This window comes from Odocoileus virginianus, chromosome 20, assembly GCF_023699985.2.
Source record: "Odocoileus virginianus isolate 20LAN1187 ecotype Illinois chromosome 20, Ovbor_1.2, whole genome shotgun sequence".
In the NCBI taxonomy this organism is placed as follows: domain Eukaryota; kingdom Metazoa; phylum Chordata; class Mammalia; order Artiodactyla; family Cervidae; genus Odocoileus; species Odocoileus virginianus.
The window spans coordinates 28,736,068-28,808,156 of NC_069693.1; the positions used below are offsets into that span (position 1 = coordinate 28,736,068).

Sequence of the window (72,089 nt, forward strand, 5' to 3'; positions counted from 1 at the left end):
ATATGGATGTGAGAGTTGGACTATAAGGAAAGCTGAGCACCAAAGAATTGATGCTTTTGAACTGTGGTGTTGGACAAGGCTCTTGAGAGTCCCTTGGGCTGTAAGGAGATCCAACCAGTCCATTCTAAAGGAAAACAGTCCTGAATGCTCATTGGAAGGACTGATGCGGAAGCTGAAACTCCAAACTTTGGCCACCTGATGGGAAGAGCTGACTCATTTGAAAAGACCCTGATGCTGGGAAAGATTAAAGTAAGAGGAGAAGGGGACAAGAGAGGATGAGATGGTTGGATGGCATCATGGACTCAATGGACATGAGTTTGAGTAATCTCTGGGAGTTGGTGACAGACAGGGAGGCCTGGCGTGTTGCAGTCCATGGGGTCTCAAAGAGTCAGACCCGACTGAGCGACTGAACTGAACTGAACTGAGACATGGTTTAAACCAACAGATCTCGAAGTATTGCCCCTAGATTGGTGTTATCTGCATCAGATGAGAATCTGCCAGGAATGCAAATTATCAGATTCTATCCTAGAGCAAGTGAATCCAAAACTCTGGGATGAGGTCACACAATCTTAAGTCTCACAAGCCCTACTGGTGATGCTGATTCATCCTCAAGTTCAGAACCACAGATGTAGAGAAGTAACAATGGACAGCACAGGCTATGGGGCTGGTAACACAGGGGAAGATGCGTCACCCTGTATCCTAGAAGAAGAGAAGGCAGTTGTCAGAAGCACTGATACTCTTATGCCTTTTTGAAATGCCCTTTGCTTACAAATTTTATTAGTTGTGATTTCCATGACACAGATTATTTTTTTTCTTTACTTCTGACAATAAGTGGAAGGTTTCATGGATTCAGTAAAGAGATTTGAGTTTGAAGTTAAACTTAGCATGTTACAAGCTATGTAATCTTAAACAATCTCCTTATCCCCGAGTCTAAATTGTTGTTATTTTTCATCCATTAATATTAAAATAGAGCTTAATAGTAGCCTACTGCATAGATCATTTGTGTAAAACTTACAAGATTTAACATTTAGAAAAAAGTTTAGGATTTCCTGTATAAAATATATTGTATATGTCACCTGCTATTAATATTAATTCTTTATTGCCACTGTTGCTATTATCATTATTCTTTTTCCCTCTGTTTTTCTAAGGATCTTCTTGTACTTGTGGTATTTCACTTGAAATCAATATTATCTTTCCATTTTATAGATATAGCTCAGTTATTTTTACTAATATCTTTTCTTTGGTAACCCTTAATTCATTATCTTCAGCTCCACTTAATTTATATTCTAAACTTTTTTATATAACAATCCAGTAGACAGCTCAAACTGCTTATAAAATATGTGGTAACAAAAACTATAAAATCAATCAAGTAACCAACAACAAATAGTAAGGAGAATCCCCATTCCTTTACCTGCCACCTGTGACAGCAATCTGGGAAGCTTCTCATGCTCCTTCTTCTGCCTACAACTAAGTCATCTATAGATTTTAACAAATAAGTCCCACAGCTTTTAATAAATTAGCCTCTTCTGCTATCTTTATTCCTGTAGCCAGAGTGTTTTGTTTTAATCTCTGCTGAGTTAGCACAAAAGCTTTAAACACTACTTCCTCTTCCTCAAAAATATCGCCCAGTCCTACTGGTCTCCATTCTTCACCCTAATTAAGTGTACTTTTTTCTCAATCTAAAACAGAAATCAGACAACCAATAAATACTTAAATAGATAAGAATATAACTGCACTACCTAAAACTCATTTAGGGTCCATATTACTTGTAGGATACATTCTCTGCTGCTTAGCCTGACTTAAAGGGTCATTCTCTGACCCCAGTCTACTCATATAAGAGGTTGTATGGGGTAATGATTGAGAGGGTTGAGAGAAGGATTCCAGAGTCATATTGCCAGCATTTAAAACATGCCTTCACCTCTTCTTGTTTGTCATCTTGGGAAACTTCTGTTTATCTCTCCTGATCTACATCTCAGCCTTTACTTGCTCTGTGCTGAGAGGCTGATATGTCTGGACACTCTACCACCCTCATTAACTTTCTGTATCTTATATTTGAATCATTTCATGTATTTTTTCCTACAGTACAAACTATCTTCTTAACATCAGTTGTAACATTACATCTTAACTTCAGTAAATAGAACCCTAAATAAATCCAAAACACTGAAAATAAACATCTTGCTGAAAATGTCCAAGATAAAATAATGATATTGTTCTTTTTTTTAATAACAAAAACCATCAGCTTCCATAGCAAAATAAAACAGGCCTAAGAGGAGATGGTTAAAGAATCTGCCTGCCAACGCAGGAGACACGAGAGATACAGGTTCAATCCCAGGTTCAGGAAGATCCACTGGAGAAGAGAATGGCTATCCACTCCAGTATTCTTGCCTGGAGGATTGCATGGACAGAGAAGGCTGGCAGGCTACATTCCACGCCATTGCAGAGGGGGACACAACTGAGTGACGAACATTTCACTTTCAGATGAGGTGAAGGGAGTGCAAAAGTGGCTATCATACAAACCCTTAGGACCAGCACTCAGTTTCAATTTTCACCATGATTTCAAAGTTCTACTCTTAATAATATTCCCCCAGTCCTATTTTCTTACTCCCATTAAATATATATGTATATATATATTGCAGTCTTCTCTGCTGTAGCAACAACACTCACTAGGGGAAAGTAAGACAATGAACAAATAAATACATAGTAACTAAGATATATTGAAAGTTTTACTCTTCTAAACATTAAAGGAAAGTGACTTATGGCAGCATCCTCCTGGGTGGATTTGAGGAGTGTCTGAGGGGGTCATTTGAGGAGTATGTGTATGTGGAAATACCCTGGGTGGATGTGGTGCTCACTTTATAAGAACAGTAAGAACACAGAATAAAAATAGTTGGGAGGTTGAGGCATTTGTGGCTATATTTTTTACATAGCAGCTCTGATGTTAAAACTAGGCATAATGTGAAGAAAATCATTTACTTTTCTTGCAATAATTTGTTTTCATTTCTTTCCCTCTTGACTCTAAGAAGGTACCTACATTTTATTTTTTTAAGCTGCTCTGAGGAATCTTGCACCCCAGTCCCCGAAAGGGGGTGGTATCGCTGAAATGCTTTAGAGTTGCCCCTCTGGTGTTGGGAGGAGGAAAAAAAAAATCAGTATTCCAATCTCAAAGGTCAATGAGAGTAAAAGCTTTACTAGGCTTTATCAGCCAGACCTTAGATTAAAATGTGGGCCTGTTTCACCATTTCATTCTAATATTGAAAAGACATGGAGGGCTGCAAAAGTTAGTAACCAAATGAAATCCTGAGTTAAAATTGTGGAGAGTTACCTGGTACAGTAATCAATCTGAAATCATTACTTATCATTTAACTGGTTCCCTGAGTATGCATTCAGGGAGTGCTATTAGTACCATTAAATATTTCTCACAAATTCCATTGGTTAAATCTGAACACTTCATTTTAATAGAGTCACTGACAACTGAAATGTTTCAATAGGAAACAGTCCTGTGATCAGGATACTAGTCTTGTGAAGAACAGGTTAAGGGAATTTGGCATTTTGGATCCCAAAGAGAAGATTAAATCTCTTATCAACATTGGAAGATGGAAGATCAACAAACAGAGAAAGAAGTTGTCTGAGGATGTGCTGCTAGTGATGGCAAATTTAGAAACAAATTACAGACTTATACAAAGGCACACTTAAAATCACTGAATGATATCCAACTCTCTGCACTGTGACAGGCTGACTCTAAGTCTCTATCCCTGGTGGATGATCCCAAGACAGTGGTGTCAAAGAATAACTCTCACTCCCATAGCATAATTGCAGATGCCAGTGAAACTTGACTGGGGGCAGACCTGCCTACGATACCTATAATATTCTCCCTTTGATGGTCCAAGAGACTAGATTCACTCAATAATATAAAAAGTCAAAAATCACTTCTATCAAAAGGGTTTTTTAATTCATTCAGATATAGAATGACCTATGCCAAAAGAAAATGGTTTCCCTTGTTTGGGCAGTATTCTTCATAGATGGATTTAAATTGACTTCCATAATGCAAACTGAGACAAACAAGGAGTCTAATTCCAGTTATTCTCATAAAGAGAATCATAAAAAGTCACAGTTTGGCAGAAAGTTCAGTTTATTCAGTGACGAAGTTGATGAGGGAAAGAATGGCATGACTCTGGAGTCAGGTGAATGTGCAAATTATCTATGCTTTGGTCTTATTAGAAAAACCTCCATTTGATTTCTTAAAAAACTGAAAATAGAACTACCATATGACCCAGCAATCCCACTTCTGGGCATACACACCGAGGAAACCAGATCTGAAAGAGACACGTGCACCCCAATGTTCATCACAGCACTGTTTATAATAGCCAGGACATGGAAGCAACCTAGATGCCCATCAGCAGACGAATGGATAAGGAAGCTGTGGTACATATACACCATGGAATATTACTCAGCCATTAAAAAGAATTCATTTGAATCAGTTCTAATGAGATGGATGAAACTGGAGCCCATTATACAGAGTGAAGTAAGTCAGAAAGATAAAGACCATTACAGTATACTAACACATATATATGGAATTTAGAAAGATGGTAACGATAACCCTATATGCAAAACATAAAAAGAGACACAGATGTATAGAACAGACTTTTGGACTCTGTGGGAGAAGGGGAGAGTGGGATGTTTCAAGAGAACAGCATCGAAACATGTATATTATCTATAGTGAAACAGATCACCAGCCCAGGTTGGATGCATGAGACAAGTGCTCGGACCTGGTGCACTGGGAAGACCCAGAGGGATCGGGCGGAGAGGGAGGTTGGAGGGGGGATCGGGATGGGGAATACATGTAAATCCATGGCTGATTCATGTCAGTGTATGACAAAACCCACTACAATATTGTAACGTAATTAGCCTCCAACTAATAAAAAAAATAAATAAAATAAAATTAAAAAAAATAAAGTTAATTAGGCAATAAAAAAAAAAAAGAAAAACCTCCATTCATTTTACAATTATCTTTTCACAGCATATCCCAGACACCATGATGTGTTGGGTACTAGTTTATGCACCTAATACAAGGATAACAGTGTCCCTTCTTCTAGGGACTTACTACACCTGAGAGAGAACACTACATGCAGACATACAATTTCCGCAGAAGGAAAAGTGCTGAAATTTTAAGTGTAGAATAAGCAGTACCTTGCCCTCATGGTATCTCAGTTTTTCCATTTGTAAACAGAGTGTTGGTACTTTAAGAAGGCTTTCCAGTTCTGAAATAATTATGACTAGTACTTGATCATCAGCTACCTGGAGCTACCACCTGAAGCCTCACTGTTAGTGGGCTTCCCAAGGTAACAGTAGAATCCCACGGCTGCCTCCAGGCACGTGCAAGAACAATGAATCTCCACCAGTGTCATAAACTTTCTCTCTGTTCACAATGGTAAACATCTCACCACAACAGTTGACTTATGTCTGCTTTTTTAACAATTTCAACAGACGGTTGACACTTGAACAGAATATATAATTAGCTTTGCAATCTAACACTTCATTCTTATTTGTTCTTTCTCAAAGGAGAGAAGCTGTGCCTTATGCCATTGGGTCTAATCTGTTAGTTTAATCAGAAGCAGCACTAGGAAAGCTCCCAAGAGAGATGAGCTGTGGGAGGATTCCTAATCCCAGCCTTTTAAGGACATTAAAAAAAGCTGGGAGAGGGTGGAGAGAGAAAGCTTAGTACTTTTTTTAAAACTGATGCCTCATTCTCATTTGTGTTCCAGATGAGGAAAGTTTTTATACATGTTTTTTTCTCATTTCTTCCACTTTACCTTCCTTTGCCTCAATTGCTTCATCTGGGTTTGCAATGCCTAATTCAGGGGCTGCTCTGATTAGTAAATGGAATAACTCCTGGAAAGACCTAGCATAGAGTTTGGCACGTAGCAGACACTGCACAAATATCACTATAGATGAATTTAGGTGAAACTAATGGGTCCTCACTTCCTATTTGTTTTGACACTGTTAATATGATTCAAGATCTTGCACCTGCTGATTGTACCAGTGACCTTTCTCAAATGCACATTTCAGGAAGAAAGCACCATCAACATTTTTCTTCCTCTTTCATGGAATCTCTTCTGAAAACACTGCTTCTCTGCACTCTTAACCAAGGCAGCTCCTGGGCTGGCATAGGTCCCTGGAAGTCCAGAAATCAATATACTTTTCTTTACACAACCATTCTTATTCTCCATGTGAATCTATTCCAAATTCCATTCCTTTTCCCGATTCAAGAAATCATAGATCTAATATGGCACTGCCTCCAAAGTTTAAATTTATATAATAGAGCTACTGTCACCTTACTTGTTACATGTGTGATATATTCATGGGGCTTTTGATATTCACCTATCTCAATCTTGTCAGTGAATTATGCTATTTAAAGAACAGAACAAAGTCTAAGATCGAAAGGCATGGCGTTGTTTAAAAAAAAAAAAAGATGGAATCTGGTGTATCAGAAGAAAATTCCACCTCACCCAAAATATCCTAAAGTGTTTAGATGATCCTTGACTAGAGATAATGCCATAATTATTCCAAAAAAGATTACATGCCATCAGAATCTACAGTAAACTTTGGTGATCCAAGGAACTTTAGGTAACTCAAGAAGGGAATGGAACCTAAAAATCTTTAGGGCAACAGAGTACAATCTAGAATAATTTACAAAACCTAAAGAAAAGAAATTAGGTAATATAAAATTTATAGAAAGCTAATTGGAGGGGTCTTAAAAATTCAGTCACCATAGGAGAGAAATGCATTTTTTACTGACTTCTGTCATAGTAATTCAGATATTTCACATACTAGAAATGTGGTAACACATGTAATGTTCTTAGTGGGGCTGCATGTAGTGAATGTTTAGTAGAGGCTGAATACTATTATCTCAGCCAATTTCAGAAACATTTCTGTTTTGCAGAGGGAGAAAATTGGTATCTGAATATTTGGGCATCCAGGCAAACTTCACAAAGGGAGAATGTGGTAAAATCTGGATTCTAAGTGAATCTTCCAGACATTAAATTTTGTATCCCTTTTTTCTTCTGGTGCTACATGACTTGCCATTTGAGCTAAGAGAGAGGATTTTTCTTTGGAATAATGTCCTAATACTCATCCACATCCTATCTTAGCAGATATAAACATAATTCTATCACAGGTAGGGGACACTTTAAATCTGCTTCCAAGTGGTACTTAAGCCTACTGTGAGAATTTTAGTGCACTTCAAAAGTATTCACTCATTCAACAACTATATAATGAACACCCTACTGTGTGTCAGGAACCATTCTACGTATGGGGAGTATTATGGGAGAGAAAATATTTACTCTATATATGGAATGAGGTGGACTATCTATTGCTATTCAAAACTTGTGACTCAGAGTAATAGTTCCTTTACTAGTCATTGGTTATACTCATTTTTGGTATAATACAGACTGTAAAAGATCCCATGCATACTAAAATCCAGTGATAACAAAAACAAAATTCCTGCATTTGTTTGTTAAAATGTATATCATCATGAAAGAAAATTATGCAAAGTTTAAGACATAAATACAGAAACTTCCACAGCCCCAGCATCCTAAAGCAAAACACTTTAATGTGTTTGACATATTAATATGTTTAATATAGTTCTAAATAAGTAAACACCCTCCTGCACACATACTTATGATTTATAAATCATTCTGTACATTGTTTATGGTTTGTTTTTAAGTAAGATTTAACATGCAATATAGCAGCACAGGCAAAGCTTACGCTTGTCTATGTGCCTGAGTGTCCAGTAACTAGATCAAGGACATCTGAAGCACAACATCCAGAACACTCCTGCCCATCCCAGTCAACACCCTCTCCAGAGAAATTGGTATTCTGATGTATCACCATATATATTAATTTTGCCTGTTCTTGAACTTCATAAAATTTGAATTAGATGGGTTGTACTTTCTTGACTGCTTTGTTCCACACAATATTTTATGCTTTACTTTTAATTTAGCATTACATAATAAATGATTTCCTTCAGCAAATTTCATTCAACAGAGATTTACAGGGTGTTAACCAGGTGATATGCCCTGATGCAGATACCATGCAGAAATATTCACTATACCCATTATTATTCAACAATATATTGAGGTCCCAACAAGTAAGAAAAGAAGGAACATTTTTTAAAAAGGATAAAAAACACCTGAAAGGAAGAGATTAGAATAATTTAAAATAGAATACTAGAATTAATGCAATATTTGATAATGTTGATGGAGAGAAGATACATTTGCAATAGTCTTTTTCTGTTATAATAGTGCACTTTTAAAAAGCACAATAAATTTATTAATTTTAAAGATATTATTCAGTATTTACATCCATGTATTTGCCCTCTGTGAAACATAGGGATAAATAAGTTAACAATGGAAATAAAACACTTAACCTCATCAAACATGTATTCTAGAAAGGACAAGTAAAATATAATCAATAAACACAATCAATAAGTAAAATTGTATTGTAGGTTATAACTTGAAAAGTATGTCAGAAGTGGAAAATTAAGCTAGGTGGGGGGAAACTGTCAGTACAAAGGGGATGCAGTTCTAAATAGTGATCATATTCCCAAACTACCTTAATTGCATCAGAATAACAATGGATGTGGGGAAAAAAAAGGGTTATGGAAAAAGAAATAAGGATGCAGTCTTGGCTTTAAATATGCATCATAATTCAATGTATAATAGAGATGCTACTTTAATTCAGAGGAAAGAGGTATGTTATTTATAAAATAAAGCTGAAACAATCAGTATCCATCTAGTGGATCCTCTATTCATTTACTTTTATTAAGTGGACCACTCTGCTATATTATGCAGGAAAATAAATACAATTTAGGACAGAGACCAAATCTAAATGTAAAAATAATGATAATATAATACTAAAATAATGTAAGAGATCTCTTATTAAAAACTAAAAAGTGAATACATTCTTCATTTCTACCTATTTATTGAATCTTATTTATGTTCAGTGTTTGAATTACATCAATGTACAAAACACATAGTTCCAAGTTTAATAAACAGCAGACAATAAATAATAAGCAAAATAAATAATTATATCATTGATTTTGTCAGGAAATAACACATGCTATAGAAAAAAGGAATAAAGAGCATACAGCAATGAAAGGGAGGTTGTGAATGAATGATGAAGCCAGATGGGTAATGGACAGAAGGTAGGATTATAATACTATATAACGCCACAAGGTAGGACTGAAAATGTGGCATTGGAGAGAAGACTTGAGGAAGGTAAATTACCTATTCAGGCCAGCTCCCTGGGCAAAAGAACCCTAGGCAAAGTCAAAAGTTGTTACAAAGGTTCCAGTGTGGGAGTTTGTCTTGGGTATGTAAGGAAAAGCAAGGCAGGTATGTGGGTACAAGAAAGTGAGTGGGATGAAGGAGAAGGATTAAGAGGTAGAACTGAATCAGGTCACATAAAGTACTGTAGTTCCTTTTAAGAACCATGTATAACCATTACATTTGAAAAACTAGAAATCAAGCCCTATTTGAAAAGGTAGAAATTAGAAATCATTGATTTGCATGTCATTTAAAAAGGAAGAGATGAAACAATAGGTTGGGGAAAAGGTATCTGCAGTACCTAAAATTCACTAAGGGCTTCCCAGGTGGCGCTAGTGGAAAAGAACCCACCTGCAATGCAGAGCACAAGAGATGGGGCTTTGATCCCTGGGTGGGGACAATTCCCTGGAAGGAGGTCATGTCATGGCAACCCACTCCAGTATTCTTTCCTGGAGAATCCCATGGACAGAGGAGCCTAGTGGGCTATAATCCATGGAGTTGCAAAGAGTCAGGCACAACTAAATGACTTAGCATGCATACAAGATTTACTGTATTTGTGTGAAAGTGAAAGTAGCTCAGCCATGTTCGACTCTTTGCGACTCCACAGACTACAGTCCATGGAATTCTCCAGGCCAGGATACTGGAGTGGGTATAGTCCATGGAATCCTCCAGGCTATAATACCGGAGTGCGTAGCCTTTCCCTTCGCCAGAGGATCTTCCCAACCCAGAGATTGAACCCAGGTCCCCCTCATTGCAGGTGGTTTCTTTACCAGCTGAGCCACAAGTGAAGCCCGAGAATACTGGAGTGGGTAGCCTACCCCTTCTCCAGTGGATCTTCCCAACCCAGGAATCGAACCGGGGTCTCCTGCACTGCAGGTGGATTCTTTATCAACTGAGCTATCAGGGAATGTATCTATAATATAGACTAACTTGAAAAATGCAACAAGAATATTGAAGACAATTCACAGAACAAAAAGCAGAAGAGTTCAACATGTAAATTAAAAGTTATCTATCTTTTTAGTAGTTAAGTCAATGAAAGTTAAAATAGTGACTTATGGATATATGTCTGTAAGCCTGAAATAAATTGTTACCAATAAAAAACTATAATCTTAATCACTGGCTAAGATTCATAAGTATATTTTGTAATGGACATATAAATTAATGCATTATAAAGCAGCTTATCAACATCTAGTAAGATTAATGACATTTATGGAAACTATAATTTTAAGTATTTGCTTTTGCACCTTTGAAACTCTTTTTACTCTTAATGGCTGGGATGACCACAATGGTGTGTTCATTCACTTAGAGCCAGATATCTTGGAGTGTGAAGTCAAGTGGGCCTTAGGAAGCAATAATATGAACAAAGCTAGTAGAGGTGATGGAATACAAGATGAGTTATTTAAAATCCTAAAAGATGCTGCTGCTAAAATAATGCACCCAATATGCTAGCAAATCTGGAAAACTCAGCAACAGCCACAGGACTAGAAAGGTCAGTTTTAATTCCAATCCCAATGAAAGGTTATGACAAAGATTGTTCAAACTACCACACAATTGCACACTCATTTCACATGCTAGCAAGATCATGTTCAATATCCTTCAAACTAGGCTTCAACAGTACGTGAACCAAGAATATCCAGATGTACAACCTGTATTTAGAAAAGGCAGAGGAAACAGAGATTAAATTGCCTATATCCACTGGATCATAGAAAACCAAGGGAATTACAAAAAATAAAAAATCTACTTCTGCTTCATTGACTATGCTAAAGCCTTTGACTTGTGTGGATCACAACAAACTGTAGAAAGAACTTAAAGAGATGGGAATACCAGACCACCTTACCTGTCTTCTGAGACACCTATATGCAGGACAAGAAGCAACAGTTAGAATTGGACATGGAACAGCAGACTTGATTGAAACTCAGAAAGGAGTACATCAAGGCTAAATACTGTCACCCAACTTATTCAACTTATATGCAGAGAACATTACTTGAAATGCTGGGCTAGATGAATCACAAGGTGGAATCAAGACTGCCAGGAGAGACATCAACAATTTCAGATATGCAGTTGACACCACTTTAATGGCAGAAAGTGAAGATGAACTAAAGAGCCTCTTGATGAGGGTGAACGAGAAGAGTGAAAAAGCTGGCTTAAAATTCAACATTCCAAAAACAAAGATCATGGCATCTGGTCCCATCACTTCATGGCAAATAGATGGGGAGAAAGTGGAAACAGTAACAGATTTTATTTTCTTGTTCTCCAAAATCACTGTGGTCAGTAACTGCAGCCATGAAATTAAAAGACACTTGCTCCTTGGAAGGAAAGGTATGGCAAATCTACATAGTGTATTAAAAAGTAGAGGCATAACTTTGTCAACAATGGTCCATCTAGTCAAAGCTATGCTTTTCCCACTAGTCATGTATGGATGTGAGAGTTGGACCATTAGGAAGACTGAGTGCTGAAGAACTGATGCTTTTGAACTGTGGTGCTGGAGAAGACTCTTGAGAGTCCCTTGGACAGCATGGAGATCAAACCAGTCAATCCAAAAGGAAATGAACCCTGAATATTCATTGGAAGGACTGATGCTGAAGCTGAAGCTCCAACACTTTGGCCACCTGATGTGAAGAGCCGACTCACTGGAAAAGACCCTGATGCTGGGAATGACTGAGGACAAAAGGAGAACAGGACAACAGAGGATGCCATGATTGGATGGCATCACTGACTCAATGGTCATGGGTTTTAGGAAACTCAAGGAGATAGGGAAGGATAGGGAAGCCTGGTGTGCGGCAGTTCATGGGGTTGCAGAGAATCAGATATGACTGAGTGACTGTACAAGAGCAAAGTCATTTTATCATAATCAGTTCAAATATTTATATAAAATTTAACTCTGAAACCTGATAGTGTATGCATGTATGTTTGTGTGTGCACAAAAGAGTGCATAAATGCACACATACTCACATATGTGTTTTTGGATAGCCTGAACACTGGAAGAAAAATGCCCAGGGATTTTAGTTTTGGCTCCAGAATCCTGGTTTACTCATGTACTTATCTGTTTTTGTTTATACATAATTATAGATGTATAATAATGTATAAGTGTGTATATATATACATATACACATATAAATAATATATATATATATATATGTATATATCTATATATATACACACACAAGTAATTTTGGCATAAAAATTCAAGCTAAAAAAACAGGCTTTTAAAACTTCCAATATTCTTTTTCTTGTTGTGGAAACTAAGGACCAAAGAAATATCCAACTTTATATAGTCTGTGAATAACAAAGCCAACACAGCTTTTTTTCTTTCCTTTTTTAAAAAAGCATTTCAATGTTAATTTTGGGAAAAGAGTCTGAGAAGTTTGAATTAGATGTGTTCACATAATATAAAGCCTGCTTGTCTTCTCTGAGCCCACTCTAGATTTTTTTTTCACTGTAGTCCAGAGACTACCAAACTTTTCAAAGCTATGTTTGAAATAAAGTAATATGCAAAAGTTCTCTGTACTGAGAACAGATTTGTTCTTGCTTATTGTTTTATAATATTTACCATTATAGGAATATCAGAGAGAAACATCTAGACAACAAGTGGCCATGGAGTGGAAATGAGGAATTACTGGAAAATGCACACAGTCCTGTGGGCTAGGGACAAAGGATTCTGGAGGCATTGATGCCAAAATATTCACATCAGAAAAGAGCAAAGAAAGAGGATTTTGTCCCAAGATTTTCTAAAAAAATGACAAATACAAATATCAACAAAGGTCCGTAGATGTTTTAAATTTTACTCCAAGTGGGAAAAGTCTCCCAATTTTGTTCAATACTTTCTTTAGGCAATAATGCTTACATTTAATTACAACCTCACATTTAGTCATCCTGATCTCTGTCTAGATTTATATAAAGAAAATAACAAGACCAAGAGAAGTAACTTGCCTAAGGTCACACAGTTAGTTATCAGTACTTCTAGAACTAGACTTGTGTATTTCAACACACTCATTCTCCCATCTATTCCCTGACAGAATAACCTGGGGTGAGATACTGAATGACTGCATAAAACAGAGAATCCACAGTTCCAATGAAATAAAGGTAAAGCAAAAACACTGATAAAGACATATACCTACTATAACTGAGTAGAACCTATCTTTTTATTTCTGAACACAGATAAAAGTTATATGCTATACACCACCTCTGATGTAGCTTCTTGAGAGTGGAAGACAGATGATTCATTTACTACTACTCTGTATGTTTTTTAAATTTAATAATACTTATAGCTTTTCACTGAGCTTTGAACACCTTGAAATAATGAAATATACCTGTAATTTTTGGTCTTTGGGGCAAGATTAATATAACGACAAAGCAGGTGTGGGTGAATGAATGGATGAATGAATGGATGTGTTTCCAACTTGTAAGTGGAAAAATACTTCTACTTGTGGACATGTGACCTCAGGAAGTTGTTGGTGACTCCAAAATATTTAATCACTAAATCACTTATTAGCATATGTGTATGTGTATGTGTGCATGCACACTGATAGTCACGTCCCCAGCAATGTCAATCAGAATCATATTAGGACACTTTACATTCTGGTATGACTTCAGAATAAATTTATCTTCTTGAGTCATTGATCATCTTTGATTTAAAATATAATTTGGGATATTTCTGGTATGTCTGTGTAGTATATATATTGATAGTTCTTTGAGATTTTATCATATGAATAGATCTTCAGAATAGAAATATAGAACTGTCCTGTCACCACTAAGAAACTTCTCTGTGCTCCCTTTTTATAGCCATACTTGCTCCTTTTAACCTAATCCATTATAATTATTGAAATGTTCCCCATTGCTGTAATTTATGGTATTTCAAGAAAGTTTCATAAATGTAATCATGCAACATATAACCCTTTAAGACTGTAATTTTTTTACTCTTGAAATCCATCCAACTTGTTGGATTTATCTGTAGTTCGTTCCTTTTTATTGCTGAGTAGTATTCCCTTGCATGGAGGTACCAAATGTGTTTAGCCAGATGCCTAAGACTTTTACTTGATTTTCCCAAGTTATCTATCATTACCAACTAATGCTTATACCTCTCATAGATGACACAGTTAAAATTTTTCCTCTCCAGGATTCTTTGTGTAAGTGGTTCCAATCAGCTTCTTTTCTATCTAAGCTATTTTACTAAATCTTAAGTCCTTACTGCGCCAGCAAATAATGACTTAGATACCTAACTTGGCCCTGGAGCATTCTCCAACCCTGCACCAGCAGTAGTTCCTTCCCAGTAGTAAGGACATTATATTTATAGATTCTTGGCAAGAGTTTGGAACTGTACAGGTTCATAGTAAGTAATTTTGGTAAATGTTCCTAATTCCTTCTAACTCCTCATGCACACATTAATCTTTTACCCAGAATTTTTTTTGGCAACACACTTTGAGATATTATCATAAAGAATTTCTTCACATCTAAGCCACGAATAACTCAGTGAATCTGAAAGTCTGTACTTTGTGGGGAAATATTTTTAAAGGAAAATCAGTGATATTTGAAACAGCTATTGCAAGAACTAAATTTAACAAATCAATAAACACACAGTTGCACTGATGGCTTGGGGGTTGGGGAGATGGTTGTGGTATCAGTGGGAAAGGTGGGGACAGCATTTACTTACTCTAAGTAGTGGGGTGGGCATTATTTCAGTACAATAATGATTCAACCACACAAAAGGAATATCCATGATGCTAAATAAGGAACACTTTGTGTTTTCTTTTCTTTTCCCACTCTCACCCTGAGATTAGGGCAAAGAATGGAAAAAAGTAATGAGAATTTTACTTGGTGAGAGCAAAGTGCTTTCTCTGTTAGGAGTGCAAAGAGACATCCCCAGGACTCTCATGTATATTCTGGAAGGAAAGTCTGCTTCAGAAATGGCAAGCTTAACCTTCTCAAAGTTTCATTTTCCTGAATTATCAAGCTCAATCTTGTTCTTTTGTTACTGAATACATCTTCTATAGAACTCAAAAGCCTTTTGACCATGATACTGAACTAGAGGCAGCAAACGAGTGTCTGAGGAGGGGGCCAATGTATTTCATGATTCTTATAATCAGTTTATTTCACGGGCTTCTTCAGGGACTGCCTGATCCCTTCACAATAGTTCTGCTTCTGATCAAGGGAAAAAAAAAATGTGATCTCACAGTCTCCTTGTGGCTCTCCTTCATGGAAGCAATTCTCTTGTACTGAAACCAAAACGAATTCTAGGGCATGGCTGAAAGGTAAGCATTCTTGGCTTGTTTTCAATTTCCTCATCCCCAGCCACAACTGGAAAATTGTTAAGCAGTCTTTCTCATTTTTTTCTTTTCTGTTTTTACTATTTCAGTTTCCTTTATATGAATCATTTTTCATTGCAGCAGAAAAAGTGAGGGAGGGAAAGGTAACAATGCCAGGGAATATAATGTTGGTCTCTGTTGAGTGCTCTAACTCAGATGGCTAGTTGCAAGCACTTCTAGGCTGGATTTCTGGCTGGAAAGGGATTTTAAAAATTAGAGAAACTGGAAATAGCCCTCATGATGATGACTGGGATTAACTAGAAGCCTGCAAGAATGTTGGGGAGATTTCCAGAAAGATTTTGCCCAAGAAACTTCTCACTTGTGATTTCTAATTTTTTAAGCTTAAGATTAAAATAGATATTTCATAATCTCTAATATCTGTGAAACACTTTCTATTCCATAGAGGATAGGAGAGAAACAAAATCGTGGAATTTTCCAACTCTTGGTGCATGTAGTGAGTAGAAATTTGACTTACAAAGAGTTGGATTTTGTGGCTAGGCCTGACTATATTTTCTCAGTGTGTTATGTATTGGTTGTTGATTTTTAGAAAATCCCTATTAGTGTTCTGATATGGGACACTATAACGCTATTTTTCTTACAAGGTTGTTGTGGTATTATGATGCACACAGCATATCTAGCCCAGTACTTGGCAAACAGGGCTCAACAAAATGTAATATCTTATTGGAAAAGCTTAGTTGTAGTGCAGACTTTAAAAACAGTCTACTTGAGTTTCCCCATTTATAAGCAAGAAATCAAAACCTAGAAACATGAATTTACTAACACAGAAAGTTAGTATTACAGACCTTCTGACTTTGTGGTTGATAAATGTAGAATAATTTTAACTCACATTTATAACTTCTGTGTGTACACTTTTAAATATTTACAGTACATGGATACTCTATAATAAATAGTTTTAGTATAAATTTGGCACATATATAATAACATAAAACATAAACACAGGTAAAGGATGATGACTACTCAAATGAAAATAAAACAGATTCTGCTAGATTCAAATCAAAGACTGAATTCAATATGAGGTTATAACATGAGCTCACTTATTTTTATTATACTCAGCCTATATCTGACTTTGTTATCCAATACATGTTATGCTGGGACTGTTACGTAACATCCCTGAATTCAGCTGTTGTTCCAGCAGATGACATTAAAACTCCTTCAATTACCCTTAATATAACATAACAAATGAATTTCACTTCCTTAGAATTTCTGGCAATGATTGAAAACTTATTTAACATATGTCTAGAAAGCAAAGCTGCAAAAGAGGACAGAAAAATGATTATTCAATTTATTAAGTATATTCCTAAACTTACTTCAGAATAATTCAAATGACAGTTCCTACTGAGTGATAAGACACTTATGGCCCATTCCTGTTGACCTCTAGAATGACTGATGGGAAGGTCAATGTTGGCCATACACAGAGGTTGAGGTAAAAATAAATGTTTATTCATGTCTAGTATATGATTTAACTTTTTTAAATGCATCAATTACATGATACATAAGATATATACCTATATCTTTTCTAAATCATACTACTTAAACGAAATAGAATTTCAGACTTATAAATAGCTTTCACAACAACTTAAGTGGACTGATGGCCAAGAGGTTATTTTTTTACCCTTTTAACAAAAGTTTAAGCTTATAGTACAATATTAACTATATGTACATTGTTCTAAAGCCAGTGTCTAGAACATTTTCGTCTTGCATGACTAAGAATCTACATACACTGAACAGCAACTCCCCAGAAACCACCATTCTACTTTTCTCTTCTAAGAATTTGACTACTTTAGATACTTTATATGAAGAGAATCATGCAGTATCTGACAGAATTGAGGTCAGGATCTCGGAGAGATATTTGCAGTTCTCATGTTCATGGCAGCACTATTATAAACAACAGATGGAAACAACCCAAATGTCCATCAATGGATTAGTGAACAAAAACATGGTATATACATACGATGGAATTTTATCCAGCCTTAAGAAAGAATGAAATCTTGTCATATGTTCTAACATGGCCAGCCCTTGAAGAAATTATGCTAAGTGAAAGGGGGCAGTTACAGAACAACAAACTAAAAGTGGTTGAAAGTGAAGGTGGCTCAGTCATGTCCGACTCTTTGCAACCCCATGGACTATATAAGTCCGTGGAATTCTCCAGGCCAGAATACTGGAGTGGGTAGCCATTCCCTTCTCTAGGAGATCTTCCCTACCTAGGGATAGAACCCAGGTCTTCTGCATTGCAGCTGGATTCTTTACTGTCTGAGCCACCAGGGAAGGTTTTTCACATGCCATATTTTAGCATTATGATATATGTTTCCTTATGAAACTAATATTTTTTAAAAGATAAACCAATGTTACATTCACTTGGACAGGGTAATTCAGAGACTTTGTCATTAATTAAACAGAAGTACACTTAGACTAATTATCTAAATGCTTCTCATGAAAGATTTGAGATTAACTTCTTACAGACAATGTAGAAATGATGAGGAAGAAACATTCACTGTTTTATTAGTATTTTATAATCTAAACCAGAACTTTTTCCATTTTGGGTCTTAATTTTCTTACTGACAAAAAAAAAAAAAAGAAAAAGAAAATCATGTTAAGTGATTTATGTACATTATTTTGTATAATCTTCCTGATAACCCTATCAGATGAGGATGTATATTCTTGTTTTACAGATGCAGGTACTGAGATGTCTACAGCCATGGAACAATGAAAGGACCTGAGCCCAAAGGATTGACAGATCTATCTATCTATCTACCCATCTACATATCTTTATGCCTATTTCTGTATCTATGTAATAATTTAAGAAACTACAAAATCCAAATCTTATGTTCATATTGGTGAATCTATGTCAAATAAGAGAAACGGTTCATTACAAGTAAAATTCAATTTCAGGATCATGTGTGAGAAAGTAAAGAAAACAAAAGGAGGAGGGAAATAAGAAATCTGAAATAATTTGTTGCTCTAGTAGGCAAGTATTTTCATGAACAATACTAACAATAAAAACCCTTTTTATAGGCTTGTATAACTCCATGGAAGAGATAAATATATATATATATATATAGTGGGAGTAGAACTGAATGTACATTTGAGGACATGTTAACACTTAAATCATACTTCACTAGAATAAATCAGTTCTAAAGAATTCCTCAGAACAAGGTATCTTAGGAAAAACCCAGATGCCTCAGCAGTAATTTATTTGCATTATGGCTTAGTTAATGGCTGTTGGAAGAAGACAGAACCTGACCATATGAAGAAAGACATCAGTCTGTTATCTTTGCCATCAAAAAATTTGTCTACTAAAGCTAAAAAAATAAGTATATGTGTTCTCTTGAAACATTGAAACATGTATATTATATAGGGTGAAACAGATCACCAGCCCAGGTTGGGTGCATGAGACAAGTGCTCGGGCCTGGTGCACTGGGAAGACCCAGAGGGATCGGGTGGAGAGGGAGGTGGGAGGGGGAACCGGGATGGGGAATACATGTAAATCCATGGCTAATTCATTTCAATGTATGACAAAAATTACTGCAATGATGTAAAGTAATTAGCCTCCAACTAAAAAAAAAAAAATAATAAAAAAAAAAAATAAAATGGCAGCTTAAAAAAAATAAGTATATGTGTAAAAACATATGTGGGGAATATTCAGAGAACACAAATGATTCAGCATGAAGACATATTTGTTCAAAGTCCATCCTTTTTTACAAAGCCTACCTATTATTTGAGTCTTTTCTCTCCTTTCTGAACTCTGTTCCTCAGAAGTCATTGTGTCTCTCAAATAGTCTGGATCCTTTCTTTCCAGTTTGGTTGGAGATTTCTTTAAACAGATATATGGCTCTCAAACATCACTGATGGTAGGCAAAATAAGTCCTAGACTTTAAGCATTGTACAAGCCAGATTCTGAATTATGGAGGGAGACTTTTTTTTTTTTTTTTTGGAAACTCTTTACTTTTCTGCGGTTTCTGGAAATCTTAAGTAATTTGGCATCTTGTCATATCTTGAAGATCAGACTGACAACAATGGACATGCTCAATTTCTTTCTGATTTCCCAAGGAGATTCACTGATGTACTATATTTTTAGTGTGTGATTATGTCCCTCATATTAATAACAGAACATAGGCCATCGGCAATTCTAGTTATTATTCTGTCTTAGAAAAATGAAGGGATTTATTTAACTAGTACTGAAGAACTAATCTGAAATTGACTAGCAATTCATTTTTCCCAATTATACATTAGATTATAGACCATTGGATTTGAAATCAGCCTGGATTCTTAATGCACAGGGGGAAAAAAATCTGCTAAGAAGTTGCCTATAACTAGTTTCAAATATAAAAGGATACATTTCTCAATTAAAATTAAGGAGACATTATCTCTTGAGATTCTGTTGACTGAATTAATGTTAGATTCTATCCCCTTCAAGCAGATGTACAACTGTAAATATTCATGAGAATGCAGGGGGAACCATACAGATTTTAGAATCAGAATAATAGAAGTTCAAATCCCAGCACTGTCTTTTAGCAACAGCCATACCTTGGAAGACTTATTTATTTAACTTTGCTTATTCTCAGTTTCCTCATTTACAAAAATGAGCAAAATAATTTTAGACTTACAGGGGACTTTTCACCTTTATAGCTATCAATCACTTCTTATCCCATTCTTTTCTCTGCTAATGTCCCCATCTCCAGGGATGAGTGTGTGTGTGTGTGTGTGTGTGTGTGTGTGTGTGTGTGTATGTACAACTATCCTAAGGATTTATAACATCATGTACATAGGTTTGAGATAAAAATATAAAGAACTATGTTTGTAATACCCTTATACCTGATGAATGACATGCTGAAGAACAGAGAAGGATACAGAGAAATGAAATTTATTATTTTTTTAATAAGAAGGTAGAAAACTTATAAATAGGGCATGATCGGTGGTACTGTTCTACAGGTAAATTTATTTATTATACAAGGGATAAATTATTTGGTTTCTGGGAAATGTACATTCTAAGAGTTTTGTTATATAGCTATGCATGGAATATATTCTGCTTTATAGGTACTATACAAACAAACAAACAAAATTTTTGGATCGAAGCATGATAAATTGGGAAATAGAGAAGAGCTAGTTTTGGCATTATTGCTAACACAAAAGAGGAATAATACACTGAAGAAGTAGTACACTGGAGTCTGTGCAGGAAGAAAATTAAATCCTAAGTGGAAAATGGGCATTAAATAATCTCTTCGCCTTCTGGTTCTCTGCAGGACTTGTAGCCAATGAAGATATTCCAATTATTTGTGTATTTGGACTCATGAATCCTGCTTGCTGGTATTGCTATGGATGAAAAACCTGAGGTAAGAGATGTTGATCTTCTCTTTTAGGAAACTTCCTAGATTTTGGTGGAGGTTGATTGAGGAGATCCTAGGATTTCAGTAGGTATCCTTGCACCTGGCCAGGACTAGAGAGGACTCAGCCTTGCCCATAGTACCTGGGGTAGGAAGAGTCTCTGTCCGTGTGTGTGTGTGTTTAGTCATGTTCAACTCTGTGACCTCATGGACTATTGCCTGCTAGACTCTTCTGTCCACAGAACTTTTCAGACAAGAATATTGGAAGAGGTTACCATTTCCTTTTCCAGGGGATCTTCCCGATCCAGGAATAAAACCTGTGTCTCTTGCATCTCCTGCATTGGCAGGCAGATTCTTTACCACTGAGCCACTAAGGAAGCCTCCACATTACCCTTGATCTTAGCAAAAGGGTCAAGAGTCTACTGCACTCAAAGCAACATATTAAGAGTTCTTCTCCTTGTATTTAGTTCTGCTGACAAGTGGGTTTGGGCTTCATCAAAGATCTATTCAGTGAGAAAGAAGAGGACAGAGAAGTATTTTGGATGGACTAAAAAAAAAAAAAAATGCAATCATCAAAAAGAAAAAAAGAATTTGTGATGAGTCTGCCATCCTCTGCCTATTAGAGATTTATTGTATCTGCCTTTTAGAGTCAATTATCTATCAAGTACCTTTTATTTCCTAGCTGGGACCACCATTACCTGTTTATTTAAAATCTTCCCAGAAATATTTCAGTAAGTGGCCAATTTCCTCTCATCACTTGAGTTATCTTATGTAATAAAAGTTGAGGCCCAATATGCCTGGCCTGCTTCTTTCTGGGTTTTCCTTTTTTAATTTCATTTTTACTAAAAGAGAAGATTGAAATTCTCCCTGACTCTATGTTACTTAATACCAATTAGCATGTCAGCAATACTTTCTCTTTAAAAATACTGCATTTTAATTCATTCCTGGAGGCTGTGCTAGCTGAGAGAAAATATTTGCAAGAGCACTATAATATCTGATTCAAAAGTGTTATTCTTGGTTGCTACTATTCATATAGTTTTCAGTCAGGACTAATATCCTCTGGTAAAAACAATCTCATTAATATAGGCATTAATCCAGATTGTGTTAACTATTGACTGTTTTAGAAACTTATCTCACATGAACTCACTTCTGTACACTGGAGAATTGAATAATTCTTATTCAGTTATGACATTTTTCATTGCTCAAAACAGGTATATTTAAATAGAATTATAGTTCATCTCTTTACTTAGATATTCACTATATTTTAGCTTCTCTAAATTTTGGTCATTTTCTTGTAATAATAAATAACAGGAAGAAAAATATAGAATAGTGATAGATGAAACATAAACGTAATGCTAATACTAATAACTGCTTACAGTTGCTAAGCATCTACTATGTGTTAAGCATTTGGTTAAACATGCTATACTCAATAGCTAATTTAATCCTCATATAGCATATGAATTAGAAATTGCAATTTTATTCCCAGGTCTCTATTGAGGAAATGAAGACCTGGAAGGTTAGATGTTAACAGCAAAATAATACACACATGTGCAACATACAAAAGTGGGTGAACCTGGGCCTCATACTAGAATCTGTTCTGTCATGTCCTAGCATGTGCTTTTGCCTTTATCCTGGATTTTGAATTTTCTCTGGGTCTTTATATCACTCAGTCGAGATTTCAATCCTGGGCAGAAGTAACAACTTGCTACATACAATGGTCAGTTTCCTCCCATGGCCCATTTAGGGTTTGCATAATAAAGAGTGTTCTAAAAAATGCTAACTGGGCTATAGTTAGTTCCTAAAAGATTATCTATATTAAGTGGTTTTTGTTCAAATATATATTAATTTTTTACTTAGACACACAGTATGAGATTAAAATACCTGTAAGTTAATGGTTTTAATAACATTGAAGAAAGTTCTGCTTATTTTTGTTACGGGAGAACAAAGTTACAGGAAAGTTTTATGTTTACAATTCTGTCGATGATATTAATAGTTTTTTTTTAAGTACTATAATTAAAATCTCTAGTGTATGCCATCAAATAGTAATGCTATTGGGTATTCTGAATAACTGAGAATAAATCTCTATACCATAATACTTTTTATGAAAGCGACATTTTCTTCTTTAAGTTTTTAAGTAAACAATGCTCTCTTGGAATCTGCTTCTTTTATGCCATGTGCTATTGCACCATGTACACTAAAATTTTGGCCAATACAGTGTTAAAATCAATTAATAATGGGCATGTTAATCTCAGCTAGAGTGTGTGTGTATAAAACTCAAAACTTTGGTTCAAGACAGTATTCTAGGAGTTGATGATAAGGATGGTATATTAATCATATCTGTGCCAACAAAGTGCTAAAAAATATGTGTCCTCCTAGGTGAAAGTTATTGGAAGCATATACTACTATTTTGTCTCAAGAACTCAAATATTTGTATCAAGTTTTTGTTTGTGGACAACAAAAGACAGTCAGTTAACTCAAGAGGAAAGTAAGTTTAGTTAGAAGGATGTCAGCTTGTTCCTATGGAAGCAAGGACTGATGCTAAAGCTGCAATACTTGGGCCACCTGATGCAAAGAGCCAACTCATTGGAAAATATCATGATGCTGTGAAAGAATGAAGGCAGGAGAAGGGGATGGCAGAGGATGAGACGGTTGTATGGCATTACTGACTCAATGGACCTGAGTTTGAGCAAACTCTGGGAGAAGCCTCACATTCTACAGTCCACATTCTACAGTCTCTTTTACAGAGTTGTAAAAGAGTTGGACACAACGGAGCAACTGAAGAACAAGGGAAGCAAGAGAACCGAAGAGGCTGGTCTGCAGCCACTGTAGAGTTCCCCACTATTTCTGCACCTACTCCTCACCTCCAGAGATGAAAGCTGCTGCCATCACTTCAAAATGAATCCTAAACTGTCTCCATGGTCTCCATGCTTCATATTCCTAACTCAAGGTCCCAAGTTCTAGACAAAAAGACTGACTTGCTACAGACAGGTCAGGTCATCTGGTCATGGTCTATCTACCATGAGGGTGCTGGACCTGTTGGCTTCTGAGATCAGAGCAGCAGAAGTACAAAGAGATGGCAACTGTTTCCTGGGAAATGATTACATAGGCTTAGTTTTGACTGATCAGTGACAGAGTATTTTCCATTGAAATAAGTTCATTGGTAGGAGGGTGGAGGAAGGCAACAATATAAGGACAGAAAACCTATACTCAAACATATTCTTTGCTACTAATTAACTTTGGGATCAAAATATGACAACTTTTCATTAAAAATGATAAAGGTAAAACTACAGAACACTTTTTAAGTAGCAGAGATTATCTGTCAAATTTTCATTTGCAAACTAAATGGATGGGGCAGATTTATCACAATAGTCTCGAAGTCTCTTTTCACATGTATTCCTAGCCCTACCAGATGTAAGGAAAGCAAAATTACACTTTTATATTAACTGAGGGCCTCCTTTCTGCAAGTTTGACACCTGAGGTCTTAAAAAAGATTTCTTAGAAAACTGAAATCAGAATCATATTCTACGATATAGCTGTTGAAGCCAATTTCCCCCAGCCACACTCTTCAGAAAAGCTAATGAATCTAATAAAATCTTATATGTCTTGCCAAAGACCCAATACATGAGTTAAAAGTTGAAAAAATTGTTTTAAAAATGATCAGTTGCATGCCCACAAAATCTCTGGTAAACATCCCAGAGGTGGGTATGAATAAAGTCAAATGCATATATTGGATTTGTTTATTCTAATAACACTTTGGTTGTTTAAAGGCTTTCAGAGTTACAAAACAGTTTCTTCTGTCTTAACATAATCAAAGTAGCAATGATTACATCCATAGTCAACATTAACTTGTCTTTGCTGTATCAACTTCATAACCATTTTCTTCATAATGATATGAGGAAGAATGATATTCCCCAAATATCTATGCCTTTAAACTAACCCAAAATATACAGGTCCCTAATGCCCTACTGATAAAAATCATGGGCAAGCCTTGCATCTTGCCACTCTAGAAACAGAAACAATCAGTAACAGTTTCCAGGGGAATGACTACTTTGTCAGTTGCCCCTGTTTCTACTCCACTTAACTGAACCACTTGCAACTAGTTTCATTTACTTTTCCCACTTCTGCCATTTTGGAGATTGTCCTCATCTTGATTTCCATGGATTAGTCGTGAAAGTCTCTAAGACTCATATTTATATTATTTTCCTTCTACCGTTTTCTGCTCTGATAAGCAGATTCCAGAAAAAATATAACTTCTAATCCCAGCTAAACAACCCTGACATCATTCCCGGGGTCCAGATGGGTAGTTATTATTATCCTTTCTAGAAACGCAGTAACAGAAATTTAGTGGGTTAAAGTCACTTGCTCCAGTATAGCTTTTCTGCTATTTTTATATAAAAATCTGCTTTTAAAAAATCCCCAAATGAATACAAACGTAGGAAACACTTCATAGTTTTTATAACCCATAAAGTTTTATTTTGCATTTTTTAAAATAAAAAAAAATATAAAACAAAACAAAAATAAATTATAGAAAACCTAAAGAGTTAATTTAAATAACATGAATTCTTTGAAATTTTACTCATGATCTTAGTCATTCTATATGATTTCCTTTTTTCTGGACTAGTGTCACAATCTACTAACTGATCAGGCTGTCTGTTGCATCTTCCCATCCAATTAATGCTTTCCACTTTCTAAAATAAGAATGCAAACATATTTCATCCCACACATACACACACACACATACTTAAAATGATAAAATTAATCCCAGTAGTGTAGTGAAAACTCTAAAAAGGGTCCTTCATGATTAGTTCTCTTTCTACCTACATTTTAACTACCATTGATTATTACTAGTATTTTTGACACTGTATGTATGTGTGTATGTATGTGCATGTACTCATTTCATTTTCTTTATATATATATCATTACCATTGCAGGTAATGTCCCCAAGCCAGATATCTCTTAACAAGATACTTGTCAGACTTACTTCCTCTATGAACACTTTTATACAAATCAGAACATGATCATTTGACAGATTACCCAAACCAAACTAAATTAAGCAAAGCAACTTATCTGACTTTGTCATATAATGTTGAACACTTCTTGATTTTAATCATTATCTTGGATGGAAAATATTTGTTTTAGAGATTAATGCTACAAATCAGGGTCTGGTATAGAGTAAGCACCATTGACTAATTGTTATTTTATACCTAATGGTTGTAATTTTATGCCTAGATGTAATTTTATACCTAATGGTTCATATGTGACCAAAGAAAGGATATAGGAATATGTCTTATCTCTTGATGTACTGGACTTTTAAAGCATGAGTTTTAGTCCACTACCCTTAAATAGTTGTACTGATCTTCACAAACCTTTAACAAATTGAAGTTTAAATTTGTGTTTAAATTGAAAGAGGAGAAAAAAAAATGTAGGAGATTTGACAAGAGAAGCTTTTACAAACTCTAGAATGAAGAAACTTCTGATTTCTGAATTTGTAAGATTAAGGGACTGCTATTTATGAAGTACAGTTTTCTATAAAAATAGGCTCATACTGATTGTGATGACTTTTCTTTTTTATCCCCCATCTGGTGAATGTCATTGTTGAGTTAGAGCTTGGTGCCACAATCCAGACAGAAACTGCAGTTCAGTGGGTGAGCCAGACCTCTTCTGAGTCAAGAATCCTCTATCATAAATCTCAAAATAACAAACACTCATCAAAGGTTTAGTGACATATTTTTTTCCAGTTTTACTTCTACATTTCCTAAAAGGAAATAGTGGGTGAAACCTATTGTGGTATTTATCAGACAATATGATGCACTTTCATATTGTGAGAATATTTATACTACTTTTAAGATGTGCCATCCTAGTATATACCGGATTTGTATCATACATTTTATTTAGAAGTAGAATATTCTTTTAAAAACTAAATGTGTTTGGAGAAATATCAACATATTTTGGGGTAGTGATATGCTAGAAGTATTTTTTTCCTATTTTAATGGAAACAGAATATAAAACAATATTAGAAAATACTTGAATTTTGACATTATTTAAATTTTAGGGGGAAAAAACATTTTTCTTTCCTCTACTGCATATAGATATAAAACCTGGACAAAAATAGAATTTATTTGAAGACTTTAAAATCTAAAAAGAAGCAAGCAGATTGGGGAAGAAGACAAGAATTAAAAGCAAACAAAGAGAGTATCTTTTTTCTTCACCTCTCTGATATCTCTCAGCCTGTGGTCAAAGCAGTCCCAAATCAGAAAGTGAGCCTTAGACAGGGCAGAGAAGCATGAAAAAGAAGCCCTCCAGATCTCATGTGAAGATCAGAAAGGCATCTCCTAGGAATCTTAGAGAATGGAAGAAATCTTCTGTTTTCTATCATTTTTATTTTATTTATTTATTTATTTTTGTGCCCGAGACAGTCCATAGGTACCTAAAGCTCTCCAGAAGAGGAACTTCAGATTTCAAGAGGTGGGCTGAACCTCCTGATATATATTTCTTACCTCTTAACTCTTGCCAGTTGGTCCTAAATGCAGGTGCATTTGCAGGAAGTATATGGCAAAATAAGACTGAAGGACACAAAAGAGAAATCTGAAGTGAAACAGACATTTTGTGGTAAGAAGACTCAAAGTGAAATCTGTCCTCTTAAGTTTTTAAGTGCACGGCGCTGTTACTATAGGCACATTGCTGTACAGCAGACCTCTAGAACTGATTCACTTTGCATTGCTGAAGTTTCACACGCGATGAATGACAGCTTCCCATTTTCTTCTTCCTCCATTCCCTGGGAACCCCCATCCTATCTTCTGCTTATATGTTTGACTGCTTTATACACCTCACGTAGTTGAAATCATGCACTACTTGTCCTTCTATGACTAACTTACTTTGCTAAATATATTATCTTTCAGGTCATCCATGTCATCACAGATGGTAGAATATCCTTTTTTAAGACTGAATAGCATTCCCTTATGTGTGTGTGTGTGTGTGTGTGTGTGTGTGTGTGGGTGGGTGGGTGGGAGTATACACCCACACACACACACAACATATTCTTTATTTATTCATCAGTCAATAGACATCTAGGTTGCTTCCATATCAATGTATAGTGTGAATAATCCTGAAATACACGTGGCACTGCAGATAACACACTTCAAGATCTTGATTTAAATTCCCATCCAAATTCCAATAATAATTTTTACAGCAATAGAATATAATTCTAAAATTGATATTGCACAACAGAAGACTCAGAATAGCTAAAAGTGATCTTGAGAAAGAACAAAGATGAAACATCACACTTTCTGATTTCACATATAAATATGATATATGTATGAATACATATATATTTATGTTAAAACAATATGATACTAGCCTAAAAACAGAAATATAGACCAATAGAACAGAATACAGAAGCCAAAACTATGCACACTGACCTTTGGCAAGGGTACCAAGAATAACCTCCTGTATGGAAAGAATAGTCTCTGCAACATTTGATGGTTGGAGAACTAGATATTCACATGTAAAAGGATGAAACTGAATCCTTAATTCCATGATACAAAAAAATTAGCTTAATACTGATTAAAAACTTAAAGTCTAAAAATTTTTAATGTCTAGAAGAAAAATATGAGATTCATGGCATTGATCTTGACAATGATTTCATGAATATGACACCAAAAGTGTAGGAAAAAAAAAACAGAAAAGTGTGACTGTGTTTGTGCTCAGTCACTCAGTTATGTCTGACTCTTTGTGACTCCGTGGACTGCAGCCTGCCAGGATGCTCTGTCCATGGAATTTTCCAGGCAAGAATACTGGACCAGGTTGCCATTTCCTACTCCAGAGGATCTTTACGACCCAGGGATCGAACCCTCACCTCTTCTTTCTCATGCACTGTCAGGCAGATTATTTACTACTATGCCACCTGGAAGCCCATGACAAGTGGGACTACATCAATTTTAAAAGCTTCTGAACAGCAACAGAAACAATCAACAGAGTGACAAAGCAACATACAGAATGAGGGAAGAAATATATTTGCAAACCACATATTGACAATAGTTAATTTCCAAAATATTTAAGGGATTTTCACAATTCAAAGCAAACATACACAAACACACAAACACGTGCACATGTGCACATGCAAATAACCCAATTTAAAAAAAAATTGGCAAAGTGCTTGAATAGATATTTCTCCGAAGACATACAAAAGGCAAACGAGTATATTAAAAGGTGCTCAAAAATCACTGATCATCAGAGAAAAATAAATCAAAACCATGAAATATGACCTCATAACAATTAGAATGTCTATGATTGAAAAATAAATTAGCAAATGTTGGGGAGGATAGAGAGAAATTGAAAACCCTGTACACTGCTAATGTGAAGGCACAATGGTGCTGCTGCCATGGAAAACAGTGTGGAAGTTGCTAAAAAATGAAAAGTAGAACCACCATAATCTAGCAGTCTCACTCTTGGGTATATTTCAAAAAAATTTAGAATCGGAATCTCAGAAAGACATTTATACTTTCATGCCAAATATTTATAATTTATTTCTTCTCTCTTTTATATCAGTCTGATAGATGTTTATCAAATTCTTTTTTAAAAAAATAATCAAATTTTGCTGTCATTAATTCTATTTTCAATTTTATTTCATTGATTTTTTATTTTATACTTAATAACTCTTTTCTTCTATTTGCTTTGGATTCACTTTTTTTCTAGTATTTTAAGTGTTGGAAACCTATATTTATTGATTAGAGATATTTTTTCCCCTAAAATAAAACTAAATGCGCTCAATTTTAAGCATTATTCTCTTACACTCACAAATTTTGCCTTGTTAATTTCTTTCTTTTTTTTTTTTTTTTTTTAGTTTAAAATATTTTTTTTGAGCAAACTAGCTCCTTTCAGGTTTCTGGAATGAGAGCTTCAGTTTTTCTCTGGCTGTTGGCTGAATACATCTCCCATTTCCTTGCCATGTCTGCTTTTCCATAGAACAGCTCACAATGTGGCAACTGGCTCCCATTAGGATGAGCAAGTAAGAAAGCAAGGGAGGCTGAGCAAAACAGAAGCCAAATTCTTTTTATATCTTAGTCTTAGAAGTCATATCCCCTTGTTTTTGTGGTGTTCTCTTCTTTAAGAGCAAATCATAAGCTTTAGCCTAGACTTAAGGGAAAGGATCACATAAAGGTATGAATATCAGGAGGCAGGCATTACTGGAAGACAATATTAGAAGTAGCTGCTGAAAACAGAAACAAAAACAGACAACCAACCAACCAAACCAAAGATAGAAAAGGCACTGGAAAATGAGACAATGAGGTCCCAGTCACTGGTGGTAATCTAAGCAGGCAGCCTGACCTTTCTGTCAATATGTTATCAAAGGCAGTGTCTGTGTTATGCTGCATTGGAGTAAATCCTCATAGGAATATTAACTCTTAGATTGCTGTTTAGCCAGAGTAGAGGCCATTTCCCGAGTCCAAGCAACAAGAGAAATATTGCACTTGCTTGCTTTCTGACTTTATTACAGGAGTTGGCTCAGCCCCACTTTCTTCCATTTGATAGAAAAATTATTGCCTTTCAGACTATTTTTACCTCCTTCCAAGCACTGGTTCTGAGTCAGAGAAAACACAACTATACCCCTGAGACACAAGGAATAGGACACAGCTACTGAAATTCAAATAACTTCTCTAAGCCACGTGCAAACAGAGCCAAAAAGCTTCTGCAGAATCAGTGAAACTGCTCTCCAAAGCCACGTAACTGGAAGATTCCAAATGAACTTAAGAATAACTCCTCCTTAATATTTCCTTCTAGCAGATTTTGGACAAATGCCCCTTGGAGCCAACTCTTGAGACTTCTGTGGATTTTCTGTAAATGCAATCTCATTTTCAAAGTTTATCTTGTATCTACATTAAAAAATACACATAATGGAATATTCCACCTCCCAAGTACTCACTTCATGCCATATATTTGTCTTTATATTTGTCTCATGTTACACTACTATTCTATACTCACTGCGTGCTAAGTCACTTCAGTCATGTCCAACCCTATGCGACCCTATGGACTGTAGACTACCAGGCTCCTCTGTCCATGGAATTCTCCAGGCATAAACACTGGAGTGGGTTGCCATGCCCTTTGCCAGCCTATACTTACCACCATTCTGTAATTCCTGTTTCAGGGATGAGGGTCTGATGTTGCATCAAGTTCCCCTGTGTGTTAGAGCAGAGATGCGCCATGTTTCTCAGTCCAGGTCTGTTGAATGCTAAAGCTGGGATTTTCCAAGAGGCTTAAAATACACATTCTTAACAACAGATCGTACCAGTAGGTAATTCATTCTTTTTAGTAGATTTTATGGATGCCTATTATTTTCCAGGTATCATGTTATGAAATGGGGATACAAATCAGAATAGATTTCAATATAATTGTTTGAAATTTCACAGTCTATTGGAAAGAGTCAACTTATTTAAAGTATTACAATGCATTGTATTAAAAGCTAATAAACTATGATCAAAGTATTATAGGGGTATTAAAAGTTGGAAGAAGCTTTATAGGCATGACCAGTTTTGTTTACAAAACATCTCCCCCCAAACTTTCTCTTTTCAAATTCTGAAGTAATAAAGATATGGACAAACATCCTTCCAGAGGGGCTGGAAAAATTTTCCTGTATTTTAGGAAGTAATTGGCTTCTGATACACCATTTTATTAAATGAATGAATAAATGAATAAACAAGACGCTTATGGTTATGGCTCCAGCAGTTACATGAGAGGTAAGTTGAAGTGGTATAAGTTAATTACAATTATGCTTATGCCGAGCTTACCTAAATAAACAACTCTAAGATTTTTAAAAGATGTCTGATTAATATCTAAACACAAGCAGCTCTTAACATGCTAATTAGATATCAATTGTTCTGCAAAAATAAATACAAACATTTGTAATGGTAATTGAAGTCAGACTCTCTATGATTATTAATTCTAGTTTTCAAACATGTTAATTGCTGTAGATAAGGCAAATCCCCATTCAAGATTCAAGAGGTCCCATTAACCTATCTTTAATCACTGATTATGTATTTTCTATAAGATGGGCCAGTCTGAATATTTTTACTGCTTACTGCTGAATATGTTTAACATCTTGCCTCTGGGACAGGTAACTGAGTGGATGGTCACCAATAGAATAAAGAGATTTGAAGAAAGTAAAATATAAGCTACTGGACAAAGGTATTTTAAATCTACTATCAATGAAACACTCATTATAGAAGAATGGTAGTTTATGCATTCTTTCATAGCCTCAATGTAAAACTGATCTTCAATGATCATCTTTCTAGTTCTACCTAACTGGAATCAGCCAATTTGCTTTTCTGAATTTTCACAGGAGATTGCTTAGAATTCAGACACTGCTTGTCAGATCCCATCTCCTGAGTCCTCCCTTGATTTCAGGAACTTAAACTATTCAGATTCTTAAGTTGATTTAAAAAAAAAAAGGAGAGATACTTGGCTTATGTTTTTATTTCATAAGTATGTATGTACCTTAAGTATGCATTTCAGTCTTACACAGGGGAAGATAATAAGTCATTTTTGAAAAGAGGGTTTATTTTTTCTAACTTTCTTCAATAGTAGATAAAACTTAACTATTAATGTAACTTTGATTACATTATCAACCACCCAAACATTTAAAGAGCTTCAAAACGGATTATGAGCCACATCTACTGTTTTTCAGACACAGTTATAAGATTATTAACCCTCCTTTTTTCACCCCCATGTATTTTATTTGTCCAAGTCTGAATTTCCAGCAAAAACATTATTCTGGCTTTACTCCTTGCTTTGCTTACTTTTTCAAAGAGCAATATGGTTAGAAGCTTGAAATGGGATCACATAAAAGAAAACTTGTCTTAACTATATATTGTTTTTGTTGTTGGTCAGTCGCCCAGTCGTTCATGTCTGACTCTTTGTGACTTTCCTGAATTACAGCACACCAGGCCTCCCTCTCCGTCACCATCTCCCAAAGTTTGCCCAAGTTCATGTTCATTGCATTAGTGATGCCATCCAGCCATCTCACCCTCTGAAGCTATATATTATCTGTGTAAAATTAGACAAGTTAAAGTAATGTCTTAAACCAAGTATACTCATCCATTAAGCGGAGATGACAGCAGCCTTCCTTCATAGTACTGATAGGATTAGGTGATGTTCACTAAAGCACTTAATCCAAAATTTAGTATATAATAGTAAAGGTAAACATTTAATTAGCCTTTGCCACATTCCATACACTGTACTAAATGCTTGCCATGTGTTAAAGAAAAATGTACTCCACATAAGAATCTCTTTTTAAATATGAAGAAACTTTAAGCATATAGAAGTTAAATGACTTGCCCAAAGTAATAATGAGAATAATTGGCAGAACTGGGGTTCAAATCCAAAGACTGTGGCTCCAGATTCTGGTTTTTATCTCCATATATGCTACTGATACCAATAGAGTCACCTCTAGATATTACAGCCATTGAGTCTTTATATTTTTCCTTCAAACATCTCCAACAGCACTCTTCCTGTTATAGTTATTTCATTTTATAAACCTATTTCTTAATTAAGAATATCAACTTTTGGACTATGCCTACATCTTAACTGCATTTTTTCTGTGGTCCCTGAACAGAGTCCTATATATGATGATTTATTGATAAATATTGTAAATAAACGACTATATATATGATATAGCTGGTAGTCTACAATTTATAAATCTATAAATTTGTACCACATAGCAATTTGTTGAGAAGAGCCCATGTATGAAAACTATGTCATGTGTCATGCGTTGCACTATGTAAAATCCTACAGGTGCATTGATCAAATGAATTATCTCTGAGTTATAATGCTATAAGCACCAGGAAGAGTTGGATTGTGCTCAAGTGGAATGGCAAAGGCATCTTTCATCCAGGGTAATATTTATGACTCGTACCATGTAACCTGGAAAAGAGGCTTAGAGAGGTTATGTTACTGTCTAATGTGTATTAAAGGACACAGCCATAATTTGAACTCAGGTCTCTGCATCCTTTTGTATGTTTCACACGGAAAACTATGCTACCAAATTTGAGGCTTAGATGACCCTCACATTAAACTGAGTTTGAAATAGTCCTGTGTGTGTGTGTGTGTTACTCAGTCAGGTCCAACTCTTTGCTATCCCATGGACAGTAGACAGGAAATAGTGCTAGAAGAACATTTAATTTACATAGCTATATCAAACAAAATACTCTAGTTGACTTAAAGTTATTTTATTTTGCATTGGGGTTTGCTTTTGTAATGTGTATTTTGTTGTTTTGCTATACATGAAAGGTACACAGCCATGGGATCCAAGGAAGAGTTCTTTTCAACATATAACTTAAACATAAGCAGTACACACCTAGGCGCCTACAGAGAGCATCTCTACAAGGAACAAATAATTCTGCTAGATAAATGCATGGAGAGACAGCTAATGATTTCATTGTTTCTGGTTCTCTCTTCTTTTTTGTATCCTTTTTTTCTTCTCTTGGTTAAGTAAATTGGCCTACTTGCTCAACACAGACATGGCCACATTCAGCGTCTGGCAGCATAATAATTCCTTTAGCCTTTTCTTAAGTTCTTACAATTACTTAGCAAGATGCTTTGTAATTAATTCACATCCTCCCTCCTTCTACTTGACCTTTTCTTTCCCAAGAGTTAATACACATTTACTACTTAGTAAGTGGACTCATAATTCACCCCTACACCTAAACCCACCTGCAAATAAAGCACTTCTTTCCCTAGATAAAAGCACTTCAAATATTATTTTGCACAAACTTTAATCATGTGGTGCAGGGAACTGACTGCCTTTAAACTTTTTTAAAGTTTCCTAAATAGATTTAAACATATCTTTTGTCAACTATCTTTTAAAAGTGAAACATAGGCATGTTTTACTGTTTGCGCCCTTTTACGTTAGATACTGTTTTAAGCATCTTACTCATGCAATGCCAACTCACCTTTGAAAATACTGTGAAATTCTGACTACTTGTGCCCCCCTTTTTTTTACAGATGAAAGTGAGAGAAGTTATGTCACCAACCTAGTAGACCAGGCACTGTAGGAACCTCACCCATATTTACATGACATGGTTCCAGTAGATGCTTATGGGGTCCCAATGCAACTCCCCACCTTTGAGCTTTTTCTCATCTGTTCATTGGTTAGACAAGAAGTGCCAGGGAATTAACAGTCTCAGGAATATGACTCAGACAATAACAGATGGAAGTTGGAAGCATAAATCTAGCTTTTTTGCCCTTCTGGTGGAGAAGAGTAAAGCATGATCCTCACCGTTTCTTGGTTTCCCATGAAAATGAAATGAGTCCCATTTGCACATAACTCTAACCTGTTGTATAATGCATACTTAGTTGAATCCTTATGCTTCCCAGTCTCTCTTGCTCACTCCCCTACTGGTACTTCCTGGAATCTCCTTTTCTCAAATCCTATCTCAGTGTCTGCTTTCAGTAGAGCCCAACCTAAAAGAGCACTAAAAGGCAAAACCCAGATATACATCCAGGTCTGTCTGCCTGACTGCCTTAACAAGTTCTGTGGTTTTCCAGGGAACATTTAGTGATGTGTTCTGGTAATTCTTCCCCTGGCACAGAACTGCCACTGACAGTGTTCTGATGTGGTGCCACTGCAGAAAGTCCTGATTGATGACAGCATTTAATTTTCCTTTTGTAATTTGATTCTGCCACATTCTTGTCCTCGACAATTAAAAAAAAATTTTTCCAATAAGCATAAAGGTCTTCCTTTGAAGCTATAAAAGGGACATATATCTGGTTCCCAATTTCTTGCTTCCTTAGGTAACCTCTGTGGAGAGGCACTCCGATAAGTGCCCATGCAGCCTTAGTTGTTCTATGCTGTGCACTGAAGCCTGTAACACAGGAGGAAATGGTCCTGCTGACCCATTCAAATAAGCACTGAGCCAGCAGCAATGAAACTTTTCTAACATTGCTATGGGAACATTTACTGGGAGCCAGTGCTGCTTTTGAACTCTATGAGTTTGATGGCAAAATATAGATATACGGGCATGCAGAGATAGAAATAAAGAAACAGAGAGAGAGATAGGGTGTTTTGTTTTGTTTTCTTTCAGTCGTTCAGAACTGAGGAGCTGTTCTCACAGGTTTCAGGTAATTTTAAAATGTCTACAGAATTTATTTAAAATAGATAATTTTAAGGACAAAAGATAATAAAAATATATCTGAAGAATATGTTTATCCTAACTGTATGTTTCTCAACAGCTAATGTATATGAGCCATAGTGGTAAACTTGGGACAGATAATATACAAATGAGTGAGAGAGACAGAACGAAACCGTAGAGTGAGTTTGAGTCTCCAGATGGAGCATGGGGAGCATGCTTCCCTGTTTGCTTGGGAACAGGCTGTGGAAGAAGAAAGAAATAAGATGTGAGGAGCCCACCTAAGAGATGATGAGCCTGTGGAGGGCAATGGGAGACTCTTGGCCTCACTTCCAAAGAGACTGAGAGAGGAAGTACAGGGTAATGATTGATAGGATGGATTTGAAGACAGTTAAGTTCAAATTCAAATTCTGGCAGTGTCATTTATATACAATCTATATAGCCTTAATAAAATCTTCTGTCCTCTCTGCATTCACTTATTTGAAAGTAGAAACAATACTACCAATCTTACAAATGAAATGTACTAAAAAAAAAAAAAGTAATTTATAAAACCTCTTCTTCAATCTGTTTCCAATAGAGAATCAGACTCATCCATTACTTAAGCTATGATGAAAATGATTAATCCTAATAGTAACAGTTAATAATTTTAATTCATAATATACTTTCATTTAGACTAGAGAAAATATTCTGTGTGAAAATAACACAGAATTAATCAGAGAGGTAATAATATTACAATTTTACAGAGCATATGCTCAAAGATCTCAAAAGTGATAAAATGTTCTCAACAAATCCATACCAACTAGTAAATTAGAAAATAAACTGGTAGGTATAAGAGCTGATGCATGAAATTTTTAGTTAATAGTGACTCTAAGTAAAAAAAAAAAAAAAAGAAAAGTCAAAACTAAATAAGGTATACTTGGCCTGCTTCATTCAAGGGATGACCAATAAGTTTGGTATGGCTTTACTTTGAAGGACATTTGGTCGTGCCCAAAATATGCATAAGACATTTGGTCCATGAGCCACCTGATTAATAAAAAGTTCAGTTCACATCAAAAAGGCAGTTGAAATTGGGCCCTATCCATAAAGTACATGAGCACATTTAGTCCATGCCAAGTAGTTTTGGATAGGACAATCAAGGACCTTTTGGTGTGGACCATATGTCTCCATGGATCTTTTTGGACAGGACCAAATGTCTGCTAAAACCAGCAAGTTCCGCTGGAGAGGGATGGGCTCCCCACTCCAGTATTCTTGGGCTCCCCTTAGGGCTCAGCTGGTAAAGAATCGTCCTGCAATGAGGAAGAAGTTGGTTCAATTTCTGGGTTGGGAAGATCCCCTGGAGAAGGGAAAGGCTACCCAGTCCAGTATCCTGGCCTGGAGAATTCCATGGACTGTATAATGAATAGTATTGTAATAAATTTGTTAAGTATAGAAAATCCATTGTAATATTCTTTGGCTGAGAAAAATCCTAGGTAATTAGACCTTTAAACATTTACCAATTTTTATTAGCAATTGTATAAACATACCAAATAATTCATTATTTCATTATTCATCATGTCTTTAATCATCTTTTTTTTCCATTTAAATTTAAATTTCATGGAAGATAGTGTACAGTAGATTAGTCCTTGGTCTTGATGTTACTTGTGTTCATGAGGGTAAAAGGAAGATATTTTTAGGAAAAAACAAAAGTGCCTCTATGGCCCTGTATTTAAATGATTACAACTTGAAAATACTTCAATATAGGAGAGAAATATATTGTAATGATTAAACTGCATGTTTCTTCCAACATAAGATTTAGGAAAAAGAAGATAAATTTTAAGCGACAGATTTCAATTCATAATATTAAAAACAACACCCTTTAGGCATGTATGTGTGTGTGTGTGTGGGTACAGGCACACCAGAAAATGGAATACGCTACATCAGATGCTGTCAGTTCAGTGAGACAGTTTTATGCATAGAACGATCACTCACTGGATTAGTCTGCTATAAACAGGCTTTTAAAGTCCATCCAGTGTAGCATGACAAGACAACCGTCACAAACTCATCCAGTTCAAAAGCTTCGGCCCCAGGAAATATAGGAGCATACCAGTATATAAGGCTAGAAAGAAAAGTCCATCTGTACAGATAAGTCAACACCTATTTATTAGGCACTGACTGTATACCTGGCACTGAGGCATCAGAGATGAGGAAAGTTCCCTCTTCTCTGTAATGAGATGATAATCAATGACATCACTATATGGGAGAGGAGTGATGATTAAGAAAGCAAGAAGAAATAAATTTGAGTCCCAATCCATCATTTATTAATATGTGATCTTGACCATTTTTTTTGGTTCTCAAATCTTCAGGTTTGCCAAAAGAAAGAATGAAAAAACATTCACAGAGGCTATGCAACTGAGCAGATGCGTAGACCGCTCTGTGTCTAAATATGCATTTCTGATAAAGTTCCAGGCTGAGTGTTGAAATAGCACCATTTAGAGGGAAATAGTGCATTCTATGCTTCATTAGTCAGACAACCTAAAATCATTACATACTAGCTAAAAAGAAACCAAGTATTTCCCCAGGACCTCCAACTCTGCACACCACACGGACTACTATGCATTAGCTCACCAGCTAGAAGTACAGTGTTCTAAGGCTAACACAGAAAATAGCAGATTATTTATCTTAAAGTTTACTTGTGGAAATACACATGTACTGAGCTAGGTTTTTCTGACTATGTAGTTTATTTGACAAACACATAAACAAACAAAAATCCTAAAATAAGTGTAGTTTAATCAGAAACAACATAAAGTGTTAACAGATTACATCCAATTTCTGTCCATTACTTAATTACAGAATGCTAGGAAAATTACTTGACCTCTCCTATAATCAGCTTGTTTATCTTAAAATTGGGGATCACTCCCCTTCCCCATTAAATTATTATAAATATTAAATGAGATAATCTCAAGTATATATATGTGTGTACATATATATTATATATGCATATTTATTAGCATTACCATAGTATCTGGCACATAATAGGCACTCATATAAGTTTTGAATGAATGAATAAATGTACTGTAGATTGTAATCATACCATCATTCAATTCTTACATCCAACAAGCAATTTTGAGTTTGGAATACAGGCAGAGGAGTATTTAATCTACTGATTGCTTTCTTATTCTAGAGGAATTAGTCATTTCTATGTCATTAGGCTAGAGATTCAACTTGGAAACACATTAAGGATAAAGATACTTCAGTAAATAAAACAGCATATTAAAGTTAATTTTTATTTGAAAAACTAAGGTATTTTTAAGTTTAGTAACTAAAAGTCATAGAATAGTAGTACTGGGGGACAAATCTTGCTACCACCTTGTTTACATAGATAAAGAAGGAAGGGAAGGGAAGTTTAGGTGTCCTATCTGAGTTTTACATGGATGGAGAGAATGTCTTGGACATAAAGACAAAGATGATATTACTAAGTTAAAGATTGTGTCAAATGCAAGGTAAAAAAGCTCAGGAATACCATCGCTAGCTGTTCTGATAAACAGAAATGGAAAACTCTTGTGTAAACAAGAACATTGTGCATTTGAGATTGTAGAGAACCCACTTTCTATTTTACTTTAAGTATAAACCATAAATGCTCCTGGAAAAAAAAATAGTTTTGGTGAGAAGTATATAGAATCTGTAAACTGGCTGAATTCTAATTATGCATCAAGTATATTCTTAAATAATTTCCATACACTATGTCATTTAGTTTCCCTTATAGTCCAATGATGTAAGAATTATCACTGCCATTTTACCAAAAAAGGAAATAATTTAACAAAATGAAAATCTGACATTAAAAAATAATATGTCTAAGATTATATTGTTCAAAATACAGTACTGGGATTCGAACCAGGAAAGTCTGACTCTGAACCCTACAGACCTTTTATTTTTATTGAGAAGGCTCTATGCCTCCCAGCATGTACTTGTAATCAGTGGCCTCTGACCCAGAAAGGAATTTAAATATAGGATTCTGTATTGTTTCTAAAGCAGGTTTATAGAGGGAGGAGAGACTTCAACACATGACACATTGTCAAGGAAACTTCATTGATATGGCAAGTGTCACAGAGTCCAGGGACATAAAATAACTTGTCTGTGGACATAATTATTTTCCTGATCAGTTTACATGGTGAGGAGGAGATATCAGATACTCCAGAATCTTATAAAAGCAAATCAAGGCGTGAACAGGAAGTTTTCAGAGCTTAATTTGAATGTTCAGGAATTTAATGCATTCTCCACCCTGAGAAATTGGACATTGCTAATTTGAATTATCCTCTGAAATTCTAAAGAAAACTGCTTTGAGATGTTTAACTTCAAAACTTCTATGGAGCTTCAAGGCAGCCTTCAACTCAAAGTTAGAAAAGAATAAGGTTCTTACTCAAAGAGGTTCAGGCAGGAATGAAAGTATCTTTTAAAACCTAATGAATAAATGTATACAATGACTTAGATACTAGATGTCAGGTACCGTTCACCTGGAAGTAGCAACAACATGCTCAGTAAAACCTATGGGACAATCTAAGTAACCTCATTTAGGTTTATTTTCCTATTGGCTATAGGCAGTGGGTATCTAATTGAGAAATTCTGTCCCTAGTGCATTGACTACAATGATATTTTGGACATGTTTTGTTGGTTCATTTTAAATATTCTTCTCTAGAGATAAATCAAGAGATTTCTTTCATTGCACGAAGTTAACACTAGTACCCACTGTGATTCTGATGGTAACATCCCTGTCCCATATCAGGGAATTTTCAAAAACATTATGTAACCACCTTAATTACAAAAACTCTTTCTGTTGTGTCTCTGTGTAGACCTTTGAACTTCTCTTTAATAACCTGATACGCTCCTCTCCCCCAAGTATATCATGTCTCACACCCTTGATTTTAGAGGGGCATTTTTTTAAGTCAATATTTAAGTTCAGTTCAGTTCAGCTGAGTCGACTCAGTCGTGTCTGACTCTTTGGGACCCCATGAACTGCAGCATGCTAGGCCTCACTGTCCATCACCTCCTGGAATTTACTCAAACTCATGTCCATTGTGTCAGTATGCCATCCAACCATCTCATCCTCTGTCGTCCCCTTCTCCTCCCACCTTCCATCTTCCCCAGCAACAGAGTCTTTTCAAATGAGTCAGCTTTTCACATCAGGTGGCCACAGTATTGGAGTTTCAGCTTCAACATTAGTCTTTCCCATGAATACTCAGGACTGATTTCCTTTAGGATAGACTGGTTGATTCTCCTTGTAGTCCAAGGGACTCTCGAGAGTCTTCTCCAACACCACAGTTCAAAAGCATCAGTGCTTCAGTGCTCAGCATTCTTTTTTTTTTTTCCATTTATTTTTATTACTTGGAAGCTAATTACTTCACAATATTGCAGTGGGTTTTGTCATACAGCATTCTTTATAGTCCAACTGTCACATCAATACAAGACTACTGGAAAAACCATAGCTTTGACTAGATGGACCTTTGTTGGCAAAGTAAAGCCTCTGCTTTTTAAGATGCTGTCTAGGTTGGTCATAACATTTCTTCCAAGGAGTAAGCATCTTTTAATTTCATGGCTTCAGTCACCATCTGCAGTGATTTTGGAGCAAAAAAATAAATAAATAAAGTCTGACACTATTTCCACTGTTTCCCCATCTATTTGCCATGAAGAAATGAGACCAGATACCATGATCTTAAGTTTCTGAATGTTGAGCTTTAAGGCAACTTTTTCACTCTCTTCTTTCACTTTCATCAAGAGGCTCTTTAGTTCTTCTTGGCTTTCTGCCATAAGGGTGGTGTCATCTGCATATCTGAGGTTATTGATCTTTCTCCCGGCAATCTTGACCCCAGTTTGTGCTTCCTCCAGCGCAGTGTTTCTCATGATATACTCTGCATAGAAGTTAAATAATCAGGGTGACAATATATAACCTTGATGTACTCCTTTTCCTATTTGGAACAAGTCTGTTGTTCCATGTCCAGTGCTAACTGTTGCTTCCTGACCTGCATACCAATTTCTCAAGAGGCAGGACAGGTGGTCTGGTATTCCCATCTCTTTCAAAACTTTCCAGTTTATTGTGATCCACACAGTCAAAGGCTTTGACATAGTCAATAAAGCAGAAATAGATGTTTTTCTGGAACTCTCTTGCTTTTTTGATGATCTAGGGGATGTTGTCAATTTGATCTCTGGTTCCTCTGCCTTTTCTAAAACCACTTGAACATCTGGAATTTCACAGTTCACATATTGCTGAAGACTGGCTTGGAGAATTTCAAGCATTAACTTACTAGTGTGTGAGATGAGTGCAATTGTGTGGTAGCTTGAGTATTCTTTGACATTGCCTTTCTTTGGGATTGGAATGAAATCTGATCTTTTCCAGTCCTGTGACCACTGCTGAGTTTTCCAAACTTGCTGGCATACTGAATGCAGCACTTTCACAGCATCATCTTTTGGGATTTGAAATAGCTCAACTGGAATTCCATCACCTCCACTAGCTTTGTTCATAGTGATGCTTCCTAAGGCCCACTTGACATCACATTCCAGGACGTCTGGCTCTAGGTGAGTGATCATACCATTGTGATTATCTGGGTCATGAAGATCCTTTTTTCACAGTTCTTCTGTGTATTCTTGCCACCTCTTCTTAATATCTTCTGCTTCTGTTAGGTCCGTGTCTTTTCGGTCCTTTATTGAGCCCATCTTTGTGTGAAATGTTCCCTTGGTATCTCTAATTTTCTTGAAGAGAGCTCTATGGGCTTCCCTGGTGGCTCAGATGGTAAAGCATATGCCTGCAGTGCAGGAAACCTGAGTTCGATCCCTGGATTGGGAAGATCCTCTGGAGAAGGACATGGCAACCCACTCCAGCATTCTTGCCTGGAAAATCCCTCCCATTCTATTGTTTTCCTCTATTTCTTTGCACTGATCACTGCAGAAGGCTTTCTTATCTCTTCTTGCTATTCTTTGGAACTCTGCATCCAAATGGGAATATCTTTCCTTTTCTCCTTTGCCTTTTGCTTCTATTCTTTTCACAGCTGTTTGTAAGGCCTCCTCAGACAGCCAGTTTGCTTTTTTGCATTTCTTTTTCTTGGGGATGGTCTTGAACCTTGTCTCCTGTACAATGTTATGAACCTCTGTCCATTGTTCATCAGGCACTCTGTCTATCAGATCTAATCCCTTAAATCTATTTCTCACTTCTACTGTATAATAGTAAGGGATCTGATTTAGGTCATACCTGAATGGTCTAGTGGTTTTCCCTACTTTTTTCAATTTCAGTCTGAATTTGGCAATAAGGAGTTCATGATCTGAGTCACAGTCATCTCCTGGTCTTGTTTTTGCTGACTGTATAGAGCTTCTCCATCTCTGGCTGCAAGGAATATAATCAGTCTGATTTGGTGTTGACCATCTGGTGATGTCCATGTGTAGAGTCTTCTCTTGTGTTGTTGGAAGAAGGTGTTTGCTATGACCAGTATTTAATTTAAGTGACCTCAATTCCTCATTTCTCCTTAGGCAACTAAGTTAAGCTTACATTCAATTACAATGCTTAATGTTTTTCCAAGAACATGGACTTTTGCTTGCCCCTATTAGCCACTGTACACAAACAGAAAGGTCTGTAATACAGTCTTCATTATTCCTGTGTTTTTGCAATATAACACCAGCAGCCTCCCAAAACTTCTTTCTCTATAACTGTGCTTTTACCTCTCATTTTGAACTCTGTTTCTCTAAACACTAGTGCTGTTGTTTAGACCCTAAGTCATATCTGACTCTTTGCAAAGCCATGGACTGCAGCCCGCCAGGCTCCTTTTTCATGGAATTTCCCACGCAAGAATACTGGAGTGGGTTGCCATTTCCTTACCTAGGAGATCTTTGCGACCCAGGGATGTGTGTTTATGCCCTGGCTGGCGATTCCTTACCAGTGAGCCTTGTGCTGAGCCCAAAATCTAGTATAGTCTCTAAATTTTTAAGACATGAGACAAGAACTTTAATTCTAGGATTATTTTTCAAGAGGCCTATTTCCCCATTTTTTAGTGATTCATTTTATCTTATTATGATTTTATTTTCATCATCTTTCTCAGCTAATATATCTTTAGACATCTTGTTTAACTATTTCACATCCATCTCAGTGAATATTAAAACAAAGTTAAAAGCAAAGGAAAATCCTCTCTTGTGGGCAGCATAAAATTAGAAAAGTTTGGCAGATAGCACAGTTTTAATATCTTTATAGAATGTGTTTCATAGTGCTCACTGCACAATTGTGCATGCAAAATCTCAAAGCGCAGAGCAAATATATCAGCAATAATTTCATGGAAGCAAGCTCTGCCTAATATGTGCAGAGTCTTACATTACTTTATCAAACTGTCTCTTTGTAATTAGTCTGTCTGCAATGCCTGGTATATAAATTAAGCATCTAATTTATCTTGACTGGCCTCCAGATCACTTGATCAGTCCATTCTGTCTCTGTGGCACTTTAGTGAATGCCAAGTGCAGAGAAGGACCCTCAGGAAGCATAAGCGTGTAAAAGCTGAAACTCCCTGAGAGGTCAGAGGCAGTTTTCAAATTTACTCATCACTGACATCCAAGTGGAATGTATGCCATCCCTTCCAATGACTGTGATCTTCGTAAGGGGCATTATTGATGTCCCTGTCCCTGGTGGCAGGTTACTTTGTATCATGGCTGGTAAATAATAAATAACTACAACTCAAGATGTAAAGTCAGGTTTATGAAATCAAATTAAAAGTAAATTAAACTTTCCTCACAATTCAACACCATTTCTCATAAGCCACTTATCAATACCACAGCAATCTGTACAACTGTAAGAGACAAGTTACAGCTATTCAATCCTGATAAAAACAAAATAACTCCTATAGTCATAATCATTCCTCAAGAGCATTTAATTTGTTGGTTCTTGCATTATTCCTATTAAAACAAAATCTTGCAGCTTTATTGGAATACATAAATCTCTTTAAGGGTACTTTATCTCTCTTTTCCTCAGATGAATTTGAAATGGTACAGAGTTAAATTTTTATGGAGTGATTTCTAGGGGGAAAGGCTGACATAATTTTCACTACGGGACAGTGTATTCTGCTGACAACTCAGAAAGTTTGAAGCCATATATTTAGCTCACTAGATGTTTTTTGTCAGTGTTCTTTCTTCTTTAGTTGTGAATTCATACCCTGTATGGATATGTCCTTCCTTCTCTATATGCTAATACACATTCACTACGGATGCGTGGCCTCTTTTTCTATGTGAATGGATATACAGCAGCGGAGCCAGAGGCCTGAATTCATGAAGGAATTCTCTTCTGATCAGTATCTTCTCACTTTCTACTGCTGAAGATTTAGCTTTTAAAAGCATCCCATTGATAGTCTATGTTTGGCAGTGAATTTATCAGAGTCTGTGTTTTCTCTAACTTTCCTAGAGGATGCTGACATGGATCTGGGGCTCCATGGCTTTGCCAAACAAAGAAGAGTTGAGCAGACACTATATCTCAACTCTGGCATTACTGATTATATCTAACATGGCAATCCACACCTTTTTTTTTCCCTTTTAATGTAGTTTTTTAAAATATAAAAGATACACTGGCTCTAAATATATTCCGATTAGGTGTCCACTTGGTGGAGGCTTGGGACTCTAAGACTGATAACTTTTTTTAAAAATGGAAGTGTGCTCATATTCATGTTGTTCTGACCTTCAAAATTTAAAAAAAAAAAAAAAAAGCTTCTCAGTGCTAAACGATCTGCCAGCAGTGTAGAAGTTGCAGGAGACACATGTTCGATCCCTGGGTCGGGAAGATCCTCTGGAGAAGGGCATGGCAACCCTTCATTAGTCTTGCCTGGAGAATCTCATGGACAGAGGAGCCTGGCAGGCTAAAGGCCATTGGGTCACAAAGAGTTGGACATGACTGAAGCCAATGAGCACACATATATACATTAAGTCCCCCACATACAAATCAGTTCCATTCTAAGAGCACATTTGTAAGTATAATTTGTTCGTAAGTCTAACAGAGTTAGCCCAGGTACCCAGCTAACACAATTGGCTATACAGTACTATACTGTACTATTTAAAGTAGTAAATAATAGGTTGAAAATAATTTCCACACAAATAATACATAAACAAACACAAAAATAAAGAGAATATTTTTAATCTTACAGTACAATACCTTGAAAAGTACAGTAGCACAGTACACCAGCTGGCATACAGGCGCTGGCAGCAAGTGAACAGGCAAAAAGAGTTACTGCCTGGAGGAGAGAGAGGAGGTAGGACATGGCAGAGCTAAGGACTGTTAGCAATAAGAGACAGAGGGAACCTAATGCTGATGGAATCCAAGTATGCATCTTTGAAAGTTCACAACTTGAAGCTTTGTATGTAGAGGACTCACTGTAAAGAAGTATAGTGAGTGTGGAGGGTAGGAGTGAAAGAGATCTGAAATTATGTAGAGGTGAGTTATGGTCACATGTTTACTATATTTACTATGGTCATGTAAACATAAGATGGTCCTTCTTCTCTAAGACAGATGCATCAGTAAAGAATGGCTATCATCAATTTATTGAAATGCCGAATTTGCCTTCACATTATCTGAGTCATAGACTGATTTAGAGGACCCATTTTAGATCCGTAAGTCTAGTGACCAAACGTGAACACTGAGACCTATAATATCAAGTGACCTTCCCAAGATCATACAGCAAGTTTACAGTAAAAAAGGAAGACTGAGGCACATAATTCTTGGTTCTTTCATTTTACCTTTGCCTTCTTTGTTTATGTATCTGTGTCAGGCACTATATCAGGGCTTGAAATTCAAGAATGGTAAGTGAAAACAGATACAATCTCTTTTCTAGTGGTCCTAGTCTATTATGGGAGCCAAACTTTAATCAAATAATTACTTAAATTTAAAAAAGGTAGATTTTATAGAATGACAATGCAGAAGCATATAAGCAATAAGGTCAAGAATGGTATAATTTTTTTCAGGCATATAAAAAGAAAAGAATGCATGCAGGCATGATGAAACAACTTGTTTTTTTGACATAGGTTTTCTTATAAGCACTACTGAAGCTACATCTCAGAGATAAGTCCTTTCAAGGCACTGTGATTCTCCCAAGGTGACATAGGTACAATGTTTTCAGTCATCCTATTGCATATATTCTTGACTACCAATTCAGATTAAAATGGTTTGCTCTGCCTTTCCTATTATATCATGAACCCATTAGTGGTAGGTAATTGGATCTTGCCCATTATTTGATCTATACATGTACCTGGATCATATTTTTTATGTTCAGGCGGGAAGAAAACAAAAAGCAAAGAGTAGGATAGGAAGAGGAGAAACCTGTTGAAGGCAGATACTTCTTGAGTTTCACAACACATTCCTTACCTTATCTAGCTCCACCACAGCTGTAGACGGGCAGCATTTTAAAACTCCCAGTATCTCATCTCAAAAGACTCAATGGAGACTTTTATGTTTTCTTCAATGTTAGACAACTGCTTGTCTAATGGCACAGGCACAGCCTGACAGTTTGTGAAAAGGGAAACTTACCCAACATCTCTAAAGGTAACCCATAACCAGTAAGCTACAGGAGTTATTGGATAATTGCCTCATATTCTGATCATCTAAAGAAGCATTTCTGTGGGACATTCTACATGGTTTCATACAGGGTCAATTAATAGGATGTCCCATTTTTCATGATGATAAACTGTTCAAGGATGTGTTCTTTAATGACTTTTTTTCCTTCAGTTGATCAGTTTCTATCTCTCTATTCCCTCATTCTTCTTTCTGAAATAATATTGGGGGGAAAAAAACGCTTGCATCCAAGTCTATGTCTCAGGCACTGAGTAGGTAAGAGGAAGAAGGAAGCAACCTACGTAAAGCTTCAAGGTGAGAAGAAAGAGTAACTAATATAAGATTGGATAGAAAGTATGGCTAAGTCTAATGCTTAGAAAATAATTAGCATTTGGTGGATGCTAATAATATTAAAGAAAGCTGGTCCAATTGGATTGTTGAGGCACTGTAACATAAAAAAAAGTATGGATTAAGATACAAGGATTTATGTATAATTTTGGTCTATTGGTAGTTCTCAATCTTGACTGAATCAAAATATTGTTGTTGTTTAGTCACTAAGTTGTGTCCAACACTTTTGCCACCCCATGGACTGTAGCCTTCAGGCTCCTCCATCCATGAGATTCCCAGGCAAGAATACTGGAGTGGGTTGCCATTTCCTTCTCCAGGGGATTTTCCTGACTCAGGGACTGAACCCATGTATCTTGCATTGCAGGTGGATTCTTTTCTACTGAGCGATCTGGGAATGAAAATATTACAAAGGCTTAAAAGTTTCCAGTACCCCAAAACTTAAAATAAGAATTTATCCAAAGTTGGATATTTAGCACATAGATGTTAAAACAGGTGTAATAGAGTTAAAAACCACTTGAGCCTTATGACTATACAGTGAAAGTGAGAAATAGATTTAATGGACTAGATCTGATAGACAGAGTGCCTGATGAACTATGGACGGAGGTTCATGACACTGTACAGGAGACAGGAATCAAGACCATTCCTAAGAAAAAGAAATGCAAAAAAGAAAAATGGCTGTCTGAAGAGACCTTACAAATAGCTGTGAAAAGAACAGAAGCGAAAAGCAAAGGAGAAAAGGAAAGATATTCCCATTTGAATGCAGAATTCCAAAGAACAGCAAGGAGAGATAAGAAAGCCTTCCTCAGCAATCAATGCAAAGAAATAGAGGAAAACAACAGAATGGGAAAGACTAGAGATGTCTTCAAGAAAATTAGAGATACCAAGGGAACATTTTCATGCAAAGATGGGCTCAATAAAGGACAGAAATGGTAGGGACCTAACAGAAGCAGAAGATATTAAGAAGAGGTGGCAAGAACACACAGAAGAACTATACAAAAAAGATCTTCATGACCCAGATAATCACAATGGTGTGATTACTCACCTAGAGCCAGACATCCTGGAATGTGATGTCAAGTGGGCCTTAGAAAGCATCACTATGAACAAAGCTAGTGGAGGTGATGGAATTCCACTTGAGCTATTTCAAATCCTGAAATATGACACTGTGAAAGTGCTGCACTCAATATGTCAGGAAATTTGGAAAACTCAACAGTGGCCACAGGACTGGAAAAGGCCAGTTTTCATTCCAATCCCAAAGAAAGGCAATGCCAAAGAATACTCAAACTACCACACAATTGCACTCACTCACATGCTATTAAAATGATGCTTAAAATTCTCCAAGCCAGGCTTCAGCAATACGTGAACCGTGAAATTCCAGATGTTCAAGATGGTTTTAGAAAAGGCAGAGGAACCAGAGATCAAATTGATGACATCCCCTGGATCATGGGAAAGCAAGAGAGTTCCAGAAAAACATCTATTTCTGCTTTATTGACTATGCCAAAGCCTTTGACTGTGTGGATCACAATAAACTGTGGCAAATTCTGAAAGAGATGGGAATACCAGACCACCTGTCCTGTCTCTTGAGAAATCGGTATGCAGGTCAGGAAGCAACAGTTAGCACTGGACATGGAACAACAGACTGGTTCCAAATAGGAAAAGGAGTATGTCAAGACTGTATATTGTCACCCTGCTTATTTGACTTATATGCAGAGTACATCATGAGAAACGCTGGTCTGGAGGAAGCACAAGCTAGAATCAAGATTGCCGGGAGAAAGATCAATAACCTCAGATATGCAGATGATACCACCCTTATGGCAGAAAGCCAAGAAGAGCTAAAGAGCCTCTTGATGAAAGTGAAAGAGAAGAGTGAAAATGTTGGCTTAAACCTCAACATTCAGAAAACTCAGATCATGGCATCTGGTCCCATCACTTCATGGCAAATAGATGGGGAAACGGTGGAAACAGTGGCTGACTATTTTTCTGGGCTCCAAAATCACTGCAGGTGGTGATTGCAGCCATGAAATTAAAAGATGCTTACTCCTTGGAAGGAAAGTTTTGACCAACCTAGACAGCATATTAAAAAGAAGAGATATCACTTTGCCAACAAAGGTCTGTCTAGTCAAGGCTGTCATTTTTCCAGTGGTCATAGATAGATCTGAGAGTTGGACTATAAAGAAAGCTGAGCACCGAAGAACTGATGCTTTTGTACTGTGGTGTTGGAGAAGACTCTTGAGAGTCTCTCGAACTGCAAGGAGAACCAACCAGTCCATCCTAAAGGAGATCAGTCCTGGGTATTCATTGGAAGGACTGATGTTGAAGCTGAAACTCCAATACTTTGGCCACCTGATGCAAATAGCTGACTCATTGAAAAGACAGTGATGCTGCGAAAGATTGAGGGCAGGAGGAGAAGGGGATGACAGAGGATGAAATGGTTGGATGGCATACGGACACATTGGACATGAGTTTGTGAAACTCCGGGAGTTGGTGATGGACAGGGAGGCCTGGCATGTTGCAGTTCATGGGGTCGCAAACAGTCAAATACGACTGAGCGACTGAACTGAACTGAGCAGCTCTTCTTAAACAAAAATGTTGCAGGTAGAAGTGTACTAGAGGTTGACAAATCAGCATCAAGAATAGATCTTAAAACCATATTAATCAGCAAAAAATGTTCTTTTAAATGTTGTTAATGTAAATTTAAAATATATTCACACAATTTTAACAAATATACATTAACAACTTTAGATCACTGTCAATAGAAGAAGAGAGAGATGTTAGGAGAGAGAAGAAAAGGAAACTGATCAAACCAGATGGGGGGCTTGCAGAGATCAGCAACAAGTATGATTAACTCATCCTTTTTTTAAATGCTCCCTTCCCACAAATATTTTTTGAAAACTGGAAAGGTATATTTATCATAGATAATGTTAGTTCTAGTATGTGTTTCTATGTGTACTTATACTTACACATGCATATTTAGAAGAGGGGGACTGAAAGCCCAATGAATTACCCTGGCTAAATGACAACTGCAAATAATCAATAATCAGTATTGATTAAAACCTTTTTATCTCCTGGCTTTGTAAGGCATTCAGTTATGCTGACCATTAGTCCATGTTCCCCTGTTAAATAAACTAGTGGTAGCCAGAGCTAATGCAGAGCCAAGACTAAACAGAAAAGGCAATAAGATAAATTAAGTGACTGAATCCCAGTTTTCATGCTAATAAACTGGGCAAATACCTGAGACTGCAATGATCTAAGAGGAGAGACACAATAGAATATATTATTCTGCATGTCAGGTTTTTAAGAGGAGACAGGGACTGTCTAGTATTTAGAATTCAATCATATAATGCATATTCCTGTGTGTTTGATCTTAGTATCTACTCAAGGTTTACAATCCCTTTCTTCTTTACCCAAATTCAGGGAGTTAGAGTCTGTCAGGTTTGAGTGGGAATTTGTTCAGTACCTGACAACTTACTTGACTTTCTATCTACTCTATGGATGGGCTTTCCCAGGTGGTGCTAGAGGTAAATAAGCCTCCTGCCAACGCAGGAGACATAAGAGATATGGGTTCACTCCCTGGGTCGGGAAGATCCCCTGGAGGTGGGCATAGCAACCCACTTCAGTATTTCTGCCTGCAGATCCCACGGACAGAGAAGCCCGGAGGACAGCAGTCCACAGGGCTGCTAAGAGTCAGACACGACTGAGCGACTCAGCATGCATGCATTACTGTATGAATAAATTTTTAAAAATAACAATTTTCCTGGTGAATATATTTCCTCAGAAACACAATTGCTAAAGTGAGATTCTCATGAATGCCTCAGCTAGTTATAAGTAACCATAGAATGAGAAAAAAATGATAAAAATGGCTATACATTTTCAGAAATAGCTTTTCCACACATGAAATTGTATGTGTATACAGTTAAATAAACAGATAATTTCTCTCAGTTCATTTGACTACTCTCTTTTTTGGCTTTGGATAATAGTTTAGGTGTGGCATTTTCAAACAGAAAGGAATACATGAAGTTTAAATATTAGTTAATTTATTTGGACCCACACAATTTCAATTTATAGTGCTGGAGATAGTCACATGCAGAACACATTCTTAAACTTATCATACCCAAATTTTAGAATATTTTCAATCACTTAAAAAAAAAAAATGGTTTCAGCCTAGGCAACTGCTAAAGATGGCAGGGGGGCAGGTCCTGGTGCTAGATGGCTGAGATCATCTCCTGAGCCACCGGCGGCCATCGTGGTTCTTCCAGGTCAGTGAGAAGGCTGTGTTTGTGTGCTATGAGGACATCAACATGTTGTCAGTTTCTACAGAAATAAGTTGAAGTATCTGGCGTTCCTCCACAAATAATGAACACCAACCCTCTCGTGGACCCTACCACTTCTGAGTCCTAGCCGTGGGTGACATGCTGCTCCATAAGACCAAGCAAGGCCAGGATGCCCTGGACCACCTCGAGATGTTTGCTGGGATCCCGCCACCCTATGACAAGAAAAAGCGAATGGTGGTTCCTGCTGCCCTCAAGGTTTTGTGTCTAAAGCCTACACAGAAGTGTGCCTACCTACGCCGCCCAGTCCATGAGGTTGGTTGGAAGTACCAGGTGGTAACAATCACCCTAGAGGAAAAGAGAAAGGAGAAGGCCACGATCCATCATCAGAAAAAGCAGCTTATGAGGCTACGGAAGCAGGCCGAAAAGAATATAAGGAAGAAAACTGACAAATTCACAGAGGTCCTCAAGATCCACAGTTTCCTAGCCTGAGCCCAATAAAATTGACCATTTATTCCTCAAAAAAATAAAACAAAAATTGGATTTAGAGGAATGTCTGTCATTGTGCTTTCATACATTTGAAATTTTTTAGTATCCAGATCCTCAATTAAGATTCCAAACAATGATTTGGTACTTTTTCCAACCTCAGAACAGTATTGAGCACTAATATGAAATTACTGGGCATCAAATTCTAATAAATAAAAACATAATAATTTCTACAAATGAAGCTGTTTTTTCTACCAATCAAATTCCTAAGAAATATTGAATATGATTACATGCTACCTTTATCTTAAAGTTGCTCTAAAAATAACATACTTGATAGTTGCACTTTTGATTTACACTAGACTGATATAATATACAATATATTAACAGCTCAAGTAAGGAGGAATGGTTGTTTGGGCATATTTTACTTCAAGTTTCATTATGTTACTAGTTCCGTTGTGTGAGAGTCTACTGCACACACTATCCTAGTACCAAGACAAAGATCAGAACACTGTCAGTTTCTTAAGAACTCTGAAGGATACAAGTATAATACAGTATTAAAAACTGTGCATTATAGTCCACAGAAAGTTACTTCTTCCTGCAGCAGCAGTAACACTGAGCAGGAGAAAAAGTGCCACTTCAGTTGCAATTAAACCAGGTTTCCATGCGTAGCTTAACATTAAGCAGACCCATGTGTGGATTCTGCAAAGAAAGCAAAAAAGAAGTGACTGTGAAATATGCTGATTTGACTGCAAAGTAGTTGGATCAATTTTCACGTGCACAATAGCTTGCTGTTGGTTAAGAATTTAGACTTGTAGCTCCTCCACAAGTACTTATCTTGTGGCTCATCTACCAGGGAAGAAATATCTCAGATTGTGAAATTTAGCCAGGCTCTGTTTCACAGAGGCTGCTTAACCTTCTTATGACTCAGAGTTCTCATCTGTGAAAAATGCCTCATGTGATGATCCTCAGAATTAAATAAGACAGACCTCAGAAAAACCTAGAAGAGAGCTCTTCATGTGAACCTTCAACAAATGTTAGCAATTATTTTTCAATACAGTATTTAAAATAAATAAGAGTCTAGAATTTGCAGATAAACTTGGAGTGCACTGGAGATAAGTTTGCAAATTTCTTCAGTGCCAAGCACATAGTAATAATAATAATTATAAATCTCCTCTATTACAATCTCCGTTTGATTTCAGTCCTTATATAGTATGTGCTAACCCTGATAAAATAAAAAGAAACCTAAATTAATTTTGAGGTTGTTATACTGTAGCAAATGAGCAAAGAAGCTATATTTGTCCTAAACTGACAGTGATTACACCTATACCCCTGAGTTTGTAAAGTGATACCTAATATCTGTAGTTTAGTTTAGAATATATCATTATTAGATATTCCAGGATATGGGACTTACCTGGTGGTCTAGTGGTTAAGACTTTGTACTACCACTTCAAAGGGCAAGGGTTCCATCCCTAGTTAGAAACTAAGATCTCACTTATCAGGTTGTATCCAAATTAAAAGGAAAAACAACAAAAACAAAAGCAAAACCAACAGTGCACAACAGTACATATTCGAGGATAGCTCCCTATTTAGATAGGCAAATTAATACTGTGCTTTATTTCAAATATAAAAGCATTCAACTATTTAGGTAGGAAACATTTGACTAATGTCTGTGAGGGATGCCAAATAAATATATCAATTTTAGAAGCAACTGATTTTTATTTTGAAAGAATTTCTGTTACTGCCCTTTTGATAGAAACTCAAAGTTATCTCTCATATTAGTCATAGTTGCCTTAATATTTCATCTTATCTTTTTAAAGTACATGATTCTAAATATATAGATCTTGACTTATTTATTCTTTATATATCCAGGGCCAGAATAAAGTATACTCAAGTACTCAGTACTTATTTGATGAATGAAAGAATGAGAGCTAATGTCAGATACACCACGATGCCCCACCCAGCACTCTGCTCAGCACTTTACACTTTGTATATCAGAGAAAATGTTGGGAAATTAATGGATATCAGTATGTCAGAGAGATAACATAAGATGCTTTCATTAGAAACTGTGACACAATTTTTACTAAAGTGCTAACAAATATCACAGAATTAGTAACATGAAAATATGCTATGAAAAAAAAAATTATGACCTGTTAGGCTCTCAGTATTCTAATGAAATACACATTTATAATCTTGGCAAAGGGCAAAATGTCTTCATACAGGAGCCCTAGAGTATGTAATCCAACTAGCGTGAAAATGCAGAGTTATATGGCAATATGTTGAAACAAATGTTATGACCAATCAGCTAAACTAAAGTTTGTAGTCAGTAGTAAAACTTTCATAGGGCTGTCATACATTTATTAATATAAAGGAAGCCACTACACAGATATTTCCTGAATGAATTAACAAATTAAACAATAAATAATTGTTTCATGAATGCATAATTATTAGGTTATCTAGGTGAGTAACTAACAGAGAATTCCAAAACCCCAAAAGTACTCAGAAGTTTAGTTGCTTGTTTAAGCTCTTAAAAAAAAAAAAAAAATCAAGATTCATTGCCTGAATTTAAGGCTGAAGATTCTTCTACCTGATACTCTTGAATCTTGTAAGAGTTGTTCATTGCTCAAGAGAACTTAGCATCATTGGCCATAAAACTATTTCCTTAGTGTTAAAATCATACTAAGGTTTTGAATAATGGTATTGCCCTAGTAATCATGAAGCAACATTCTCCTTGGAGTCAGTCAGGTGTTTCCATTAGCAAAAATCAGTGGCAAGGCACTATTCCCCTGGAGTGGCATTTGCTGCAATCATTTTATGCTTTAACAAGACAACTTGCATTTTATAACTTTGTAATCCCCCACTCCCCGCATTTTTTTCCTGACTTTGGAAATGTCTTTAAATTTATTGCCAAACAAAAATTATACAAGTGAGAAATAGCTATTGTTAATTTTTTTAAAAAAGCTAAAGAGAGGGGAAAGAGAAATTATACCTTATCATTTTATTTTATTTTTTTTTCCATTTATTTTTATTAGTTGGAGGCTAATTACTTTACATCATTACAGTAGTTTTTGTCATACATTGAAATGAATTAGCCATGGATTTACATGTATTCCCCATCCCAGTCCCCCCTCCCACCTCCCTCTCCACCCGATCCCTCTGGGTCTTCCCAGTGCACCAGGCCCGAGCACTTGTCTCATGTACCCAACCTGGGCTGGTGATCTGTTTCACCCTAGATAATATACATGTTTCAATGCTGTTCTTTTGAAACATCCCACTCTTTAGAAAGATGGTAACGATAACCCTATATGCAAAACAGAAAAAGAGACTCAGATGTACAGTACCTTATCATTTTAATTGCAGAATGATTAAAGGCATTTTCAAAGAACTTTAAAATGAAGAGATATGGAGTCTGGCTCAAGATAGCAGAGCAGAAAGACAGAGTTTATCCCCTTCAGTGGACACACCAAAACTACAACTCCACATAGAACAGCTGTCTCTTGAGAGTGACCTGAAGATTAGCAGGACACATTCCCCAGAACGAAGGATATAGTGAATAAGAACGAGATGAATAGGAGATGAATAGGAGAGGTGGAGATGTGCTCTAGTCAGACCCACACTCCCTGTGTGACAAACCCTAAGAAGCACATAGTAGTGCAGCCACTGTGGAAAAGACTAGGGAGGTGCTCAAATAACTAATAATAGTACGATCATATGGTCCAGAGATTTCAGCTATGGATATTTTCCCAAAGAAAACAAAAACAATAACCTGAAAAGATATATACAGCCCTATGTTATCACAGCATTATTCACAATAGCCAAGATACTATAATAAAACAACCTAAGTGTCCATCAATAGATGAATTGATAAAGAAGATGTGGTATATTTATAATGGCATGTTACTCAACCATATAAGAGTGAAAGCTTGCCAACTGTAACAAGATGGATGGACCTAGTATTATGGGATTGGTATTATGCTAGGTGATATTAGACAAAAAAGACAAAGGCTTCATGATTTCACTTTACATGCAAAGTCTAAAAAACAAAAGAACAAACAAAGCAAAACAAAAACAGACTCATAGTTACACAGATACAGTGAGGTTGGGTAAAATAGATGAAGGGGATTAAGATCAAGGTACAAGTTTCAAGTTATAAGTCATGGGGATATAATGTACAGCATAGAAAATAAATAATATTGTCACAACTTTGTATGATGACAGATGGTTACTAGAATTACTGTGGTGATAAATTTGTAATGTATATAAATGTTGACCCACCATGTAATACAGCTGAAACATATAATAGTGTATGTCAACTGTACTTCAATAAAAAAAGAAAAAGGAAAAATGTAGAGATGTATAATATTTACTTATGAGTTTTCAGAACTTGGATTAAGAAAATACTCCTTTTGGGCTAAAGTAGAGTAATTAAAACACAACTTTGAAAATTTCTCTTGCACTCTTCACCACTCTTAAAGAATTAAGGATATGTATCCATGCCAGGGCAGACTAAAAGCCTTATAAATCACAGGATACACAGTTTTTTTAGTCTTTTTCTCTATTTGTACATAAACTGAACATGCGTGCATGCTAAGTCACTTCAGTCATGTCTGAATCTTTGTGACCCCCTGGACGGCAGGATTTTCCAGGCAAGTATAGTGGAGTGGGTTGCCATGCCCTCCTCCAGGGGATCTTCCCCACCCAGGGATCGAACCTGCATTTCTTAGATGAAACATGCATTTCATCAGCAGGCATGCGGGGTCTTTACCACTAGTGCCACCTAGGAAAGTGAATATAAATCTGTATAAATTCAAGTTAGGAAAAAACACAGATAATGATTAAGAGCATAATGAAACTATTTCCTCGTAATCTTGACATTGGCTTACTTCCAGACGATCTCCAAAACTTTATCTAAGGGTTGTGATTGCTTAAATTGCTTAATGAAATAATTTTATATAGATTTGGGAAATAAGTTGACTGCAAGGCAAGAATAATGTGTTAATTCATAATGTATTATAGTGCAAAGGCTAACTAATTTCCATATGACTGTCTTGCTAATACTTATGATTAGTGTTCTGAATTTCACAAGTGTCACTAATCACAAGCTCATCCATTCAGTATGTGATAATATCTCTGATAATTTTACATAAATACACATGAATTAGCTTTGGCTATGTAATTATAATAGGAATCACTCCAGTGTTCTTGCCTGGAAAATCCCAGGGACGGGGGAGCCTGGTGGGCAGCTGTCTATGGGGTCGCACAGAGTCAGACATGACTGAAGCAACTTAGCAGAAGCAGCAGTACCTACATTTATTAATTTTTCTGCCTTTGTTGCACATAATGGCTTCTATTTGATCCCTATATGAGTTCCTTATATAAGTAAATCTTCACCCATAGAGACAGGGCCATTTAAGAGTCAAACTTGCTAATGACTAAAATGTCTCTGCCAATAAAAAAACTTATTCAGAGTTGATCTAAATCAATGAGTCAAGTCACTGTGACTTTTCTAAATGTCAATTTTATTTAGACTTGTAGAAAAAAATTAGAATGCATAACTTCAGCCCCATAAAACTGGCAACAAGATCTGCTATATTCATAATAACTGCCTTTTCTTTTTCCATAGCCCCTAATTTTTGCTTTGTATCTCCTAAACTATGCATCAAATATATTTATGCTATAGAATTCTGAAAGCTATTAAATAATAGCAGCTAACGTTTATGATTATGTGGTAAATTACAACTCTAAGAAGTTGTGCATGGATCCCTTTTGAATCTCACAATAAGGCTGTGAGGTGGCTATCACAATTAACACTTTGTGCACATGAAGTAACTGGGGATAAAGGAGGTTTAGTAAACCAGTAAATGATGGCACAATAATACAAACCCCTCATGTTTGGGTGGTGATATGATGAAGGACCTGCAAAATACAGTAACTAATAAATAAAACCTCAATACATGAGGAGATGTTTGATTATATTCTTCTTGTTATATAAATGATATTTTCTAATTTACATAAATTCATCAGTTTATATCAATATGAAGTAAATATTAATGTCTAGTATTATTTGGAGGACTATATTTTACTCAACATGTATGTACACAATAATTTTTTTTTTGCTTTAAATAGCCTAGTATTTCCAGTGAAGGAGATGATAATCCCAAACTACTAAAAATAGTCAGTAAGAAATAATTAGTAGAAAACTGATTCTGAAATTAAAAGCATCTGCTGAATAAATAATATAAATTATCCTGAATAGTTCGGGATAGAAAAGACTTTGATTTGGGGGTTAATGGGAGCCATAAAATATTCAACTTTAAAAAAATTTCTTTGGTGCTACTGAGACTCCTTGCTTTTGCAAAATGACATCTTATTTCAATGGATATAAGTTATTGAATAGCTGTTTCTCTAAGAATTTTTTTTCAAAAGTATTTTTAGGAAATCTGAGAGTTAGGCATGAACAACTATGATGTCTGAAAAACAAAGAGCTGGTGGTATAGTGATGAGCAGCTGCCTTCCATAGAGTTGTTTTATAAGTGGATGGGCCATTATTAGATTCTTTTTTAATGGAAAAGGAAAGGGAAAGTAGATACTATATCAACAAATCACTATATATTATATAAAATATATAACTTATTCTGAATATATACACATATATATGTCGTGCTTCTTTTCCAACCTCAGAGCAGCACCAAAAGTTGCATTATATTAATTTTAACAATTAAAATATTTTCCATTCATTTAACAATTAAAATAAATAAAAAGATAGTGGATGATCATTTAAACCCAGGATACCAAATTCCATGCTCTTCTTAGATACCACAGAAAATGCAAGGTTTTCAATAGAAGTGCTATATTAAATACTTCTTAAGTCACCACTGACTCTGACTATCTACAGCTACCCAGTAGATCAGGCTTTAATTGGATAATAATTAAAACAATTTATATTATCACCAATATTTTCAATGAATTCCTTGAGAAGTCTAATCACAGTAGTTGCATAAAGATGGAGGAGTTTTAGACATTCCCATCGAGCAAGCCTCATCTACATTAACTTTTATTCAATCAACATTTACTTTGCAATGACTGGCTATCTTCCTTCTTTCCCATTCCAAGATGTAGTATATTCATACAATGGAATATTGCTCAGCCATAAAAATGAATGAAGTAATGCCATTTGCAGCAATATAGATGGACACAGATATTTTCATACTAAATGTAGTAAGTCAGACAGAGAAAGACAAATATTAAATGATATTGCTTAAATGTGGAAACTTAAAAAAAAGATACAAATGAAATTATATATAAAACAGAAATAGACCCACAAACACAGGAAACAAACTTATGATTACCAAAGATGAAAGTGGAGGAGGAATAAATCAGGAGCTTGAGAGCAACATATAAAGTAACATATAAAGAAGTATTTAATAAATCAGGAGTTGAGAGTAATTGCTATATGGAAAATAGATAACCAAGAAGGACTTACTGCATAGCACAAGCATGTATACTCAATATTTCATAATAACCTATAAGGGAAAAAATCTGGAGAACAATTGATACATATATATGTATAACTGAATCACTCTGCTGTACACATAAAACTAACCCAACTTTGTACATCAACTATACATCAATAAAAAAGTATACTGCTTCAGAAGTTACGAAGTTGACCTCTTTGTGAAATGCAATTAAACAGATGTCCTCTGTTCTGACTTTCTTTAACTTCTCCGTAGAATTTAACATTACTGACACCCTCTTCTTTGAAACTCTCATAGGCATAGCCCTGAAAATGGTCACCTTAAATTGGATTATTTATAATGTAAAGGATATCTGATATGATTGTTTTAAAAATGCCATATCAATGGTGCTCTTGTCCCTTCTCTACTTCATTTGTTCTGACTTTGAAAAGCTAATTAACATCTTTCAGGCTTGGTTTTCTCTTTGGAAAATGTGAACAAAAATGGTGCTTAGATTATAAGGTTGTTGCAAAGAATAAACAAAATACCAAATATTAAATGTTCTATACATAGGCTGACTTATAGTCTTTTGCATATAGTAACAATTTTTTTTTTTTTTTTTTTTTTTTTTTTTTTAGTAAAAAGGGATAGATCGAAAAAAAGAACTTTAAATCCCTTGACACTGAAATGGAATGAGCTGGAAGGTAGGTAGCTAGGTTCTCTGTGAGGTAACATGCTTATACAACGTCTGGTACATTATAGGCCCACAGAAATGTTATACATTTACACCAGAAATAAGGTCTGAGGCAATCTTTCTGGACTTGTTGACTCTGTATGAGCAGAGATGAGAGGTGTAGCATTTGGGTGGCAAATCACTGTTTTTACGGAGTTTCTCCTATATTCTGTTGAACATAAAGATTTAGTCTCAAAAAGCACTTCTACTTTAAGACTCCAACTAAGTTTGATATAATGAGGTGTGATTTTTTAAAATATTATGTTCATATTTCATTCATCAATTTGCTTTTCAGCAAGTTTGCTGTCAGTTGATTGTAATTTAAAGGTACAAGAAGACTTCTTTTATGAGTGAAAAGATTCATAATGCTTAACTGCTATTATCACAGCAAATCATTCTAAATTAAACCTGGAAATATTTGTTGATACAAAATAGATATAATCATAAAGATTTTGTGATGTTATACTGAATAGATGCCTACTTGAGAATATTTACCTAGTCTGATTTATCTGTCCCATCTTTCTCATTCTATGTCACTGTCTTAATTCAAATGCCTATTATTTCTCACTTACTGAATGGCAACTAACCCTCAGTTCTTCTCATCATCTCCTTTTTTCACCATGCATGATGTTACTTTTCTTTAAGCATAGTGCCAATCAACTCAGTCTTTGTGTTGAAAATATAACTTGTCTACTGTTTCAAATACTCACTTTGCCATTCTAGACTTTGCAAATTGTAACCAACAGTTTTACTATCTCATCTTATTTTTTCACTGAACTCCAATACAGACTCTAATCTAGATCCTTTTTGTCCAATACAGTGGCCACTAGCCACACGTGTGGTTATAAAGCATTTTGCACATGTCTCATCTAAGTTGAGATGTGGTATGATTACAAAGCATACACACCGTTTTTGTAACTTGGTACAAAAATATTTAATATGTCTACATCATTTTACACTGATTACATGTTAAAGTGTTAATATTTTTAGTCTATTGGGCTAGAAAAAATATCATTAACATTAATTTCACCTGTTTTTCATTTTTTGATGGGGCTACTGGAAATCTAAAATTGCTTATGCAGGTCATATTCCATTTAATTTGGACAGAGATTCTTCAGAGAAGAATTAATGAATGTAAATCAGATATGTCATTTTTGTTTCTACTTTGAGTCTTATATAGTTTCTCGATGTATTGAATAAATATCTGTTAAGTGCCTACCAGTTGTCAGGCATGTTTCTCAAAACTGAAAATACTGACGTGATCAAGATTGAAAAGGTTTGCCTCTCTTAGAGCTTAACTTTCGTGGAACATAGGGAAAATAAAACAAAAAAACAAACACAATTTCAAAGTGTGATAAATGGCAAAGTGTGAATGGATGATATACATGAGATACTTACTACCTGGAGATTATGATTATTTTATAGTTTCACCAAAGAAATCTGTATGAATAGGTGACATTTGAATGGAGATGAGAAGAATGAGAGAGTGCCAGTATCTTCATAATTTGCATTCATAGATAATATGAAAACATTTGGTTTTTCATGTATGTGTATACACCATCAAGTAAGGTTTTAGTCCAAGATTGAGGCTTTGTGTTTGATATTATGAGAGGGGAAGTCTGATCTGGAAATTTATTCCATGTAACAAAAAAGGAACCGAGGTAATAAGAACTAACCTAAAAATGAAATTAGGTCTGCAGATCTTTAATAAACCATTCCCTGATTATCTTATATGTGGATGGAAATTTTAAGATTGCATTTTTTATTCACCTGGAATTTAGCCAATTATTTTTCTTTTAAATCAGTTTACATCTGGGCAAAAGGTTAAATCTTGAAACATCTGTGAAGGCAGGTGTTCTGTTTCTGCTTTCCAAAGGATGCACAAATCAACAAAGGATCCAGATCAACAGATGGTGTAAATGATAAGAAATTCTAGAAGTAGCATGTGCAGGTAAAGCTGGTGTGCTCACATCTGTAACAGGCAATCGCAGCTACACCCCTGGGTGACTTTTCCATCACTCTGACAATTGTCAGATTCCTCTCAAGGGCACATTCCTCTGACACTGGGTTTTCGTGACATGGAGAATTACTGCTGCCATCCAAAAAGGAACTCCTGTATTGAATTGTGGGACAGAACTTTCTGGGCAATTAGTTCTACTTTTCCCAAAGAATGAAAGGTGAGCCACAGAACATTTTGAAATATTATCACACTTTTTATATATTATGGAATTCATCCATGACACTTACAAGGATTTGCTTTACATTGTTTTGCTAATCTAAATGCATTCCTTTTATAAAATAAAAAATAATTATCATTTAGCTTTAGTGCAGCTTACTAGTCATATTTTATTAGGATAAACATTTTAGATTGTTACTAAAATCAATACACTTCATTAATATAGCAAATCTTAAGTGTCTCTGTGTGTCAGACTCTATGCTAGATGATAGAGATTCAATTTTATGAGAGGCAAGCCCTTGAAGAAATAGAAAGAGGGGAGTCTACAGTATCAAAAGCATAACAAATTGATTATAACATGAAGCAGGAACATTCTTATAAAAATACCATGGGTAAAGTTTTAGGGAAATATAGAGAGAACATTTATTTATTTTGCCTGGGACAGTCAGTGAAAACTTTATGAGGCAGGAGGTAACAAATGAGTTTACTCTGATACATTAGTAAGAGTTTACTAAGAAAGACACATAAGGGCATCCCAAGACAGCACTGATAGATTGCTAGCTCTAAGATTGTTTAAAATCAAAACACAACAACAGTGATGAATAAATCCACATGGGTTGTTTTGTAAGACTGCTAGACAAGTTGTTTGACGTATAGTGATAGGAAACTTGAATGAAAGAGCAAATGAGGCCAAGTTGTTAAAGGTAGTTTAGTATTTACTGCAAGTTAATGCTCCCCAGACACTTTTAGTAGCTATAGCCCTTTGGAACCTAGGTAAATATGGCATTCCTATTTACCTTCCACAAGGAAAACTGCGGAAGTTGCTCAGTCGTGTCCAACTCTTTGAGACCCCAAGGACTATAGCCCTCCAGGCTCCTCTGTCCATGGTATGTTCCACAGAAGAACACTGGAATAGGTTGCCATTCCCCTAAATGGGAACCAGCCCCTAAATCCCTAGAATATCCTGCATAGTCTAAGACTCTAACCCACCACAAGTACCATGAGTTCAGCACTGAACTTGGAAGAGCCCAAGTTCTTTCAATGTTACTTCTCAGTAGAATGAGATTTTTACGAAAGGTCTGTGGAAGCTAACAGTGGTATTATAAGGGAACTGAGAAAGTAACAAAACGGACAGTTTACTGCAAAATGTATCTAAGAATAGCTGCTGTTGTTGAATTTTGACTTTTTCTTCCCCTTTTATCTTTTAATATTAAGTATTTTATCATTAATATTGTCAATCAGCACTATAATATACAGGTGTGTAAAAATATTTGCTTGCTCAACAGTGAGTAAGAAAGACAGACTGGAGAAGGAGTTAGACCTTAAGGCTGACTGCATCTGTGGACATAAAGAAATGTGAAGAGGACTGTAGCTGCAACCAACAGAATAATAGTTCTGGGATCAAACCAAGATGAAACAGGTAAGAGCTTTTTAACTTCCAAATCTTATTTACTGGCAAAAGTCCTTCTGAGTCAATCCTAAAGGAAGGTCACCTCAGAAGAGTAATTTAATTCAATATCTTAGGTCTGGGATGGATCCTAGGCTAACAATCTAAAGAATATTTTATTTCTTTTAAACACTATCACAATAACATCTTACTATTGACTCGGATAGTAAATAATCCATCTGCAATGCAGCAGACCTGGGTTTGATCCCCTGGAGGAGGGCATGGCAACCCACTCCAGTATTCTTGCTTGGAAAATTGCATGGACAGAGGAGCCTGGCAGGCTACAATCCATGGGGTCGCAAAGAGTCAGACACGACTGAGTGACTTAGCACAGCACAGCACACTTGGATGCCTGAAGAGTTTGAAGGAAGCTGTGAGTCATTGACAAATGGAATGAACCCAAGTGGGGCTTTCTAGCTTTCTCTACATTGATGCAGTGCACTGACAAATCCCAATGCTGCTGCTAAGTCACTTCAGTCGTGTCCGACTCTGTGTGACCCCATAGACGGCAGCCCATCAGGCTCCCCCATCCCTCGGATTCTCCAGGCAAGAACACTGGAGTGGGGTGCCATTTCCTTCCCCAATGCATGAAAGTGAAAAGTGAAAGTGAAGTCGCTCAGTCGTGTCCGACTCTTAGCCACCCCATGGACTGCAGCCTACCAGGCTCCCCCATCCGTGGCATTTTCCAGGCAAGAGTACTGGAGTGGGGTGCCATTGCCTTCTCCACAAATACAGGGGTCCAAATTAATTCAGTATTTCTAAATCCCCAGTTGAGTTATGTATAGGGAAAACAAGGCATTTTCCTTGACACAGGTGACTCTCAAAGGTCCTGATAAATATACAAGGTTGATCGTCACTATTTTTTTTTTCTTTTGAACCTGTTGCATTTACATCACTAATCATTTTTACCAATGGGGATTTATTTCTTTCACAAGATGGTTCACAGGTGACAGAGTTATATAATAACAGGATTCAACCTTTTTGGCCTTCTAAATTCAAACACTGTTTTCAGAAGAAGCACAAGGTAGCAATTCCTGCCAGTATCTTCTGTTACAGCAAGCCAAAGGGGCCTCTTGCTCCTGATTGCATAAATTGAAGAAATCCACCCAAAAGTTTAACATACAGCGGCCCAATGGGGGAAAAAAAAAGCTTACATCAGTTTGGACTGTTTCCTTGACTCTTTCCCTGTCTGCACTTCTCTTTTTCTCTTGCTTCTTAGCTCTTGTCAATTCTTCCTCCATAAAATATAGCTAACCATCTCTCCACATGTTATTCTGGATGTCAGTTTCCCTCTAGTTGTGAGATATCCTCTGGTTGTTTATATCCTGTTCTATGGTGAAAATCACTCTCTCAAGCCTTTAATAAAAGCAGATCTGTAACGGAAAAAAGCAAAATATACAAATAAATGGAAAGGAAGGGAACAAAGAAGAATAAAGGGAAGAGAAGAGGGAAGATGCCTAGAGGTATGCATATAATTTGAAAATATTGTGAGCAACCAAACCACTTTATTGATTTAGGGTTAGTTTATATATACATATATACATATATATATTTATAAAATATAAATGTTGATGTTTATATAGTCACAGGGGTGGTGGACAGAATCTGTACATTTTGTCTCACATGTGATTTAATGAACAATATTCCCTGTTGTAGTCAGTTACAGTATCCCTCTTTGCTGAGATGCTAGAGAATTCTGTTGGAATACTGGGATGAACAGGAAGGTGGCTTTGATATAAGATGGGAAAAAAGGCTGCATTTTGATAATAATGGAACTGAAAGCTCTCTTGCTCCTTCTCAGAACATACAGACAGACATACATGCATGTATGTGCATAAATATACCACAAACTCTTTACTTCCTCTAAGCAAACCCTCACTAGCAAGTCTAATATTTTTCGACTCATCTGTCATAAGTATGGAAGATTAAGAAACTAAAGGATGCAAGTTTCTTTCCTGAGCTTTTAGAAAGGGCAGCCAGAGGATAGGGGATAAAGAAAGAGCCTCTCTAAGGATCACCCACCATATTTCAAACCTGAGTGAAGAGGCTCCAAAACGAACAAGTGCCTGGTTAATAATGTGGGGGTAGGCATTAGAGCTTGAAATTATGGGTCACTTTTGATTAAACATTGCTCACAGAAAATAAGCCCTGGCTTTCAGTCATACAGTCTCTGCTATAATATGCAAGAATTTAAATGCCAGCACTTATTAACTCTACCCTGAGCAATAGCTGAGAACCACCTTGGGGATGATCCATTAAAAAAGAAAGACCTACAATTCTCCTCAAAGAATAATTAATGCTCAACCAATGGACAAGATGGTTGAGAGAATTTATTTTAATATTTTTCTGTGTTTGGAAGAGGCAGCACAGTTTAGTGGAAAGATCACCAAATTTAGAATTCAAATATGATCTAAACTCAATCATTTATTAATTGTGATTTGGCACAATGAGTCAACCTCTCTGAGTCTCCACTTCCTCATTCTAAATTATGGGCATTAAAACTCAAAGCTCCAAGGATTGCTGAGTATTAAATATGATAATTTATGTAAAAGAATAAGTCTCTTGCCTGGAATGCTTTCAATTTTAAGTACAAGTTGTTCTTTATAGTAATCTGAGCTTCCAATATGCAATAAGTACTCAGTAAATGGTAGCTATTATGATTATTTTTTTAGTTATTTATGATCACACTTGCTTTGTTAATTTTTTCAATACTGCTCTTCCCTATTCAGAAACAGGCAACTGGTTGAAGATAGTTTATAAATGTTATTATAAAGCCTCAGAATGAATTGCTTTTACCCTTGATTCATATTACTTTTTACATATTTTTATTGATTTTTATATTTAAATTCTTCTTTCAATATATTTTAACCATAATCCTTGTTTATGAGACTGAAGACCCCCAGCATCTGGTAATAAGTTGCTTATTAAAAGGTGACATGATTTTTTACTAGAGAATCAAAATCAATAAATCATATTTTTTGTCCTTAGAGGATAAATGAACAAATCATCTACAAAATCAGAATTTTGCCTCATTATGAAGATTATTTTTTCAGCAGTAAAATGGACTTTTTTTTTTGAGCTTCCAAGTACATGTTAGAAAATTTTATTGATGTAAACCTACAGCTGACAAGATATCTGATCAGGATATGGGGGTTAATGACTAACGCAGTATTTTCTGTAAATAACTGAGGGCTACTAGGCACAGGTAGAAAGTCCTGCCAGGAGCTTTCAAATTTATCTTTTAGGGCTGGGACCCAAAACAAAGCCTGGTGTGGGATAGAGAGCATCATTGTCAAGGAGAGGGGTGCTGTTTTATATTCACTCTCTGTGGCACTTCAATTAGTTTAATCATTTATTCATATGTTTTTTTTAGTTTTTTTTTTTTTTTTTGAGTGTCTGCTCTGTTCCAGACATTATCTTAGGTGTTGTAGATAGAGGTCTTTGGTGACTTCCCTCATGGAGTTTACAAATGTATGAAGAAACTGAATTACAAACTGCAGTAAGACCACTGGAAGGAAAAAGTGATGGGGCAGGCTCAATGAGGTCACTGAGGAAATACTATGACACAGAGCGTACAGTAGGTGCTTAATGCATGTCTGTTTATTCAAGTAGCAGCAGGAATAGTAGTTGTAGTAGTGATTGGGTAGTAATGAAAGTGGACATATTAGCCACTTTGGGTTACATAATACATGTGCTTCATCTGTATTTATAATTTAGCATTTTCAAACAACACTGTGAGTTATCACTGATAACCAAGGTTCAGAGAGGAAAATTAGCTTCCCTAAAGCCACATATAATAAGTAGCAGACATGGAATTCAAACACAGAAACCAGGGTCTCTAGGAAACAAAACCACTGAACATTATCCTACATTGTACATTTCAAAAGGAATAAATTCAGAGTAGACCAAGGTATCAAAAACTATCCAAATGGTAAAATTAGAGATAAAAGTAGTAAAAATGCCCAGAAGCAGGCATCATGAAAGAGGACACTCTGGGTGACTGCTGATACGCATCTTCCACAGCAAGTGCTTTCTCTCACCTCCTTTCTTTTCTTTAAAACAGAGATTTATTCTTATACTTACATGCTCCTTCCAGTTACACCTTGAATGCTCCTTTTTCAGAGACAACTATATCTGAAGTGCATACCTGTCAGCACTCATGTTCTTCATGTGCTTTAGTCTTGGAAGCATATAAAGGAATATGTGAACAGTCACATTCCTTTGTTCTTCAGTCCACTTCAGTTCAGTTACTAAGTTGTGTCAGACTCTTTGCAATCCCATGGACTGCAGCATGTCAGGCTTCCCTGTCCATCACCAAATCCACACAGCTTGCTCAAACTCATGTCCATTGAGTTGGTGATGCCATCCAACCATCTCATAATCTCTTGTCCCTTCTCCTCCCACCTTCAATCTTTCCCAGCATCAGGGTATTTTCAAATGAGTCAGTTCTATGCATCAGGTGGCCAAAGTATTGGAGTTTCAGCATCAGTCCTTCCAATGAATATTCAGGACTGATCTCCTTTAGGATGACTGGTTTGATGGCCAATCAAACCAAAGGACCCTCAAAGGACTCTCAAGAACATTCTTCAACACCGCAGTTCAAAAGCATCAATTCTTTGGAGTTCAGCTTTTTTTATAGTCTAACTCTCACATCCATACAACGACTACTGGAAAAACCATAGCTTTGACTAGACAGACCTTTGTTGGAAAAGCAATGTCTGCTTTTTAATACTCAGTCTAGTTTGGTCATAATTCTTCTTCCAAGGAGCAAGCATCTTTTAATCTTATGGCTACAGGTGCTATCTGCAGTGATTTTGGAGCCCAAGAAAACAAAGTCTGTCACTGCTTTCATTGCTTAATGCCATGATCTTTGTTTTCTGAATGTTGAATTTTAAGCCAGCTTTTTCACTCTCTTCTTTCATCTTCATCAAGATTCTCTTTAGTTTCTCTTCGCTTTCTGCCATAAGGGTGGTGTCATCTGCATATTTGAGGTTATTGATATTTCACATAGCAATCTTGATTCCAGCTTGTGCTTCATGCAGCCCAGCAATTTGCATGATGCAATCTTCATATAAGTTAAATAAGCAGGGTGACAATATACAGCCTTGATGTACTCCTTTCCCAATTTGGAACCAGTCCATTGTTCCATGTCTGGTTCTAACTCTTGCTTCTTGACATGCATACAGATTTCTCAGGAGCCAGGGGAGGTGGTCTGGTATTCCCATCTCTTTAAGAATTTTTCAAAAAAAAAAAAAAGAGAGAATTTTTCACAGTTTCTTGTGATCCACAGTCAAAGGCTTACTATTCAAATATTTAGAGTGACTGTATGTATTGTGACTGTGACCTTGTGGGTTGCCCATGATAGATTATCAGTCTTCACCCCTGTGTTGGTCAGGAAATATTAAAGCATGCCAGGCATTTTAACCAACATCCTCTGTTTAATCACTCTTCATCATCTCAAGAATAATGTAGATCTCGGGTAACTATGGCCTGATTACTATAACATAGTAAGAAGGATTCTGAGGCTCTCTCTATCCAGGCTAAAGGAAAATGAAAATGTGATTAAATGGTGATGTATGCTACGGGCAAGATAAAAGGGATGGTGAGGGAGTGAACCACATACTTAATATCCCTATTTTTAACAGAGTTGTTCATGTGTTAATTATAAGATGGGCAACTCAGGGTTCTAACAGGTTATTTCTTTGCTTTCTTTGCTCTCTGTCCTACCTCACCCTACCAAACAATGCATGTCCAATTACATCCTAGAACATTAAATCTCTATACAATATAGGTTGAAAATCACTATTCTAGTTAAAATGACCTTATTTTATAGATGAAGGAACTATTTCATGAAAGTTAAACCACAACAACTATTTGCATGAAGAATGTACTCAAAACTAGGGTTGATGGATTGTTTGTAACAGATTATTTTGCAATGACAAAGGATACTAGGTGAAAGAATGCTCATTTCAGTGGTTTTAAGAACAAAGCTTCTGACTAATGAAATATCTTACAATTTCTAATTGGATTGGATGTTCCTAGTCCATCTTAGGTGAATAATATCATTTAACTATTTTTGGTAATTTTCCTTCCTTTAACAGGCTTTTAGACTTAATGTTTCTGCCTTGCTTCAGGACAACATCTTTTAATTGCTCTAAATTATCAGTGATGTCTGCAGCATTTTTCACTGAACATGGATTGATTTCAATTAACTTTCTCACGCTTTTGCATAAAAGCAGTCTTTTTCAATTTGCTTAATTGGATCATACAACCTCTTGGAGCTGAGGAATGACAGTCATTAAAAGGTCGGAAAAAGATGACACAACTGAGGTTGTTTATTTCCTAATATCTCCATTTGGAATTTTCAGTTGTACTTGATCAAATAAGACAATTGGCTAAGAATGTGGGTTAGAGAGTTGAAATAGTCTATCCCTCCAGTGGAGACCTTTGAATTCCCTAGGATTAAATTTTACCTGCATAGGAATAACCCAGTAAAATTTGTTTAAAGCCTGTTCAGACACTTCTATCACAATCAAAACACTATCTTTTTCCTTTTATCATCTCTTATGTATATGGTACAAATGATAAACTCTCAATACCTATGACCATGTACACTCCAGGTTGTGATTAGAAATATTCTGGTACTTTTATGCAAAATTATTTCATTGTGTGAGATATTTGAGGTAAGCGGTCAGTGAAGACCGACTTTCACAGTGAACTGTGAAAACACAGGCAGTAATAAAAACAGGAGACCCAGAATCTTGAAGGTTACAGATATTGAGACAATAGAATTCAAGGTGAGACAAGGGAGATGCTGCAGAACCTAAAGAGAGAATGAAATATAGATGAAAAGAAGTGAATGGAAAAAGGATGAATGGAGCTAATATTTACTGACATAGTTAATAAATCCAAGACAACCAACTTTAAAATACTAACAATCTAAGAAAATTAACTTAGATGACTAGTTAAAACATTGTTGTTGTTTAGTAGCTAAGTCGTGTCCAACTCGTTATGACCCTATGGACAGTAGGCCCCTAGGCTCCTCTGTTCATGGGATTTTCCAGGCAAGAATACTGGAGTGGGTTGCCATTTCCTTCTCTAGGGGATCTTCTGGACCCAGGGATTGAACCCAAGTCTCCTGCATTGCAGATGGTTTCTTTACCTCTGTGCCACCTGGTAGCCCAGTTACAACATTAGTGTGGAGGAAAAAAATCAATTTCTTAAACAGAAAACCAAAAGAATAATACAGTAGTGATAAAGATATCCTATTTAATTTCCCATGAAAATATAATACTATGAGTAAACTTTAAAAGATGTGCAAAATCTACACAACTGTAAAAGCCACATTTGGATATATTAAAAGACAATCATAACTTGAGGGTAAAATTCAATATTAAAAAATATTCTTAAATTGATCTAAAAATTTAACAAGGCTGTAGAATCAGTAAGGCTGATTCTAAGTAAGAAACATGTAAGAATAGAAAGAAAACTTAAAAAAAATAATATGGGAAGAACTCATATTGTCAGCTAATAAGAGATTTAAAAACTACTATACTTTTATACA

General features: G+C 36.0%; 1 pseudogene; it reads left to right on the forward strand.

Moving 5' to 3' along the window:
* The first annotated feature begins 8,631 nt into the window (after nt 1–8,631).
* On the forward strand, nt 8,632–52,724 carry LOC110124098 (large ribosomal subunit protein uL13-like; annotated as a pseudogene).
* The last annotated feature ends 19,365 nt before the right edge of the window (nt 52,725–72,089 follow it).